The 58,509-nt window shown below is 41.3% G+C and overlaps 5 protein-coding genes across 5 annotated transcripts; 2 read left to right on the plus strand and 3 right to left on the minus strand.

The window, feature by feature from the left end:
- Window positions 1-3,225: 3,225 nt before the first annotated feature.
- On the minus strand, window positions 3,226-10,286 carry LOC146634918 (nuclear factor 7, ovary-like). The gene is made up of 2 exons (XM_085342917.1): window positions 10,251-10,286; window positions 3,226-4,386 (listed from the first exon to the last, which is right to left on the minus strand). The coding sequence occupies exons 1-2, from the start codon at window positions 10,284-10,286 to the stop codon at window positions 3,226-3,228; spliced, it is 1,197 nt and encodes a 398-aa protein (XP_085199043.1).
- Window positions 10,287-17,969: 7,683 nt separating this feature from the next.
- On the minus strand, window positions 17,970-19,148 carry LOC146634919 (zinc-binding protein A33-like). Its single transcript, XM_085342905.1, has one exon. It carries the CDS (start codon window positions 19,146-19,148, stop codon window positions 17,970-17,972), a length of 1,179 nt encoding a protein of 392 aa, XP_085199031.1.
- A 1,749-nt stretch (window positions 19,149-20,897) lies between these two features.
- On the plus strand, window positions 20,898-23,996 carry LOC146634920 (uncharacterized). Its single transcript, XM_085343763.1, has 4 exons — window positions 20,898-21,733; window positions 22,424-22,971; window positions 23,221-23,404; window positions 23,669-23,996. The coding sequence occupies exons 1-4, from the start codon at window positions 21,500-21,502 to the stop codon at window positions 23,981-23,983; spliced, it is 1,281 nt and encodes a 426-aa protein (XP_085199889.1). The 5' UTR covers window positions 20,898-21,499; the 3' UTR covers window positions 23,984-23,996.
- A 506-nt stretch (window positions 23,997-24,502) lies between these two features.
- Window positions 24,503-26,668, minus strand: LOC146634921 (uncharacterized). The gene is made up of 3 exons (XM_085343762.1): window positions 26,417-26,668; window positions 26,026-26,307; window positions 24,503-25,533 (listed from the first exon to the last, which is right to left on the minus strand). The coding sequence occupies exons 1-3, from the start codon at window positions 26,631-26,633 to the stop codon at window positions 24,503-24,505; spliced, it is 1,530 nt and encodes a 509-aa protein (XP_085199888.1). The 5' UTR covers window positions 26,634-26,668.
- Window positions 26,669-31,166: 4,498 nt separating this feature from the next.
- On the plus strand, window positions 31,167-55,818 carry LOC146634922 (uncharacterized). Its single transcript, XM_085349993.1, has 7 exons — window positions 31,167-31,361; window positions 31,514-31,597; window positions 53,441-53,553; window positions 54,293-54,368; window positions 54,468-54,623; window positions 55,070-55,159; window positions 55,603-55,818. Exons 1-7 carry the CDS (start codon window positions 31,167-31,169, stop codon window positions 55,816-55,818), a joined length of 930 nt encoding a protein of 309 aa, XP_085206119.1.
- Window positions 55,819-58,509: the final 2,691 nt, after the last annotated feature.

Here is a 58,509-nt window from a genome sequence, read left to right on the forward strand (position 1 = left end):
ACAGAAAATGATTAAAGAGAAGTGTGAGACGGTCGAGTGTTTACGTCAGTACCCTATTATATTTTAGATAGCAAGGAGCAGAAGGCAGAGTTTCACTCCACTGAGGGAGCTCATGACGTACTACCCAGCTTTCTTTAGACCGTAAAGGCCGGGTCCTCAGAAGCAGCCTCTGAATTTGGACACCCCCGCTGTTTCCGGGCCGGCCAATAATAACGGTGACATTTAACATATTTTATCCGATAAATAAACCCTGTAAGATGTATTAAACACCCCCCCCCACGGCCCTTTTGAATGTCTCCCTAGTGTGGCCACAACACCTCACTCTTGGAGCACTTTTTTGCCACATGTATCGCAAACCACGTCTCAGCTGTTTTGTGGAGGTAAAATAAGTCCGCACATGACTCCAATTACGCTCAGCCATTGTTGTGAGTGCGCACGCCAGCGGCTGCGAGACATTTATACAGCCGTATTTCGCACATGACTATGAAAGGCGGAAGAGGAAGTAGTTCCTTTGAATGTAGACAAACTGAATGTTATAGTTTCTTTCCACTGTGTTTCTTTTAATGACAAACTACAAATTTACTCTAAATTACTAAAATATCGATATTGTAATGTGAGAATTGATTCTAGAACATAAATGACTGGTATCGGAAGAATCGATATTTCAGGATCGATCCACACATCACTAGTTTTAAGGCTAAGGGCAGAGGAAAGATGAGGTCCCACTCTAACTTTCTGTACATGGTCTGAGCGAAAGTTTATAATCTAGTGGCATGTTGTAGAAGGAAGTCCGATATCCAGCAGTTTTACTATTAGTCTGTTCAGGAGTATCTTATTAGAAGTAGAGCTAAAGTCAACAAAGAGCAGCCTAGTGTAACGCCCGCCATTGTAGCAATGGCGTTTTCAGTTGATCTGTTAGCAAAATATTTTCATTGTCTTTCATTTTACATTATGTAAATACATATTTTTATTAAAAAATTATTTACAATTAAACAAAAAGAAAAACACTTTTTTAAATATACTGTAATCCTTATATGCAGTGTTGGGAAGGTTACTTTTAAAACATATTCCACTACAGATTACAGATTACATGCCCCAAAATGTATTTTGTAACATATTCTGAATACTTTGGATTACTTAGTATATTATCATGCTTTTTACAACTACATCTACGTGAATGTACTATTGCTGTGTGATTTATTACTGTTACTGAAGGTCCGCGGCTGCGAACCGTAGTAAAGGGACGTCTGGCTAATACGTAGGGTTTGTGTCGGGCTCATAGCCAAAAACTACCTTTACTTTGTTGTGTGGGTTAACTTTGCTAGTGAGAGACAGAGAGAGGCGTTGAAAGGCTGCTCCAACGGAACTTATTGTTTCGGAGGAAAACACGAACACGGTGTACAGTCGAGTCTTAATAGCTTACTTACAACTGGGCTAGCTTACTTACAGCTGGGCTCGTCAGGCACTCTTCTTGGCTGCAGTGGTTGTTATTATATTTACATGCTTCCAGCTCCCGTTTCTGCTCGATGACAGCTCGTACTTTTCGACTATCCTTTTTTTCCCTCCCTCGCTCACAGACAGATAACATGTATGGCACTCTATTCTACCTGCAGCACCGACTACACTGCCCATGAGGCTACATTCTTTAGGGCTATGCCTGTAGCATTCTGCCTATTAGCTTAGAACAACAACAACAAAAAGGCACTCTCACCCAGGAAACACACAGTCGCACAGAGAGAGAGCGGCACCCTGTAATCATGGCAACCGTAACACCACAATATGAAACAGGAAAATAATCGAGTAATCCATTTATTTCAACAAAGTAACTCTATTCTAAATACAACCTTTTTAAATGGTAACTGTAACGGAATACAGTTACTCAGATTTTGTATTTTAAATACGTAACGGCGGCACATGTTTTCCATTACTTTTTTTTTTTAAACCACAAGAGAAATAAACTAAATATTTATATTTTGATTAAAATGCCTTTTTCTTTCACATTATAAAACAATAAATATAAAGTTTAATTGAATCCTGATTGTCTACTACATATCCTTGCTATATATTTTATTAACCCTTTAAGACCTACCATAGAACCAAGTCCGCCAGAGCTTATATTATATTTTCACATGCTGTGGAGCCATTTTTTGGAGCATTTCAAGTTGCTATACATCAATACAACCATTATAGCCCAAATTTTAATAATATGTCTGCATTAAGTGCATAGTAATTACATAAATTGCAAAAAAGTGCAATAAACTACAAAAAAATTTAAAATCATTTTTGTTTTTTTAACATATATTTCTAGTTAGAGAAATTTAAGAGGCTTATCCCTCAAAACTGTAAATACAAAAAAGTTGCACAAACTAGTTTCCCACCAAAGGAAATTTATTTTGAGTGTTTTCATAGTTTTATTTTTGAGATACACCAATTTTCATATACTACAGGAAAAACGAAAAAATATATTATAGTGCAAATTTGCAAAATAACAGCATATGCATCAAAAGAAACTATTTCCAGCAGTGCAATATGAGTCCTAAGCATCCCAGAAACGACACAGAAAGTCATGAAGTTAAACATAACTTTTAAAAACGATGGTAAAAAAAAAAACCACATTTCCGTAAAATGACGTCACTTCCGGTTTCGGGCAGGTCATGCGGTCATGTGATAGTTCGCGCTGATGGACGTAGGAAGTGTTACAAACAGCTGATCGGATCGGCAAAGCGTGTTTCTGGAATATTATGTTTTTGTTGCTACAAGCACTTTTTATGCAGTTTTTGCAAAGCTATATGTGGAAGGAAACTGTGACCTAGGACAAGCTGATGGCATAAGATGTCAGTACAATTCCTCCGGTTTCATATGCAAAAAAAATTATTGCGCTAGCTCACGTGGTTGCAGTGCTACCGGGATATAAAAATAGTTACGCAAAATGGAGCGTGTCCGTTCCTACCGGTTCTAAAGGGTTAATATCATTTAATGTGGCAGGAGTTCCATTCATTAGCATGATATATTATAACCAGTTATAATTTTTTCATCTGAGGTTTGTATTCACTCTGAGTAATAACTCAAGCTGATTTTTAACCCTGTGCTGAGTTTTCACTTTTTAAATCATTCTTAAATACATTCAAATGTGAACCTTCTGTTAGACTGAGTGTATTATTACATCTGGACCCAATGTACATTTCACTGACAGGAAACGACATTAGAAATATAATCATCCCTAACTCATCTGCTCCGTGACACTGACACTTTTAACGGCAACACTTTCACTTCTTCACGAGTGCGAATATATGGAAACATTTTCTCAGTGAAAGTGTTTCTGAAGGTGTGTATGTGTGTGTTAGTATTAGGATCAGAGAACGACAGCTTTCCTCTGTTCCAGTTCAGATTCACTCTGATCCTCTGGAGCTTCTTCTCTACTGAGAGAGCAGTGAGAGCAGCTGATGGTGACCATGCTGAGTATTTACCTTCAAATAACTCTATTCTCCATAATTCAGACCATAACTCTTTCTTCCTCCCCATAGACTTTGTCAACACACCTAGGTCCCAATATGTACTGTTTCCAACTTCAACATCCCAGCTGTGAGTCCCTGAGTTAAAGCCCTCAGAGCCCAGGACAGAGTAAAACCAATGAATCCTCTCTGGATTATCAGGAAGCTGCTGCTTCTCTCCTCCTCTCACACTGGTCAGATCTTCAGATAGGATGAGGTTTGGATCAGCAGTGTTTGGGTCCAGAATGACAGGACTGTAGGAGACCATGTACTTCATGTTGTTCCAGATGTTGAAGGTCAGGTTGCCCAGGTGTTTGGCCTGGTCTATCAGAGCTCCTGAGGGCAGCTGTGGATCATCCAGCAGGGGGCAGCGCTGGACTCTTTCCACTGCAGCCTTGTAGTTGTGCAGGAATGAGACGTCTTCAGCTCTCAGCTCCTCCTCTGTGGCTCTGACTGTGTCTGAAAGAGCTGCTATCTCTCTGCTCAGAGCCTCCATCTTCTCCTTCATCATCCCACTCTTCTGCTCCTCTTCCTCCCTCAGTGCAGCCAGCCTGGCCTCCTCTTCCTCTGCTAGAAACTGGTAAAGCTTCTTAAACTGCTCCTTAATCTGCCTCTCTGTGTGTCGGGCCTGGACCTTAATGTGTTCTGCTGTTTGATCAAACTTCACTTTAGCTTCTTCACAAACATTTAACTTCTCCTTTAAGGGCTCCAGAGTTTCCTGAAGTTCCTTCTTGTGTTGTTGTGCAGCTTCATTGATGGGTGTGAATCTGTGCTTGGTGTGTTGTGCTAAAACACAGCAAACGAGACATAGAGTCTGCTGATGGTCCAGACAGAAGATTTTGAGCTCCTCAGAGTGCAGACTGCAGAGAGTCCCTGAAGTTTTCTGATCTCTCTCCTGTAAGAACATAGTAATGTACATTCTTAATTTTTGCTAATTTTTTTGTAGAATTATTTTTAATTGTTTGCTAAATTGTTTTGTTCAGACACATTGCAGGGTCTACCTTTTATTATAAGGTAGACCCTGCAATAAAACAACAGAGAAAAAAAACAACAGTCATAGACCCCTTATGAGCAAGCGCTTTGGCAAAAGTGGGAAGTTAAAAATCTATTTTAACAGGAAGAAACCTCCAGCAGAACCAGGCTCAGGGAAGGGTGTTTATATGATGTGACTGATTGGTCTGAGGGGAGGGTTAAGACAGGGTTAAAGGCATGCTGTGTAAGACACCCAGAGAATAATCACAAGTAATAATTCAATACTCAGTATTCAAGTGTATAAACACATAGTGAACGCACCCTGGGCCATTTGACTACAGTAAATCACCTAATACAAGGGGGCTAGGTTTCACAATGGGTTCACCCAAAACTTTGGCTGATTGTGACCCCACCTTTTTTCACCCTTGGCTTGTGTGATCAGGTAGAAGATCAATAGGGGGTTTGTGACCCTCTTGGGAGAACACTACGATAGGGCTAAAAATCCAGGACTCTCTACCAGTCGCTCTTAGAAGTGAAGAAGCTTATCAAATGAGAGGTGAAGCGTCAACTTTTGAGGATTTACTTACCTGGATGACTGAGCATGCATTAATACGTAAATCTAAGTGTGCAGGTGCCTTTTTGTCACTGGTGGATCTAGAGGACGGAGCATGCGGCTTGGTACATCCCCTGGAGAAGACGTATTTGACACTGCCACGGATGACCAAGTAGATTTATCCTCAGTGCACCCCAACTAGCAGACCCTTTTGTTACTTGCTTGATGATGTTGCTAGTGATGGGATTTCCGTCTCTTTTTGAGAAACGGCTCTTCAAACCCCCTCACTAAAAAGAGCCTCTTTCGGCTCCGAACCGGCTCTTCAGGTTGTTTTGTTGTTTTAATTAATTTATTATTAACAATAATACAAAATTATGCAAAAAAAAGAATTACTAATGTAAAAAAGGTGGTTTTATTTATATTTGTTTATATATAAATATATACGGTGGCCCCTAGAGACAAAACACGTACAAACTCCAAAACACATTTCTAGCGTTAACTGAAAACAGAGCTACCTAGATCACTTAAATTACACAATTGAAAGCACATGTGTATTGTTTGTGTATTAATACACAAGCACTCATATATAGTCAAATAATTTTAAAAAATGTTCATTTACCTGTTACTACCACACACCAAATCCGGTCGTTGGTACTTGCTGGCTTGTGTAGCCACTAAGTAACAAAAGCTCAACACTGCGCCCAGCATCCTGGAGCAGTTCTGTTGTCTTTTGTACGTGTTTTGAGTTTTTATGTGCTTCGGAGTTTGTACGTGTTTTTACGTGTTTTGGAGTTTGTACATGTTTTTACGTGTTTTGGAGTTTGTACGTGTTTTGGAGTTTGTACATGTTTTTACGTGTTTTGGAGTTTGTACATGCTTCAGAGTTCGTACGTGATTTGAAGTTTGTACGTGCTTTGTCTCTAGGGGCCACCGTAAATATACTTTTATTTATTCACTCCACATAAAATGTAATAAATAAATCATAAAATACAAAAACCAACTATTCACATTTCAACTTTTAACTATTTAAATTTTCAGCTGTTTCCTTTTAAACAAATTTAAAGTGAAACAACACGAAACGCTGCAAACCACAACACAATTAAATATAAATTAAAATATGAAAACAAAAAGAAGATGCATATTCTCTGTCATATGGGCCTGCATGAATAAACTTTCTGAATCCTTTATCATCTGCAACTGAAAATACACTCAACAAAAATATAAACGCAACACCTTTGTTACTGCTCCCATTCCCCATGGGATGGACGTAGAGATCTAAAATTGATTCCAGATACACAATATAACCATCCCTCCCAAACAGTGGTCATAAATCAGTCCAAATGTGTGGTAGTGGGCACATCTGCTATATTGAGATAATCCATCCCACCTCACAGGTGTGCCACATCAGGATGCTGATCTGACATCATGAGTAGTGCACAGGTGTACCTCAGACTGCCCACAACAAAAGGCCACCCTGGAATGTGCAGTTTTGTCTCACAGCAAAATGCCACAGATGCCACAAGCAATGAGGGAGCGTGCAATTGGCATGCTGACAGCAGGAATGTCAACCAGATCTGTCGCCCGTACATTGAATGTTCATTTCTCAACCATAAGCCGTCTCCACAGGCGTTTCAGAGAATATGGCAGCACATCCAACCGGCCTCACAACCGCAGACCTCGTGTAACCACACCAGCCCAGGACCTCCACATCCAGCAGGTTCACCTCCAAGATTGTCTGAGACCAGCCACCCAGACAGCTGCTGGAACAATTGGTTTGCACAACCAAACAATTTCTGCAAAAATTGTCAGAAACTGTCTCAGGGACGCTCAACTGCATGCCCATTGTCCTCATCAGGGTCTTGACCTGACTCCAGCTCGTCGCCGTAACAGACTTGTGTGGGCAAATGCTCACATTCGATGGCGTCTGGCACGTTGGAGAGGTGTGCGCTTCACGGATGAATCATGGTTCACATTGTTCAGGGCAGATGGCAGCTGAGAATGTCCCAGTTCTTGCATGGCCAGCATACTCACCGGACATGGGTATATGACAGCGTGTACCAGTTCCCACGAATATCCAACAACCTCGCACAGCCATTGAAGTGGAGTGGACCAACATTCCACAGGCCACAATTGACAATCTGATAGACTCCATGCGACGATGTGTTGCACTGCATGAGGCAAATGGTGGTCACACCAGATACTGACCGGTTCTGGGACCCCAGACCCCCAATAGCGCAAAAAACTGCACATTCCAGGGTGGCCTTTTGTTGTGGGCAGTCTGAGGTACACCTGTGCACTACTCATGATGTCAGATCATCATCCTGATGTGGCACACCTGTGAGGTGGGATGGATTATCTCAATATAGCAGATGTGCCCACTACCACACATTTGGACTGATTTGTGACCACTGTTTGGGAGGGATGGTTATATTGTGTATTTGGAATGAATTTTAGGTCTCTACGTCCATCCCATGGGGAATGGGAGCAGTAACAAAGGTGTTGCGTTTATATTTTTGTTGAGTGTAGTTGTGGATGATTACTATCCGGTTGTTCAGTCTGACGTCACTAGCCGTGTCTGGGTCTAAACTCCGCTGCAGGTCCATATATCAAACGATCACTATGGCATTACTGAGAGCTGAAAAACTGTCTAAAGACTTTCATCTTTAATAAAATGATCAGCATTCTGCTCTACCAGGTGTAACAATTGAGTTTAACATCCAGGCATCCATGAAAACGGAATTTATGACATTTAACGGAGTTAGAAGTTAGCAGGGAGTTAGCTCGCTAGCTTCTATCTAAATACAATATAGCATGTCCTGACTGCGGGGTTTTGGAAACAAATTAAAACGTACAGCTCTGCTATCACTTGCAGCATAAATGAAGACAGAAAACTAAACAGCAGTGACGTTTGTAGGGTTACTGAAGTTTGGCTAGCTGGTATATAATGATGTGCTACGTGACCGCTAGCGACACAGCTATGTTAGCATAATATAAACAAGCTAACTTTTTTTCCACTCGATAAAAGTTAACGTGAGTGTTCTCGGTGGTCAGGAACAAATGTAATCGCATGGCAGGATGCTGTAAAAGGACCAAACTTCAGCCAGGAGAACAACTGAGATAATCCATCCACAATACGAGGTTAGTCATTCATATACTGCTGCATGGGCTGGGCTGTAGTTACATCCTAAGGTTTTAAAAACTGAGCTTAAATAAATGATTATTTAATAAAAGCCGAGGGAGGTCAACAGGGATCACTGACTGTTTTAGGAGCTTTTTGAGATCAAATAGAAGAAAATACATAACATTAAACAAGTTAACAACACAAAAGCCATATTAAACGCAGACTACTTTAGACCCGGAAGTAGGATTCGTCGCGTCATCACTGAACAACCGGATACCTTTCTAATGTGATGTTGTTGTCCCTGGCTCTCTTTCTCTCTCTCTCCCTCTGGCTCTCTTCCTGTGTTACTGAGAGTGTAACTACCGCCCCTCCCCCCTCTGCCCAGCACAAAGCACAGGCTGCCAAATGTTACCATTGTATTAGTTATATAAACCTTGTTAAAACATTCCTTCCGCCTTCAATCTGGGTTACTGCTCTTAGGTTCCTTTCAAGTTTCTTGCCTCCGGGCCCCTCTGACAGTAATACTCCGTACATGATGGGAATCCCCCAGCAGCCTACACCTATTGCACCATAACTAATGGACGATTTAGGGCATTTAATCTCTCATCAAAGTTTCTTGGTGTGCAGTCCCAGATTTTAAGCCCTTTGGGATTTTCCCCAAAGGGATACTCCCACACTCCGCTACTGATTCTCTACATAATCACATGAGTCAATGTGTTAAAACAGGTGTAGGTCACAATCAGCCAAGGTTTTGGGTGAATCCATTGTGAAAGCTAGCCCCACCCTATCATGTGATACTTTAGTCAAATGGCCAAGGATGTGAATGGCATTAAGGTGTCTGGGAAGGGATCTCAAAACTGGATTATAGATGGCAGACAGCTGAATGCTGGAATCATTTTGGACAGAGAAGACAGATGGTTTAAAAGACTAGTGAAAGAAGCCTTCTATGTCCACTGTTAATGACCATGTTTGAACAGAGGCAGTGGCTTATGACACCGACTGTCTGTTGTGTAGCTGTTTTCAAATACATTGATATTTATTTATTCTTTTTCTTCAACTCTCTAGTAATTACTTCTTCCAAACCATCAATATGTATTTTAGACCCCGTTCCAACAAGACTGGTCAAAGAAGTCCCACCATTAATTAATTTCAATTTAAAATATTAAAATTTAAATAGTTTAAATATTATCAATCTATCTCTATTAATAGGTGACATGCATGGCTAACCTGCCATTTACGGGTAGTTCAAGATCATGCTAAAGAACCTCAGTAAAGGTTGCCAGCAGTAATCAGAATTCAAGGTTCCATTAATCATGACAAGTTATCCAGGTCCCGAAACACTTCTCTTCTCTTGGCTGTCACACTTTCTCCCTCTTCCTTATCGTTCCTGCTTAGCTTCTCATGTCTTGTATAGTCTTGCTTATTCTCTAACCCTTAGAGACTCTCCCAGACTTGTTCGCTAAAAGACAAAAGAAGAATTATCCCGATTGTCCTGTGGAGGCATTCCCTGCCGGATACTCTATGGTCGGTTGTGTCGTGTGTCTGGCAACACTCGATGGAGGACATTGAACGATGAGACCTGGTGACCAGTGACAGACATTAGACCTACTGTAAAATTGGATGCAGTTTGTTCGCACTAACCAAAACAACTACCATCTTCGTCTCATGCGCCCCCCCGGCACCAGCTGGATGCTCAAGGTAAAAGCTGACGGGAATGACAAAATTCTCCCCTAGATAATCAGACTATTTGTTGTGACTCTCTCTCTCCTCATTCAAGGCCACCCACATCGACCGAAGATTGTTGACTTTTGCCTAACCGGGTGAAGGGAGTCACTTACTTTATAAAATACCTTTTAAAATAGGGCCAGGCAGGTTTGAATAGCTTTTTTTTTTTAAAAAACCTTAATAAATGCATTGATTAAAAAACTGCAATGTGCATTTTCTCAAGTTAATTTTATCTAATATTAAAATATGAGTAGTTCTTTAAAGCCAGGTTTACAAGTGGCTCATTTATGTACTAACTTTTCTCTTTCCACTATCCCTTCAGACAGTCTTTATAGAAGCTGTAGCTACATAAAAGAACAATGGGAATACTGAAGATCTCCTGACTTACCTGACAGCAGAGATCCTCCTCTGATCTGGAAGCCATTGAGTCTGTGAGTGAAGCTGAAAACAGCAGACAGGAAGTACAGTCAGTCCTGGCTCCCCTCCCTCCTCTACCACCTTCACTGAAACTTCCTTTGAGTCATGTTTTTGCTCAAACTCACATTCAGTGTGTGGAGCGTCAGCAGCTTGAAGCAGCAGTGTTGGAGTTTTCCACTTTTCTCTCCTGTAGCTGGACTCACTCAGAGGAAGCTGCTAGTTTGGTCTGAGCTCAGTCTGATCGTCTGTGCGTCTCTCTTTAATGAGGACGAAAAACAGGGTAGAGACTCATTCAACTACACCCACGTGTGTGTTTCATTCCAGAGCGTAGCTGTTTGTCTTCTTAAGACAGGTCAAAACATGTAAACTTTTAAGAAGCTAAGAAGACAGAGTGCCCTTCAGTGGTGTAGTGTATATTCCACAGCAGCCACAGGCACAACTATGAGTTTGTTCTATTGGGATCTGTCACGCATTAACACACAAAGGTGGACTCTCTTTGTATCTCAAGCTGTCGTTCAGCCTTTAGGACCCTTGATGATTTTCTTTTTTGCTAATTTAATCAAAAATATTTAATCATGATGCTGTGAATCCTTTTAATAACAGAACAAAGTTTAAAACAGGCAAACCTTTTCTTTTCTCTAAGATATTTTTGTTTCCCCACCTTTTTTTGTCTCTATGCACCAGCTGATGATCACTTACCTGTTCCTTATGCTTTAATGAAGCCACTACTAACCAGAGTGGTGGATCTTCACTGGATCGTTGAACTGCTAACAGTTAGCGTAACATGGCGCTGATGCTTGTTGTCTTGTTACCGTCATGATCCGGGTGAGTTTCGGTGTTTTCCACAGAGTCAGCAGTTCCACCTCTGGGAGGGGCCATTCATTTCATCTGTTGACATATAACACCAACACTCTCCACTCCTCTTCAACAGAGTCTCAGCTAACCAAAGTTAATGTAGGCCACAATAGTATTTGTGAACCGCTTAAGTGAATTGCATTATCTTTCCTTGTGATACTCATTTATAATAACTCTCCTGATGCAAACCTTCCCCAGAAAAGCTTCATTCAGAGGCAGGACTTCTAGACAGTTTTCTCAGCCATGGCTTTGCTCGCCCTATGCACCTGCCTGCCTCCCTGCCTCAGCTTCTGGAGTTCTGGATTCCTCCCCACTCACTCGGACAATTCTCCCCTCCATGCTACTCCTCCACCTGCAGCAAGTAAGCATCAAAGGAACACTCTACACCACAGTCAGCCAGCATTTTCCTGGAACAATACCTGAACTTATGTTATTTCCATATCAGGGAATCCCCATGAACCAGCCATCCAGTATGTCTACACCCTTTTTGGCCACAAAGTCATAGAAGTGTCATTTTCACTGTCCAAGTTTCTCTGATTGCTTTCATAGCTCAGGTTGCATATGTACTTCACAGTTTTGCATTATTCATAGTTTATGTTCATTCCCACAGTTCACGGTTTACTTGTCTTGTACATTCACTTGTTTCTCTAAATAAATTTGGTTACTAAACGTTTACCAGTGCCTCCGTCTGAATCCTACATTTGAGTCCTTTTTCTCTGAGTCAGCCATAGGCCTGACAACTGCCTCTAGAAGCTGTCTCATTTTTATGTGTCTGTGTGTGTGGGTATCTGTGTGTGCGTGTCGGTGCAGGCATCTGTCTGGACTCGTTTTTGTTCTGCACTACAGTACTGATTAAGAGCAGAAGAAAGAGACGGATGGTGAGTGAAGCGGGAGGGGGGTAACTGAGTTAGTAACTAAGTTACAATATTATGAAAGTAAACATTTACTAGGGAAAGTAACAATTGCATTACTTTATAAAAAAGTTTAACCCTCTGGGGTCCAGGGTATAATTGGCCGTTTTCTGACTACATTGACCTCTACATTTCAGGTTTAAAAGCTGTTTATCTTGTCTTGTTTGGTATCATTCTTTTCAGCACAACCTCACATCTAGTTTTATAGTTATTTTTTTCATTTTAATATACTCTATTAACACAACTGATTAATCCATCTATGTTCAGACAAAATTTCACAAACATGTTTAACGAATCATTTCCAAAAGTTCAAATGCAAATATAAATTGTACATTTAAAAAAATCTACAAGTTTAAAACTTGTGGTTTACAAAACTTTTGCAAAGTTATATGCAACTATTTACCTAAAAAACTTTTTTTTTTAAGAACCATTCCAAACTATTTACAGAACGATCAGGTGTTCTTCATCAAATAAGATCCCACAAAAATTATTTGTGCCTGATACCTGCAGACCTGACATCAGGTGTATCGCTCCTCCTGTTTTCTGGCTTTGGTGGCTTCTTAGCAGCACCTGTGACATTCAACAGTTTCCTCACAGAGATTGCCATAGTATCTTGATGCTATGCCATCTTAAATCGGTCATGTGATTGGTTTACCCTAACTACTTTATTCTTCCTCAGCCAATGAGCAGCACTGCCTGCGTAGCTCCCGGTATGCTGAAGACAGGTTCAGCTGTCTATGTGTTGAAAAATAGTAACGCGTCTGCACTTGTTAGTAATGGCATGGCAACAATAGAAATAGTAATTTGTTAGATTACTAGTCACTGAAAAAAGTAATGCCGTTAGCAACACCATTATTCCCATCACTGGTGTTGGGTGTCACAAAATAACAGATTACACAAAGTACATTACTTTTTTCAGCGTTGCTTTAATGTAACATGTGATTGTACTAAATTCAGTAGTTAGTTACAATTACGTCGAAACAAAGGTACAAAGGTTCTTGTTTTTATTCGACAAAAGGACAAGAGCACAACTCTGAAGTGTAAAATGCATAGAGGACAGGTGTTCTCCAGACAGATCATATGTTAGAATTTTATTTCTATTTTAGCAGAAACCCAAGACTTTCAATGGTCAGCTGGTGTTTAGAACAGAGTTGAATAAATAACCAAAATTAACCCCCCAGAAATCTGATCATTTCTGCAGTAGTCATCAGGATGAATATGCTGGTCCAGATATGTCTGCTCCAAGTGAAAACACACTTCAGTTTAGAAAAAGTGTTACAATACGTATATTACAATTTAACATCGAGAATAATGGTGGCTGAAAGAGTCTTTCTTACTGACAGCAGTGAGACATCATAGTTAAATAAAACGGTCCAGTTATGAAGATTAACTTCAGTCTCAGCCAAAAGGATTTACTCAGGAACAAGTAAAAGACTGAATGAAAGAAAAATAAAAACAAGTTAGAAATCATCTAGGTGAATTATGTCATGTTTCACTTCCACTGAGTGGTGAAGCCCAGAGGGGGTTTCTCACCTGGTCATGTCAAGCTCAGACATGTGCAAAAATGTCAGAGCACTTTTGTAAATACTGTCAATGTCTTACATAATTGTGTTTTTATTGCAATTTAATAATTTCAATTTTAAGTGAATATTAATGTATTAATTGCTTAATAAATTATAACAAAATCATAAGAATATTATTATTATTGGTCCATGCAAAGCCTCACACTTTGAAGATCAAAGTTGATGGTGACAATAAATAAGATACTTAAGCTAGTGAACATGATGAAACACTACAGCTATGACAACTCTATAATTTTGAACATCTTTAACATTTTCTTCAAGCATGTTAACAATTTTGAAAAGTTGCTGCCATACTGCAGTTTACTGCCATCTTATGGCCACAGTACATTATTGATAGGGCTGGGTATCGTCACTGATTTCTAGAATCGATTCAATTCCAATTCACAAGGTCCCGAATCGATTCGATCCACGATTCGATTTAATTAGATTAGATTCGATTTAAATCTGGGAAATTTTGGCAGTCAGAAATATTATGATTCAGATCAGTACATTTACATATTTTTGTATCAATAAAAAGGAAACTGACACACGCAAGACTTTATCACAGGTGTGAGCGTCACAGCAGATGCCTTTGTGTCAAAGTAGCTGAAGATAAAACAGAAAAACATGAAGGTGATTTTCCTGGCCTGGGATTTTATAAAAATATTCTGCAGTACATCAAAAATGAAAGAAAACCATTAATCAACATATGAACATTACCTCTGAAGTTACAGCGGTTTTATTAGAGACACGGCTAAGCGTTTTGCATTTTGACTAATTTTAAAAAGTTTAAATTTGTTCAGTATTGAACAGCAGAAATGAGGTTTTCTTTTCGGAAGAATGTAAAAGGGAAAAAAACAGCGGCCGACAGCGCTGTAAACAACAGTAGACTTGTGCGTAACAAGCAAGCGAATAATGAAGAAAGGGAAACTGTTCTTAAAGTACACAGAGAGAGAGAGCTGTGCATCGCGGTGGAAGCAAAACAGTAAAAGTCAGAGTGAATTCATGACGATGTTTATGTGAAGCGTTTGGATCTTCTTTTGCTGCTGGTTCGGTCAATATTGTTTGGAGAGAGATCAAACTAACAGCTTTAGAATCAGCGCATAAAGGGCGTGAACACAAAGCGCGGACCCGCCGACAGATCAGAATCAGCGAGCTGTCGGCTTTCAGCCCCGACTGTGAGAAAGGCGACATCTAACTGATTCTGATCCGCGGGTCGCGCTGTGTGTTTAAGTCTTTGTGCAGAATCCGTGTACCTGCTCTCATTTACTGTTTGGTGGTTCTTGAAATTTTGTGAGATGTCACCAGAGATTCTGGCATTTCGGGCAAAATAAATTTATATTAAAAAATCGATTCAGGATTTTAATGAATCGATTTTACGTTATCCAAGCCAGAATCGATTTTAATCGATGAATCGATTATAAAAACCCACCCCTAATTATTGATGTTGCTCTGCAGAGTGTGTACCCTGGACACCCCCTGCTTTTTAAAATAAGATAGCATTAACACTTTGAGTGTAGTTACAGTTAACAGTGAATATAAATGCTAAAACTGAATATATTGCATAGTGTTACCCCCTTCCACCATTTTCTTGTTTTCAGTAGCAAGCGATGCTTATGATTGTGCCAAAGCACATTTTGAACAACACCATGGGAATTTCGGATTTCACACAGGTTGTTACACTCTGAAAATGGAATGAAGGTGAGTGTTACTAACCCTCTGTGGTCCACGGACATGCTGCACTTCAAAATCACATGCCGAATTTAAGCTGACATAGCAACAAGCTGCAGCCAGGCTGAGTATCTATTTCAGCCCGTGTTGAAAGTTCGGACTTCAAAGAATACACCGATCTTTAACTTTTAATTACAGGCCAGTAGATCCAGAGTTATGATAAAAATCTAATTATATATAAGCCATGCTTTTTTCTAAATACTGTCGTCACAGTGTTTTTGTGTGTGTTTTTTATAGCGTTTTCTAAAGACAGCGCAAAAACAGTAAAGAAAGAAAAAAAGCCACCTCTTTCCTATCGGTGGAAAAATGTACCATGTCGACCAATTTAAAAAAAAAAAAAGTCAACACGTGAGATTTGGTTGTTTTAAAAGAGCCGAAAGTTTTGGGGGTGACGGCAACGACTGCGAGATGAGAGTGAGAGAGAGAGAGTTTTTAGATGTGGGTGATTTGTGACGTTTAGCATGGAGAGTGTAGTTAGTCTGTTGTGTAGTCATTGTTTTGTGTGTCAGTGAGGGCACAAATGAATGTTGTCACCAGGTGGAAAACCAGCGGAGTGATACACCACCTGTTGTCATGCCTGCAGGTTTATCCCTGTGCTGTTCTCCTCTGTCTGACTTTTTTTTTTTTACTGGCACACATCATTTGTGGGGCGTCTTATTGTGACACCTGATTGTTCTCTCATTTTAGTTTTAGTAATATTTTAAATGGTTGTAGAAAATGAAAAAAAAAAAAAACGGCAGGTGTATTGGCTGCATTTTTAGACAAATAGTTGTATATGTTTACAACATGTACAATTTATATTTGCATTTCAAGTTATAAAAATACTTTACTCAACATGTCTGTGGGGGTTTTTTTTACAGTAAAAAAAACTACTACTACTAGGATTTTAAGTTTTATGTGTGTGTCAATGAAAAAACAACTAAATTCAGACACGTGAGGTTGAGCTGAAAAAAATGATACCAAACAAGGCAAGGGGAAAAAATAAAATGAAACAACCTGAGGATGAAATACAAACGTTAACTCAAAAGGAGTCAAAAATGACCGGTTATATTTTGGAGGGTTAATCCAACAAATCACGAAAGATTAGGTTTAAATTTGTGTTCATGTCAGTGCAGATTTCTGACATTTCGTGTGATTTAAGCATGTAACAATTTTACTGTTTTTTCTAACAAGAAACAGTGAAACTTAAGTTAGACTTGTGTTTGTAAATGAACCGCCCCATGTTGTGTACCTTTCTGGATCTTATATTTATTGGGCTACATATTTATTTATTATACAGTACATAAGATCAAAACTCACGTTTTATGTAACTAAAGTGTTTAATTATGTGGGCTACAGAAAATAATTAAGTTATAGACTATATTTATATGAAAAACATGTATACGTACTGCATTTGATTCATTTTAACCATATGTAACCACCTGCATATGTGTTTGAAAAAAAGGCTTTGATTTGCCACCCCATTTGATTTTTTTGCCACCCTCATACCACCCTAAGAAAATTTCTCTAGATCCGCCCCTGCTTGAGGGCCTCGTCAAAGGTACACCAAACACATCCCTCCAAGATGGTCTTTGTTCACCTCCTAAATGATCAGTGCATGTTGATAGATTTATACACTCTCTCTCAAATGCATGCATGTATACCATCCAACACAACATAACACAGCACAATAAACACATAAAATTAACAATTTAATTATTGTTAACAAAAAGCAGACTGTTTTGATTACAGTATTATAAAGTCGCATATGTCTATACATGTAATGTTTCATACTGATTATTTTTCCACATACAATTACAAAAAGAATCATGTTTTTCCTGTAATTCCTTTTTTTTTTTTTTTTTGTAAAGTACAAGGACAAATGAACAGTGAATAATCAAAACTGATGTATATTTATAAGGTAAGATTATGGTAAGAAGGGAAAATATCATGAAATCACTTCTTAAAATTACCTACACAACATTATGTCCCTTTTTTGGTAAAAAATACTCTAAAGTTGCTGACCACTTAAAAATACTAACTTATAATACAAATAGAGTAATTTGTTTGTTCATATCCATATAACCTCAAATTGAATATTTACATTTATAATAAAATGTCTCTTTTTTCCAAATGATAAAAAAACTAATCGGAATAATTAATTACATATACATATATACATATACAAATACAATAAATTGTTCTGATTGGTTTTCTGTTCAAGCCAAATGTGTTACAAAGGGTTCAAAATGGGTCCACCAAACACTTTTATTATGTATCAACAAATTTGAAATTGAAAATTGAAATTTAATCTTACTACCAGATATATAATGTCATAAAATTCTTGTTGTTTGTTACATATGCCTGCTATATATTTTTTTCAAATCATTTAATGTGGTAGGAGTTCCATTCGTTTACATTAACCAGTTTTAATTTGTTAGTCTGAGGTTTGTACTCACTGTCTGAGTTACAACACAAGCTGGTTTCTAACCATGTGCTGAGTTTTCACTTTCTAAATCATTCATAAATACATTCAAATCTGAACGTTCTTTTAGACTGGGTGTATTATTGCATTTTGTCAGTGAGAGTATAAGTACATGGGGAATTCACTGACAGGAAACAACGTTAGAAATACCATCATCCTCAGCTCATCTACTCTACTGACACTGACACTGTCAATGGCAACACGTTCACTTCTTCACGACTGCGAATGTATGGAAACATCTTCTCAGTAAAAGTGTTTCTGAAGGTGTGTATGTGTGTGTTAGTATCAGGATCAGAGAACGACAGCTTTCTTCTGTTCCAGTTCAGATTCACTCTGATCCTCTGGAGCTTCTTCTTTACTGAGAGAACAGTGAGAGGAGCTGATGGTGAACATGCTGAGTATTTACCTTCAAATAACTCTATTCTCCATAATCTACACCATAACTCTCCCTTCCTCTGCACAGACTCTGCCAACACACCCAGGTCCCAATATGTACTGTCTCCAACTTCAACATCCCAGCTGTGAGTCCCTGAGTTAAAGCCCTCAGAGCCCAGGACAGAGTAGAACCAATTAGTTCTCCCTGGATTATCAGGAAGCTGCTGCTTCTCTCCTCCTCTCACACTGGTCAGATCTTCAGACAGGATGAGGTTTGGATGAGCAGTGTTTGGGTCCAGAATGAGAGGAGTGTAGGAGACCACGTCCTTCATGTTGTTCCAGATGTTGAAGGTCAGGTTGCCCAGGTGTTTGGCCTGGTCTATCAGAGCTCCTGAGGGCAGCTGTGGATCATCCAGCAGGGGGCAGCGCTGGACTCTTTCCACTGCAGCCTTGTAGTTGTGCAGGAATGAGACGTCTTCAGCTCTCAGCTCCTCCTCTGTGGCTCTGACTGCGTCTGAAAGAGCTGCTATCTCTCTGCTCAGAGCCTCCATCTTCTCCTTCATCATCCCACTCTTCTGCTCCTCTTCCTCCCTCAGTGCAGCCAGCCTGGCCTCCTCTTCCTCTGCTAGAAACTGGTGAAGCTTCTTAAACTGCTCCTTAATCTGCCTCTCTGTGTGTCGGGCCTGGACCTTAATGTGTTCTGCTGTTTGATCAAACTTCACTTGAACTTCTTCACAAACCTTTAACTTCTCCTTTAAGGGCTCCAGAGTTTCCTGAAGTTCCTTCTTGTGTTGTTGTGCAGCTTCATCGATGGGTCTGAATCTGTGGTTGGTGTGTTTTTCTGAGTCTCTGCAGATGTGACACACTGGCTGCTGATGGTCCAGACAGAAGAGTTTGAGTTTCTCAGAGTGCAGACTGCAGAGAGCCTCTGAAGCTCTCTGATCTCTCTCCTGTAAGAACAAGGAACACATAGTAATATGAGTACATAATCTTTTTCCACTTTTTCTTTCTTTTTTTTGCTGAATTGCTTTATTCATATACATTGCAGGGTCTACCTTTTATTATAAGGTAGATCCTGCAATAAAACAACAGAGAAAAACTCAACAGTCATATGACCACATATGAGCAAATGCACTTTGACTCCCTTTTAACAGGAAGAAAGCTCCAGCAAAAAGAGGCTCAGGGAAGGGCGGCCGTCTGCGACGACCGGTTGGGGTGAAGGGAGGAAGACAGGATAAAAGGCATGCTGTGTTCAGGAACTCGGCAACTGGCCAGCGCCGTGTTCCTCTGCGGACAGTGTACTCCCGAACCATCTGGTCTATCACATCCACGCCACACTTTGTTTTGTTGTAAAGGGTGACAGTGTTTGGCTTCCTTTTGGTAGTGTTATCAGTCTGAACCACGCTGTGCATGCTGCTAAGAATATAGACTGTCTTCTTCCGTTTGGCCGCATACGCCGTCAGCGTGGCAGCAGAGGTTGAAAACACCTAAGAAATAAGATAAATTGTTATTTCCATAGCCCTTTTACACACAATGAAACACATAAACATAGAACCACAAAAGACCTGCAACATATCTGAGTGGTGAATTCATTGCGATCTGTCTGTCTAGTGGATTGACAAATTTTCCTGCGAATCTTGTTGACTGTGCCGAGGATGGTGGTTTTCCGTCTAAGAAGTTTTTGTGCAAGTGAAAGCGATGTGAAAAAATTATCCGTGGTAACATTTCTGCCCTTGTCTAGGAATGGTTCCATCAGCCTCATTACTACATTTTCAGAAGGTCTCTCCCCAGTGGGACGATTGGGGTCCTTGCCAAGATATGGGAAGACATTACAAATGTACTTGGATTTTAGGTCGCAAGCCACCCAAAACTTGATCCCAAACTTGTCAGGTTTACTTGCAATATTCTGCAGGAAACAGCACCGAGTCTTTGATGGGAAAAGCTGTTCATCAACGGTGATATGTAGACCAGGGTTGTAGCACGTGATGCAGTTGGTGACAAATGATCCCCACACACTGGAAATTACAGCGAACTTATCAGTCTTTGCTCGATTTGCTCCATTGTGGCATCAATCAGACCACTGGTATGATGTTGAAAATGTTGAAATGTACTGACTCACTTTTTATTATTATTTGTAAATATGTGTACAAATGGTTGGTTTTTTGTACTGTTTTTATCAATAAATCTCAGCAACAAAGGACATACACCCATGTGTGTTGATTTCTCCCTAAGATGGCAAACTGAAACACTCCAAGTTGGTGACTTTTGGAGATTTATTTCCCTGGATGATTGAGAATGCATCAAGACGAACACAAAAGGAAGTTCACAGCTTTTAGCAGCTCCCCCACCCCCTCAATCACACACCCCCACTCCCCTCCCACCAGAATAGTTGGGTTGCGGTCACGTGGTTCTGATGACGTGCGGAGGCAGCGCGATTTTTGAGTGGAGGGCGGAAGTAAACATGGAGGACACTGTGGAGAGTCAGGAGAGCAGCTATTGTGCAACTTTAGACCCCGTTTCTCGGGAGAGATATAAACAGATAGTTAAAAAATATATCGGACGTGATCCGTATTCTTTGAAAATGTCCGAATACACCACAGAAGTAAAGGATTTGCCTACTATCGAGGCTGTGGATATCACCAACTACTTGGTCCTCCAGACTTCTTACTACACTAGGCAGCAAATGAAAGCTTTCAAGAGTCTGGAGGCGTACAATTTTTTTGTCAGCGGGTGGGTCCACAACCTTGGAACAAAACGTCTCCGTGATGGATACAGTTTGGTGTTTGCAAGGGTGAGTGTTTGTTCTTATATTGCTTTATCTTAAACACGCTAACAGTTAGCGGTAGCGGCTTTAACGTCAACAAACATGCCACATCCTTAGGACTTCGTTAGAGTGACAGTTGTTTGTTTCAAGGTAAACCATTCTCAGCGGTCTAACGAGACACCTCTGAAGACTTGGGTAATTGCAAAGGAGGATGGAGAAGTGATTGCAGCTCATTGCAATTGTATGGCAGGGTTAGTAGCCTAATTAAGTAGGATGTTATTGCAATGAGAACACACACATACACACACACACACACACACACACACACACATATACGCATAGGGCACTGCTAGCATTTTGCAGGTGTACTTCAGTAGTAGTGGGGAGAGAGTGTTTTCTTTTAGCTAAGAATTCATCAGCTAAGAATTTGTGTGATTGCCTTAGATCCCTCATGACACTCAGATGCATTTTTCAGATAGAGGGTAGAACTATTCAGTCATGTCATCACCTAGATAATGATTTCTCTATAGGCTGTTGAGAAAGAGTTAATGAATAAACATGTTACTTCAAATAAAGTGCCATTGCACATTAGTATTAGTAAGCTATGCATCATCAAAAGGTACTGTAAATATTGCATTTCATGTTAAAAAGATTATGTGCTCTATTTCCAGACTATCAGAATCATGCTCGCACGTTGGAGCTGTTCTTTTTGCAGTTGAAGCTGGGGTGAAAATGAGAGCGACATGCACATCAGAGCAGTGCAAGTGGCTGATGCCATCTCATGTTAAAAAGGTAAGCCAAAAAGCAAAATGTAGGATAAAGAATGTTATATTGGGACTTCATGTGACAGTAGGATAAAATATCTTCCCCTATACTGCTACCTTGTCGTGGTGGGGAAGCTTGAGTGCCTCAATGACCCTGTAGGCTATACCGGCGGGGGCTTCAAGCTCCTGGTAGATCTAATCAAGCCGGGCAGGTTGTAGGTGAGGGGTCAGACAAAAGGCTTTAATAAATGAAGAGTTCTATTCCAAAACGCTATAACAGCATTTAAAAGCCATTTCCTTTTTCATGACTAACATAACCATGACTGCAGAACCGTATACTGTATATCACACCCTTCTCATGCATGCCTCAACACCCTAGCACTTGTTTTCTGCGCACACACACACCTGACTGCAGCACTTTATATATTCACATTTCTCATGCATTCCTCAATACTCACAACTCCTCACACCACATTTTCATCAACATGGAACTGCTTACTTTCCACTCCTTTTATACCCAGCACATGGCACCTCCATCCCCACCCAACATACACACACACACTTCACTGCCAACCAACCACTATACCCAGCCTAAAACACACATACTCACTCCACTGCCATCACTGTTCAATTTCGAATATTTTTGGAAACGAATATATAGCGTTTTGGAAAAGAGCTTTTTAAATTTTAATGATCTTCTTTGGCTTAATTTTTCCAGATTCCTGCTTGCCCAGTAACTCTGATTGACTTCTCTTCAGCAAAGTCAAAAAAACGAAAGCTTGAGTGTTCCATTGATGGCTGCACAAGTACACAAAAGGTTGGGAAATCACTTCCATGCCCAAGAGTGCAGAGAGATTCAGAGACATACTGTAGGTTTTTTGAGAGTTTAAGCAAAAACTGTCCAAGGAGTGCAGCACTGATGTCTAGGGAACCTTACCACAAAGAATTTGTCCCCCAGTCTAGCATGCTTCCTAAAACTGTGCCTGAGTACAGAACACCAGAGACACTGCAGCTCCCCCCCAAAGACCTTGAAGAGCTATGCCTGGACTTCCAGCTTGAAGAGCTCACCCTGTCCCAAGTCCAGGCTGTAGAGAGGGCGACTCGAAGTCAGAGTGCAAGCAGTATTTGGTTTAGGCAAAGAGCTGGACGCGTAACTGCCTCTAAGCTGAAACAAGTTCTTAAGACCAACCCCCAGCAACCATCAAAGAGCTTGATCAAGGCCATATGCTATCCAGAGGCATATAGGTTCACCACAGCTGCTACAAGGTATTTAGGGTTTGACGTAGGGTAAGGCAGAGTTAAGATTTGGGGTATGAAACTGTCCATAACTGTAACTAAAAAAGTGTTATGAAGATGGAGGTTAGTTATAGGCTTATACGGCTAGGGTTATACAGGGTAAGAACTAAGTATAGTTTAGGGTAATGGCATATTGTATAATACATCACTTTACTGTTTTACACATCCAATACTAAGTAATAATTTCCTTTTCATGTTTGGCATGTGTACTGTTTATAGTTATGGATGCAAACATGAAGCACAAGCCAGAGGAGCATATGAGAAGCTTATGAGCCAGGAGCATGCAGGCTTCTCATGTATGGACAGCGGTCTCTGGCTGAACCCCAAGTGGCCATACATGGGGTCCTCCCCTGATGGGATAGTCACTTGTGACTGTCATGGAACTGGCATCTGCGAGATTAAGGTATTGACTCTGTTGTAGTCAAGGCCATAGGTGTGACATCTTTCCATAAGAATCAGTGAACTGAGTAAAAATGCAGGAAATACCTTTTCTAATTTCTAATCTATTGTTCAATTAAGATAAGATGAGGCTTTATTGTCTGTGTCAAATAGACATTTGTTTTGGGCAATGAGAGATTATGATAACACAGACCACACCCATCATCTTTGCTTCTTCACTGTTTCATCAGATAAATCTTGATTGTTGTTCTCATCACTGTGATTTTAGTGCCCACACTCTCAGAAAGATGCGGTCAACCTGCGCATGCGTGCTGGGGAGAAGGGCTTCTGCCTCATCAGTGACGGGGATAATGTCACACTGGACCCAACTCATGACTACTATTACCAAATTCAGGCACAGCTTCACATTGCAAATGCAGAGTACTGTGACTTTGTTGTGTGGAACCGCAATGACATATTTGTTGAAAGGATTTTGCCTGACCTTGAGTTTTGGGATGATGCGATTCCTAAAGTTGAGTGTTTTTTTAGAAACAGTATACTCCCAGAAATACTGGGACAGCAAGTTACAAACATACATGTGTAATGTGATAAAAGGACGACAACATAATGACATTTTGAATATTGTTATGACCTGATGGTAGTCATTATGAGTTCTGGCTATTGTATTTGCTCTGACGTAGCATTAGAGCACAAATTGTCATTTAATTTTATTGTACATTTAATTGTGTCATTTAAGTGTTGTGTAACACTACACAATGATTAAATGCTATTGAGGCAGCATAATAATACATTGGTGGTTTATTTACAAGATTAGACTTTTAAACAAATAAACAAAATAGATTGCAATCCATCTCACAGTATAATACTGTACAAACTGCCAGCACAATATGACAGTTGGAGAAAAATATTTCATTTGAAAACATTTACAGACTAATCAGGAGTCAGGACTTAGGTACTACTATTACTCTACCCTGTTCTACTTATCACCAGAGCCAAGCAGCAGATACTGGACACTACTCTTCCTCTCCACCCCCTTCTGTGAGCCGTGACAGTGACAAGACATTTAATTTTTTTTTAACTGATTGATTACCACCCACCCCCCTTACTCCAGTGGGACAACAGACTCGGAGAGATTTGATAAGGCACAACAAATTACCCCAATCTTGTCGATCAATGCATGTGTCTCACCTGGCTTTGTGGACATGTTCTCTATTGGCATAGCCCTGCTCTGCAGAATTTGATATTTCCTCCTGACTAAACCTATGACTCGCTCAACATGGATACGCAAATTGGCTATTTTCCTTGTCTCTGCCACTTCATAGGCTGACAGCTGTTTTCTCCCTTTAGTGAATGCCGGTGTCTGTAGTGAAGCACAGTAAAACCCCACATTATCGCCAATATTGAACCCACGATCTGCAAGGACAATATCTCCAGGTAACAAGTTCTTTAGGAGGCCACTCTCTATTGTGATCTGCTTATCGCTAACTCTCCCTCCCCAGGCAGAAGATATGTAAGTGACGTAGCCTTGGGGGGCAACACCAATCAAAAATTTTACAGTGTGATGGTGCTTGTAGTTGGACCAAGTTTGAGCTTGTGCAAGAAGATTAGATGGTCTCTCAATAAAGACTTCAAAGCAATCAACAATCACAGCCACTTTACATCCAAATGCCTGTCTGAAACTCAGTGGCATCGTAGCTTGAAGAACATGTCGCTCTGGCCACTCAATTAGGAACTCTAACCTTTTATGAAGTATGTCAATTACTTTATGCCAAACTCTAGAAGCAGTGGACAGAGAAATATTGAACCTGAAAGCTAAATCTTTCAGGGGCAGATTTAGTCTCAGCCTCAGCAAAACTAGTATGAATTGTTCAAATTTGGACAACAAAGACATAGGTCCCGAGGTGATATAGGGCTCGCACAGTTCAAAAATCTGAATTAAAACTAAGAAGTTGGGGAGCCCTGTGTAGAACTTTGTCTTGTCTTCATTTTTTTCAAAAGCCTCCTGGCTGAACTGTGTGTCCAGAGCCTTGCTCCGAAGATCAACCAGCTCTGCTGTGTTCTGTCTCAAAACATCCTCCATCTTCTCGATGTCATCCATCGTCAGCTCTGTCTGGCATCCAGCATCCGCACAGCCTGCAATATAACAGTGGGGGAGCATAATCAGCATAATAGAGGCAACCTCAATTTTTACTCATTTTCACTGTAGGAGTTTTTTAGTGGGCTATTAGAATCTGGTGTAATGTGTTTAATTCACTATGTTAATTTAATGTAATTATTTTTTTTAATCAACAAAAAAACATGTTGCGTCTAAACAAAAAATATATTTATATGTTTCTCACCACAGAAACCTTACATTACGGATATCTTTACTTATCTGTGAAAGGAGACTGTCTGGAATCTGGCAATATAAGAACCATAGCAGTGTACAAAAACCTGTGGTGTGTGCCTGACGGTAATAAGTGCCACTTTTTCTTTTTTTCTGAATAAAATGGTATGGATTTACTCTGTGATTAAAAAATCACAAACATGTAATATGTAACTTGGACCATAATCATTACAGATAATGGCATCTTTTTCTCTTTGACATGATTCTTGTTTGTTTTACATCTCAGCACAATATCTTACCTGGATAAGTGAATGTCTCATTCACACTGAAGTCTTCTGGTTGTGGATTCTCAGCTGGAAGCTGCAGTTCGGGGTTCTCCACTGTCACTAGGCTCAAATCCGGGCTCTCAGCCGTCTGTTGCATATCCAAAATCGCCTCTGCACATCGATGCTGTTCTGCCTTAAGCTTCATTCTTTTCTCTCGTTTGAGAACTGATTCCGATCTGGGTTTTCGTTCGTAGCCGAGATTGACCGTCGGAGCCCAGTCCTCCGACTCCTCGTCATCCAAAGCACTTGGGCAGCCTATAGTCCCAATCAAGTCAATATTAGACTACTAACTTAAAAGCACTAAGTAAACGAGAATTTAACGACAACCTAATGCTAATAAGTTCGTTTGCAAACATAACATTACCTCTGACGAAGTGGTCGCTGCAGACACGGGCATTGGCAGACTCTGCTCCTCCCGACTGTAAACGTAAATTTAAAATCCATTTTTTCCTACGTTTTTCGGTTAGAATTTTCCATTTTTCTCCTCTTCGTTGGGCTATTTTTGGTACCCTAAAATACCGTTTATCAGTTTCTCTGGTCGACCTACTGGAGCATCCGTAAACACAACAGGACATAGGCATTTTGCGTACTGTCTGTCTGTGATTTTGCGCTTATCTTTTTCACTTCCGACTGCCAGTCAAATTTCGCGCTTTACGTCGACGTCACGTCTACGTCAAATGAAACCTAGCTATTCCCAGGTAACAACCTAATTTACATATGAATGACTAGCCAATTTAGCTTCCACTTGGCTGAAGCTAAAGCTTAGCTAAAAGCCTACCAGCCATTTGGCTGGAAGGCGGGTTTTAAAGGTAGAAGCCTGGGACTCCTAGTGTTAAAAGCCGAACTAAAGTCCACAAACAGAACCCTGGCATACGTTCCCGGGCGGTCAAGGTGTTGCAGGATGTAATGCAGCCCCATGTTCACTGCATCATCCACTGACCTGTTTGCCCGGTAGGCAAATTGCAGAGGGTCCAGCTGGTGGCCTGTAATGTCTTTCAGATGGGCTAACACCAGTCGTTCGAAGGATTTCATGACCACAGACGTCAAGGCGACAGGTCTGTAGTCATTCAGTCCTGTGATGGTGGGTTTCTTGGGAACAGGGATGATGGTGGAGCGTTTGAAGCAGGAGGGAACTTCACACAGCTCCAGGGATCTGTTGAAGATGTGAGTAAAGATGGGAAAGATGGGAGCCAGCTGTTCAGCACAGGTTTTGAGGGAGGAGGGTGAGACGCCGTCTGGTCCGGGGGCTTTCCTGGGCTTCTGTTTCTGGAATAGTCGGCTCACATCCTCAGTGTGTATTCTGAGTTTCAGGGAGGAGGAAAGGGGGGTGAGAGGTGTCGTAGAGGTCGTTGAGTCTGGATTGGAGAGGGTGGTGGTGGTCGTTGAGTCTGGATTGGGGAGGGTGGCGGTGGTCGTTGAGACTGGATTGGGGAGGGGGAGGGTGAAGGGGGGAGAGGTGGAAGGTGTGTTGGGGGTCAATGTCTGAAGCAATATCCCTGGGGAGGGGAGGGTGGGGCGTGGGAGTCTGTCCGTCTCAAACCTGCAGTAGAAAGTGTTTAACTCGTTGGCCAGGTCTTTGTTTGCTTCAATAGTGGGTGGGGGTACGTCTGTAGCTGGTGATTTCCTGCAGGCCCCTCCACACTGACGCTGGGTCGTTGGCTGAGAGCCGTTCTTCCAGCTTCTGGGAGTAGATCCTTTTAGCTGCTTTGATCTCCTTGGTCAGTGTGTTCCTGGCTTGCTTGTACAGGGCCCTGTCACCACTTCTGTAGGCGTCCTCCTTGGCCTTACAAAGATGTTGAAGTTTAGGAGTGAACCATGGTTTATTGTTGTTGTATGTGCAAAAGGTCTTTGTTGGCACACACACGTCTTCACAGAAACTGATGTATGATGTCACAGTGTCCGTGAGCTCATCTAGGTTCTCAGATGCAGCTTCAAAAACAGTCCAATCAGTGGAGTCAAAACAGTCCTGCAGTTCCTGCTTTGCTGCGTTAGTCCACTTCTTCACAGTTTTGACTACAGGCTTCGCACGCTTGAGTTTTTGCCTATAAACTGGAATAAGATGGACCATGCAGTGATCAGAATGTCCCAAAGCTGCCCGGGGCACAGAGCGATAGGCATCTTTTAGAGTGGTGTAGCAGTGATCCAGTATGATGTTGTCCCTGGTGGGGCAGTCTATATGCTGTGTGTATTTAGGAAGTTCGTAGTTTAGGTTTGCTCTGTTAAAATCCCCAAGAATAATTGTAAAGGAATCCGGGAATTTCCTCTCCAGGGTAGTAAGCTAGTCAGCCAGCTCGCACAGTGCGTTGTTCGCGTTGGCTTGTGGAGGGATGTAAACTCCGACCAGCATGAAGGAAGAAAACTCCCGCGGTGAATAAAAAGGTTTACAGTTGATGAGAAAACTTTCCAAGTGTGGGCTGCAGTGTTTCTGTAACACCGTGACATCAGTACACCAACCTTCATTAATGTAGAAGCAGACTCCACCACCCTTTGTTTTCCCTGAGAGCTCTGTTTCGCGGTCCGCCCGGTGAAGTTGGAAGCCCGGCAGATTTAATACAGCGTCTGGGACTCGCTCACTGAGCCAGGTTTCAGTGAAGCAGAGGGCAGCAGAGCGTGCAAAGTTCTTGTTAGTCCGGTTTAAGAGCAGTAATTCATCGACTTTGTTTGGAAGAGAGCGGAGATTCGCAAGGTGAATGGAGGGGAGTGCCGTGCGGAATCCTCGCCGACATAGTTTCACCAGCGCACCAGCGCGACTCCCCCGTCTACGTCTTCTCCAGGAGCCACAGAGAGCTGCTGCTGCGCCTCCAACTAAAATCTCCAAAAAACTTTCCGGGTTTGTGAAAAATGGTTAAGAAGTGAGATGACTGCCTGATGTTTAGCAGTTGATCTCTGGAGAAAGTGATGTGGTCTGAGTGACCAAAAGCGCAGAAAATAAACAGAGACAAGAAAAGTGCGAGAGAGCGCAGTACCGAGGCTGCCATCCGCGGCGCCATCTTGGCGCATCATTGAAGGTGTTTGAGAGGCTGCTGAAGAACATCATCTCCTCCTCCAGACACCACAGATCCGCTGCAGTTCGCCTACCGACCCAACAGATCCACAGAGGATGCCATCGCCCACGTCCTGCACATCACCCTCAGCCACGTGGACAAGAAACAGGGTAACTATGTGATAATGCTGTTTGTTGATTACAGTTCAGCGTTTAACACAATAGTGCCCTCCAGACTGTTCACAAAGCTCACGGATCTGGGACTCAACAGCCGTCTGTGTGCATGGGTGTTGGACTTCCTCACTGGCAGAACTCAGGTGGTGAGGGTGAGTAGATGCATCTCTAACAGCATCACCATCAACACGGGAGCACCTCAGGGATGTGTCCTCTCGCCACTGCTCTACTCCCTCTACACTTCAGACTGTGTGGCCACCCATGGCCCCAACACCATTGTGAAGTTTGCAGACGACACAGTGGTGTTGGGTGCCATCTCCAACAACAATGAAGCGGCCTACATGGACGAAGTGAAGAATCTGACATCATGGTGCCAGGACAACCACCTCCAGCTGAACGTCGGCAAGACCAAGGAGCTGGTGGTGGACTTCAGAAGAAGTCAGCACAGAGACTACACGCCCATTATCATCAATGGAGCTCCAGTGGAGAGTGTGCAGTCCTTCAAGTATCTTGGTGTCCACATCTCCTCAGACCTGACATGGTCTGCCCACATTCAGGTCCAGACCAATAAGGCTAGGCAGCGCCTGTATCACCTACGACAACTGAGGAAGTTCAGGGTCTCTCCAAAGATCCTCTGGATTTTCTATACAGGCGTTGTGGAGAGCATCCTCACACAGAACATGACATCATGGTTTAGGAACAGCTGTGTGAAGGGCCAAAAAGCTCTCCAGAGAGTGATCCGTACAGAAGAACGCTGCTGCAGGATTGCTCTCCCCCCGCTTCAGGACACCTACACCAGGAGATGCTGGACTAGAGCAGTGCAGATACTGACCCGTCCCATCCTGGCAACAAACTGTTCCAACTTCTGCAATCTGGTAGAAGGTTCCACATCATCTGGGCAAGGACAGAGAGACTCAAGAGGAGCTTCTATCCCCAAGCCATCCGGGCCCTAAACACACACACCCGCCCTCTCACATCATCTATAATTGACTGAGACAGGACTCTCTTCCAGACACTAAACCAAGGCACAATGTACATTTCAAATTCCTTTAATTTTAAATATGCTTATATTGTCTATTCTGTAAAATAGTCAGATTGTCTATTCTTATTCAATTCACTTAATTTACAGAATTCACCTGCTTGCTGCTACTACTGCACATTCACCTAATGTATATACTATATATAGTGTTCTTCCTCTAACCCCCCCCCCCCCCCCATTTTTTGCACATGTCGAAGAGCGTGTCAGGTTACATTTCACTGTGTGTTATACTTGTATAACTATGCATGTGACAAATAAAGAACCTTGAACCTTGAAGAGAGAAAACCCACCCACCACTTTTATTTATCATCTATGATTCAAAATGGCAATACGGACACACGCAGCAGTTGCTCCCTGTCCTGACAACCAACGTTCCTGTATTTGTTTTGCTCTTTTTCTTGTTTTTGATAACACTCATGCAGTCTCCTTCTCTAAATCAGGAGAAGCTAATCCACAAGCTTTTCAATCATGGAAGAGCTAAAAAACACACTGAGGAACTGCGGACTGCTTTGGAGGCATCTACCATCAGCTACCCCCGCTACTAAATCTCACCCACAGTGGAAACATCTCAGGTGGTGCGACAGGAGACAGAAGAGGGGTAAGTGCGGAGACATCTGGAGTAGACTAAAGGCTATTTCACACAAATCCGCTATTCCAATCATCGTATTGTCCAACATGTGCTCCCTGGAAAACAAGCTTACTTCGGTCCACTTTGAAGTCAGTGAGGGAGTGTTGTGACTCTTTGTCTTTGTGGAAACTTGGCTTAACAATAACATTCACAACAGCACCATTCAACTCGACTGGCTAACATGCTTTTGAGCAGACAGAGCTCTCGCCAAAGGGAGTAAGACTCGCGGAGGGGGACTCTGCGAGTCTTACCTTTTATCTTGCAAACACTGTTCACCAGTGCTGGAGCTTATGATTATCAAGTGGAGACCGCTCTACCTTCTGAGGGAATTTTTAGCCATACTGGTCAGCATAGCCCAACAGCGACTCTACTTCCTCTGCAAACTGAGGAGAGCAAGAGCCTCAACCCCCATTATGAACACCTTCTACAGAGACACCATTGAGAGCATCCTCACCAGCCGTGGTATGGCTCCTGCACTGGGTCCAGTGAGAAAAAAGCTACAACTGATAGTGAGAGCAGCGGAGAGGATCGTGGGTACTTCTCTTTCCACCCTCTAGGACATCTACTGCACCCGGCTCATCTGGAAAGTCCTGTGCATTACAAGTGACTCCACTCATCAGTCCAATTGCTTCTGCAGTTTGCTGCCATTGGGAAGGAGACCGAAGAGCCTCTGGGCTACAACCAGCAAACTGAGAGACAGCTTTGTTTATCAGACTGTCAGGTTGTTGAATTTACTCCCTGCTCTCACACACATGAACTCGAGACCTGCATTCACTTCTTCCCTCTGAATCCCCCACCCCCCAAATATACAAAACTCTAAACCACCACCATTGCCTTTTCACTGACTGTCCCAACCCAACTTGCAGATGGACTTGCCCACAATCACTATGATTTTGTTGGACACTGCTGTTTATAAAATGATGTAGTATTGTGTTGTACACAAGACTCCTATTTTATTTTTATCTTTTTACCTTTATAATGTTTTAGTGTACACCGAGGGCCATGGGAGCATTGCAATTTCAAATTTCTGTGTATGACTGTGCATATGGTCTTTGACAATAAAGCTGACTTTGACTAATCACACTCTAGATCTTGTGTTAATGTGATGGCTGCACTTACAAAGATAAAGATAACTGTACTGCAGACTGTCTCTCTCGCTGTCCCAGGGAGAGATCTGAAGAGGGGGAGTGTGTGATGGCTGCACTTACAGCCACACAGTGGTAATATCACCATGTTAGTGTAGAGGCTTTACAGGACAATAAATAACTGGTTTTGGTTTAGAGTTAATTCACATATCCACATAACACTGCATTCTAAAATAAGTGTACACATTTTAGTTTACACTGTTATGTATGATTCATTTTTTGTTTTCTGAGTTACCTTAGTTGCAGCTGTTCCAGTCCCTTGATTAAGGAGCCAAGAGGTGGAAAAGGGGCGGAGCGAGCTTTAAAGGAAGACTACAAATTGGTTCATGCCATAACTCAGGACCATGGGGGGGGGGGACTTTAACCTGTGCCTAAATTTCCTTCACTGCTCGGTCCATCACAAGTGGTGTCAGAAGTGGGATCAGCAGTTGAAGGCACATGATTTTTTTTCTATTTTTTTTCCCGTTTTCACTCATCAAGCCATGCACAGAATGGGAAGGAGTGGCAGAGGAGCAAAAGGAGATTGTCAAAACCAGCCAGTTGGAGTGGTAGAGCAAGTAGAAGGAGGAGAGGAAAATGGAGCCACTGGAGGGGTGGATATTACTGAGAGCCAAGGTAAGGAGCCGACAATGTCAGAACTGATTTCCATCCTTCATTCTCATATGGGTCAGCAAGAGGCCCAGGAAGCAAGAAGAAGGGAGGAGTTTACCCGCCAGGAACAGCGCTTTAGAGCACTAAGAACATCAGTTTCAGCTGTTGCAGGTAGAAGTGCAAGCTCGTACCTCCCCGGTCCCTGAGCCGCAAATGGAGGAACCTAAACAACCAGAGGTAGAGTCCTTTGAAGAGGAGGATCTTCCCTGTGCTGGCTCCAGTAATGAGCAAATACATCCTCAATCAGGTCAGTCTCGCTTTTATGAACCCAGGAAGGAAAAATTGACAGAGGAGGATGATATTGAACATTTTTTAACAACATTTGAACGCATGGCTGTAGTTTGCCGGTGGCAATAGGGGACCTGCTCTACCTCCTGAGCTACATCCACCTGGTGGTAAACATGAGTAAACCCTCACTAGGTTTTGGATAAAGTGTACACTAACAAACCTGTCAAACCTGCATTTGAAACTTTGGCTATGATAGCAGTATAGTATTGCAACATGGCATTTGGGTCTTCTAACTAAAATAGGATAGGATTTTTTTCTTTTTCAGACATTCATGGGTGGTGTGTTTCAAATTACTGGCCTGCTGCATAACCTAAGTACAATTAAACTTCAAGGCACAAACTCATGTCCAGACATTTTTGCTAGGTAAATTCATGGTTCCATTAACCATGGCATTTTATCCAGGTCCCAAAGCAGCAATGCAGCCCCAGACCATCACAATAACGTGTTTTACTGTTGGCATCATGTTCTTTTAATGAAATGCTGTGTTCGATTTATGCCAGGACTCAAACCTTACAAAAAGTAACTTCTTAAATTAGCTTTGTTGGAGCTATTTGTTCTTTATTTATTTATTTATTTATTTTTTAAATTAGTTAAAGTTTGTTGTTAGTTTACTTATATTTTGGGATTTATTTGTCGGTTAATATTTTGTTTTAAATGATTTGTTTGTTTGTTGTTATTTTGTTAAATTAGTTAGTAAGAGCTGTAGGGCCATTTTGTTTCTATAAATAAAGAGACTGGTATAGGACCAGCATGCATTGGGGTGGGCCTATGGTTTTTTACCAGAGCAGGAGAAGCAGCAGGAAGGATCTTGTTATTGCTTGCCAAGATGGATAAATAAACCAAAACCAAAACTTTCAACTAAAAGGTTTGGACAATGGACTTATTTTGCCTGCGTACGAAATATTACCTCAGTGCAGCAGTGGCTTGTGGACTTTAAGTTGTGGGACGTTTGATCTTTCAAAAGTAAAGGAATTGCCACTACAAGCTTCTCTAACTTAGATCAATGAAGCTTATCTCTAAAAGTAACATTACCCAATAAAATAAACTCTAGTTTCTAACAGTGCAGTAAATCACGCTATACACAAAAATAGATCATAGCAATCCTCCTTTAATTTACCAAAATAATTAAAAAATAATGAAATGATAAAACAGCAGATTTTGCATTTAGGCAAAACCCAAAAAATACACACAACAATTTACCAACTTACAAGGAATCCCCACATACTGTGTAAATCGCCAGTCATAGAAATAATTACTGTCCCAAAAAACCTAAACCTAAAGCCGGCGCAAATACACCCTATGTTGCAGGCCTGTATTGATGCTCTAGAATGTAGCAGTCTATTGGGATCTCCGAACCGGAAGTTCTTCACTCAAAAAGCAAAAAAATAAATGAACTCAATACCTTGTAAAATGTGCAACTCCCTTGTAAAATGTGCAACTCCTACCAGATTAGTCCAGGCAACAGGTTGTCTCCAATTCAAAGTTCGCATCAAGCCAAGAATGCGAAAAATTCCCAGATGTGTTCTCGCTTTGCCCGTTTTATCAAGCATGCATCGGTGGTGACTAGTGTGGACTTGGTACAGCTAAATATCCCAGAATTAATTTAATCCAAAACTCAAACGCGACAATCGTGAGGAGCTCAGTTAAAAACTTTTAAATATTACTCTTTCTGAGTCACAAAATAGACTTTTAAGTTATTTTCAGGCAAGAATGTAGCTACATGAACAAAAACAGCATGTGGAGATTCTGAAGGCTGCTTAAAAATGATCAGATTGCATTTCAAATATTTGTTCAGTTCTCTTCCAAACCCCAGCAGCTGTCTGTTGTAATTTTTAAGTGTCAACTAAATTAAAAATAAAAATTCTAACATCTCACCTGTTTGTTTTTATTCAGGCATACATGTACACTATTTTTATTAATAGAGAGATTTTGCTACTGAGGTTAAACATGATATACAAGTCACTTAGATAATTTCTAAATCTTAATGTTTGGTTTATTTCAGTGTTTCAATTTTTCCTGAGTAAATCTGTTTGGCTGAGATTAAATTTAGGCCTTGGCTGCATTTTTAGGTAAATAGTACCATATAACTTTGTCGTTTGCAAACTTGTGCATAATTTTTAGAAATGTATAATTTCTATTTGTATTTTAAGTTATGAAGATGATTCGTTAAACATATGTTTTTATTTGTGTTTTTTACAGTAAAAAATATAACTTTTTCTACTGAGACTTTAAATTTTTGCCTGAATTGAGATCAAATGTGATAATATAGTATGTCAAAATGAAAAAATAACTCCAATTTCAGATATTTGAGGTTGTGCTGAAAATAATGATACCAAACAAGGCAAGATAAACAGTTTTTAAAGGTGAAATATGGAGGTAAAATCAAAATTGTAAATGATTAAAAACAAAGAGAGGCTGACAGTGATCACTGACTGTTTTTAGGAGCTTGTTGAGATTAAATAGAACAAGATACAAAGCATTAAAACATGTTAAAAACACAACAGACTTATTAAACGCAGAGTAGTTTGGGCCTCGGAAGCTGGATTCCTCACGTCATCAAAGACTGAATATTTCCACCAGCGGCAGGAAACAAAATGAACAGTCCAGTAGCCTTATGCTGAAACGTAACCGTGTCTTGCCACAAGCTTACCAGCACAAACTGCGACTTATCTTTCCGAAAAGTATAGACTCACTTGCTGGAAATATATGTAAACAAGCTAACTTCTCCAACTGCTCTATGTCATCCACACACCAATGCCCTCACTCTGTGCCACCTTCACAGACCATCTCCTAGTAGGAAAGTACAGTTTCGTTTTCACTAGCAATTTAACAACAAAAGAAAGATAACTTATTTTAAAGAATATAAACATGTTTTTAATCACTTTACATGAACGTTGTTTTTAAAAATAAAATAACAAAATTCAATGAATTCATTTATCTCTTTGCTATTTTTTAAAATCCAGGTTACAAAACATATTCATTTAAAAGCGGAAGATGGCGCCGGTGAGGTCGGCTGCTGTCACAACTGCTCCGACCACTTTTTCTTTGTCCTTGTTTTTTAAGTTAGTTTTCAGCGTTTCTAAATCGGCAAAATATGTATGACAGTGACATTCTTGTTTCTATTGGTATACAATGTACTCACAATTCGAAGTTTTTAACTCCGGATCCGAGCTGGCCGAGTGAGATCTTGAGGGAGAACAAAGGGAAGCGGCGGCGGCCTAGAGGGAAGCGAGCCGGCGTCAGGAACAGGCTGAGAGCTCGTGCACACCGCACACCTCTGCCTAGCATCCTGCTCGCCAACGTCCAGTCGCTGGAGAACAAGCTTGATGACCTCAGGGCCAGGATAATAAAGAAGTCAAGGGGAGGCGGCGTGTGTTTAATGGTGAACAACAACTGGTGCAACAGTGCGAACGTTGTTCCTCTCACACGCTCCTGCACACCAAATCTGGAACTACTGTCCATCATGTGTCGTCCTTTTTATCTACCTCGGGAATTTACATCGGTCATTGTAAGTGCCGTTTATATTCCACCACAAGCGGACACGGTCACCGCCTTATGCGAGCTGCATGAGGCACTCACACAGCACCAGACACAACACCGGGACGCTGCGCTTATTGTGACGGGGGACTTTAATAGTGCCAACCCCAAACGCGCAGCGCCGAACTTTTATCAACACATCACCTGCCCCACCAGAGGTGAAAGGACACTGGACCACTGCTACACTACGGTCAAGGACGGCTACAAGGCCCAATCTCGCCCTCCGTTTGGCAAATCTGATCACACCGCCATCTTCCTCATGCCAAAATACAAACAAAGGCTGAAACAGGAAGTTCCTGTTCAGAGGAAGGTCGCGCGCTGGACGGATCAATCGGTGGCCGCGTTACAGGACGCACTCGACGACGCAGACTGGGACATGTTCAGAAACAGCTCCGATGATGACGTCAACGTGTTTACGGAAGCGGTTGTGGGATTCATCGGGAAACTAGCGGATGATACCGTGGAGACAAAGACTATCACAACGTTTCCCAACCAGAAGCCGTGGGTGGATAAAACCATCCGCGACGCTCTGAGATCCCGCACCGCTGCCTACAACACGGGACTCACGACGGGGGACATGGACCCGTACAAAGCCGCGTCATATAACGTGCGGAGGGCGGTGAAAGAGGCGAAGCAGCGCTACGGGAGGAAACTAGAGTCACAACTCCAACAGAGTGACTCTAGGAGCCTGTGGCGGGGACTAAGGACAATAACGGACTATTAAGCACCAACAACCGGTATGACGAACGCGGCTGTGACTCTGGCAGACGAGCTGAACACTTTCTATGCTCGCTTCGAGGCTGCAGCTAAGGACTCCAACAATGCTAGTGCTAGCGGCTGCAGACAGGAAGATACTGCCAGCACCGGAAACGTTCTCGTCATCTCCGAGCATGAAGTAAGGAGAGCCTTCAAGAGTGAACACCAGGAAAGCAGCAGGACCAGACGGCATCCCAGGTCGTATCCTCAGAGACTGCGCATACCAGCTAGCTCCTGTGTTCACTGAGATATTCAACATCTCTTTATCTCAGTCGGTGATCCCCACATGCTTCAAAGAGTCCATCATTGTTCCTGTCCCGAAGAAACCCCACCCTGCTTCTCTTAATGACTATCGCCCTGTAGCCCTCACCTCAGTAGTGATGAAGTGCTTTGAACGCCTGGTCAGAGACTTCATCATTTCTTCACTACCAGACACACTGGACCCACTACAGTTCGCTTACCATCCAAATCGTTCCACAGACGATGCCATCTCTCATCTCCTCCACACATCACTCACTCACTTGGACACTAGAAGGGGGAATTATGTTAAAATGCTCTTCATAGACTACAGCTCTGCATTTAACACCATAATTCCCTCCACACTCACCACCAAGCTGGAGCATCTGGGACTCAGCTCATCTATGTGTCAGTGGATCTCCAACTTCCTAACTGGCAGACCACAGGCAGTAAGGATGGGCGGACATGTCTCAGCCTCCACCACTCTCAGCACTGGAGCCCCCCAGGGGTGTGTTCTGAGCCCCCTGCTGTACTCTTTGTACACATATGACTGTGTGGCCACTACCAGCTCCACCACCATCATCAAGTTTGCTGACGACACCGTCGTGGTGGGCCTGATCTCTGATAACAACGAGACGGCCTACCTGAAGGAGATTAGGAATCTGGAGAACTGGTGCCAGAGGAACAACCTCCTTCTAAACGTCAGTAAGACAAAGGAGCTGATAGTGGACTTCAGCACTAAGCAGGAGAGGAACTACCAGACCCCCGTCATCAACGAGTGCCCAGTGGAGAGAGTGGACAGCTTCAAATACCTCGGAGTTCACATCACGCAGGACCTGTCATGGTCCTGTCACATCAACACCGTGGTGAAAAAGGCCCGTCAGCGTCTCTACCACCTCAGACGCTTGAGAGACTTCCAACTGCCCTCCAAGGTGCTCAGGAACTTTTACTCGTGCACCATAGAGAGCATCCTGACGGGAAACATCTTAACCTGGTTCGGGAACAGCACCATGCAGGACAGACGAGCTCTACAGAGGGTTGTGCGATCAGCTGAGCGCACCATCCGCTCCGAGCTCCCTGACCTGCACTCAATCTACAGCAGGCGGTGCTGGACCAAGGCCAGGAAGATCGTGAAGGACCTCAGCCATCCCAACAACAGACTGTTCTCTCTGTTGAGGTCAGGAAAGCGATTCCGCTCCCTGAAGACCAACACAGAGAGACTGAGGAGGAGCTTCTTCCTGCAGGCGATACGGTCTCTCAATCACACCACCACACAGTACTGACCCATACATACAGTTCTTACACACACACTGGACATTCTGGACATTGTTTCACTTCATTACTTAAATCACTTTAAGCATATTTGCACTGCACAAGACATAATGTGGATTGCACAACACTGGGCACTATATTCTTCATTTCCAGTTAATACTTGTACAGCTGTTGTTATTGTGTATATATTTATTTATATTTCTTCATACATTCTTATATAGTTCTATATTGTGTATTTTGTTGTACAGTTATTTTATTTTCAACTTTAATTTATATATTTTATCTTATTCATTCCCAGTTAAATTTACCCTTCATTCTAATTTGTGTTGTACAGTTATTTCATTTTTAACCTTAATTTATATTTTATTCCTTCCTAGTTAAATTTACCCTTTTTAATTTTTCATATTTATTTCCTATCTTATTCATAGCCTTTTCCTTTTTTTTTCTTCTTTAGGTCACGAGCAGTTGTCTAAGCATTTCACTGCATATCGCACTGTGTATGACTGTGTACGTGACAAATAAAAATTTGAATTTTTAAAAACTGCAATTTTCATTTTCTCAAGTTATCTTTATTTAATATTAACTTGTGAGCAGTTCTTGTAAGCCAAGTGTCTCACGTGTGTACTCATTTCTCTGACACCACCATCTCTTCAATACAGTCTTTACAGAATTTGTAGCCACATGAAAGAACAATGGAAATGTTACATCTGGCGTGGCAGACGTGTGGAGTAGGAGAATAGGATGCAACTTTTGATGCGAGTGAGCTTTATTTTGTAAGATGGGTGGAAACAAACAGAAACAGCAAGGCCAGGATAAAACTTCAACTGGAAAAAACTAACAAAACAAACCTGAAACCAAGAACAGAAATGCAGGGAGACACGGAGAGAAAACACAGAATTGACCAGCAACCATGGAACACAGAAACAGAAACCAAAAGACTAGAAAAAATAAACAATGACAAAATCAAAGTTCAATATTGATACAAAAACTCAAAACACTGGGTCACTGACCCAGGACTATGACAGTGAATACCGAAGACCTCGTGACTTACCTGACAGCAGAGATCCTCCTCTGATCTGGAAGCCATTGAGTCTGTGAGTGAAGCTGAAAACAGCAGACAGGAAGTACAGTCAGTCCTGGCTCCCCTCCCTCCTCTACCACCTTCACTGAAACTTCCTTTGAGTCGTGTTTTTGCTCAAACTCACATTCAGTGTGTGGAGCGTCAGCAGCTTGAAGCAGCAGTGTTGGAGTTTTCCACTTTTCTGTCCTGTAGCTGGACTCACTCAGAGGAAGCTGCTAGTTTGGTCGGAGCTCAGTCTGATCGTCTGTGCGTCTCTCTTTACCAAGGATGAAGAACTTCCTGTTTCCTGCTTTGGCGCAGTTGGGTGATGTAAGAGTCAGAGCTTTATTCACCTTCCTCTTGTAAATCCTATAGCTTTGCCCACAGCATAGGTCTGTTTCATTCTAAGGTTCAGACTTCTGAACTCTGCCTGCAGCTCAGAAAATATTAAGATGGAATTGAGATGGAATGTTACCTCTCTGATGTGGAAGGAGCCTGAGCTATTTCATGAGGTGTCCAATTCTAAGCATGGCTTGGGCTCTGGAACCAGTCACCTAGAGAGGAACTGGATTGTTTCAGTCTGGAGCTGCACTCAGTAAGAGGCAGTGGTCAGGCATGGGTAATCTTGTATGACCACGGCCTGCCGCCAGTTCGTTGGGGTTTTATCAGCATCGCTTTGAGATAGAATATTTCTCATCTTAGAGATTGCGTAAATGCAAGAAAAGCAGTCTTGCACATTATTGAATATGCATATTAAAGTCATATTCTGAGATCTTTTGGGTTTTTTTTTTGGTTTTTAACACTAATGTCCCTTTTTCATTGGTACTTACTTGGCTTGACTCACAGCTCGTCTCTACTTGACTGGGTTTTGGTCATTTTCCAGTACAGTCAATTACAAACCTAATGTTAGTGTGGTCATTAAAGCAACATGGCCAAAGGTCCTGTATGTGACACTGATTCTATTTATATTATACAAAACCCATTTCCAGAAAACTTGGTACTATTTCTAAAACTGCAATAAACACTAAAATCTATGATTTGGTACGGCTGTTCAAACCCCCACAAGGCTGCCCGCTGGGATTGGAACGACAGGTGCGACTTCTCAGAAAGAGCTCACTGAATGCAGCATGGTTAAGAGCTTGGAGCCGCTTACGACTGCAGTGAATGCTCAGAATAACAACTTTGAGCTTATGTATGTTGGATTACATCAGGAAAGAATAAACTCAGAACAACATCTCTGGGTGGAGCTGGATTACACCTCGGATCAGTTGGCTGCGATCGTGAGGTCTCAGAATCTGCTATGTGAGCAAAAAGAGTGACAAGACCACAGAATCGACGGCTAATAACATCACGGAGAAGCTCGCAGCTATTAACGGGAGACAAGATGGCGCCGAGTATGGCAGCCTCGTCGCGAGCTCCCCCAAGCAACGGCTTTCTTCTGTGTTTAATTTTACTTTTCCTTTATTTTTTCACGAGCAGCACTTGTCTCCTTGTGTACGACCGACAAACCTTACTGGACATAAAAGACGGTCTTTCTTATAACTTTCCGGAGTTCAAGTTTTGCAACACGGACGCTCCGTTTGCAGACCCCCCATTCATCTCACCTGAGACGCCTTTGTTCTCTGGCCCTGGAGGCCGCAAACGCCGACGCAGAGGGAGAAGATCTTGCGTTCTGGTTCGACTGAGACGGCGCACTAACAGACCACCGTTACCCAGTTTATTACTGGCTAATGTGCAGTCTCTGGAGAACAAGCTGTGCAAGCTTCGGGCACGGATCTCATTACAGCGAGAGATGCGGGACTGCTGCGTGATATGCCTCACAGAAACCTGGCTATCGGACAAAGTACCGGACTCCGCAATACAACTGCCGGGGTTCTCTGTGCACCGCGCGGACAGGTCACAGGATCTTACTGGGAAAAGCAGAGGCGGTGGTGTGTGTTTCATGATCAACAACAGCTGGTGTGATTATGCGAACGTGCACCCGGTCAAATCCTTCTGCTCACCGGACCTGGAGTACCTGATGATTAAGTGCCGGCCATTCTGGCTACCGAGGGAATTTACAGCAGTGATTATTACGGCTGTTTACATTCCCCCACAAGCCGACACTGACCGTGCACTCAGGGAACTGTACAGCGCGATCAGCAGCGAGGAAACCGCACACCCAGAGGCAGCGTTTATCACAGCCGGAGACTTTAACAAGGGAAACCTGAAGAAAGTCTCACCAAAACTCCATCAACACATCCTTTTCAACACACGTGGAAACCGGCAACTCGACCACTGTTACACCTCTTTCCGGGATGCGTATAAAGCCCTCCCCCGCGCCCCATTCGGCCAATCAGATCACTGCTCCATCCTGCTCCTGCCCGCCTACAGGCAGAAGCTGAAACAGGAAGCTCCAACCCGGAGGGCGGTGCACTGTTGGACGGACCAATCGGAGTCTGCGCTGCGGGACTGTTTTGATCACGCGGACTGGGAAATGTTTCACGTGGCCGCCAGAGACATTGATGAGTACACAGACTCAGTCTGTGGATTTATCAGGAAATGCGTGGAAGATGTCGTCCCATCCAGAACAGTTAAATCCTTCCCAAATCAAAAACCCTGGATTAACGGAGATGTTCGCGCGGCACGGAACACCGCCTTTGCCTCCGCGAACACATCGGACTACAAACACGCACATTACCAACTCCGGAAGACGATCAAAGCAGCCAAACGTGAGTACAGGGACAGGGTGGAGCAACAGTTTGACAACCCTCGGAGTATGTGGCAGGGACTAAACACGATCACAGACTTTAGAGGGAAAACCAGCACACCGCAGACCACGGCCTCTCTGTGTGAGGATCTAAACGTATTCTACGCTAGATTCGACGCAGCGAACACCATGAGACCGGACAGTGTGCGCACCGCGGATGACGTCAGTACGCACACTGTGTCTGAGGAGGATGTGCTTCAGGAAGGTGAACGCGCGCAAAGCTACTGGTCCGGACGGGATTCCCGGCCGCGTCCTCAAGTCATGCGCGGCTCAGCTGGCTGGAGTGTTCACGCACATCTTCAACCTTTCCCTCTCTCTGTCTGTAGTCCCAGCCTGCTTCAAAATGGCCACCATCGTCCCTGTACCCAAATCCTCCACCATCTCCTCATTGAACGACTGGCGACCTGTAGCCCTGAACCCCATCGTCAGCAAATGCTTCGAGAAGCTGGTCAGGGACTTCATCTACTCTGCACTACCCGACTCACTGGACCCTCTACAGTTTGCATACCGCCACAACTGATGTGTGGGAACAAGGATGCATCTAAAAGCTGCAGGACGGTAGCTCTCGAGGACCGGGATTGGGCACCCCTGCTTTATACCAAAGCTTGACATGCACACGAGTTATCTCTTAACCTGCTAATTGAGACGATTAGTAGATGCAGAAGTGGGAATAAGTACTTTTTTAATTACTTTGTTACTGTTCTTAAGTAGAATTGTCAGATATCTGTACTTTACTTGAGTATTTATATTTTTGCTCCCTAGATTTTTAAACAAATATCTATATAATCTGTACAATCTGCACTTTCAAAACAGACTCCTTACTTTAGGTTCAGTGGTATCATCTGTAGCATTTATACTTGGGGGTGTTAAAGTGGGACGGAGGGAGTGCAGGTGTCCTGTTGTGTTTGTGGTACTTCAGAAATATAAGAAAGAAAGGGCAGAAGAGGAAAAAGAGAGCTTAGATTTAAAGGGAAGGACTGCTCAGTAACACTTGATAAACTGCAAATTTAAAGCTTACACGTGACGTCATCATTTTACTCACATATTGGATTTGTATATGATGTGATTTGATAAATTATGTATTTTGATTTATACCAAATAAACTGAGTAGACTGACTTTGTGTAGTTTTGTGAAGGATAAACAGGTTAGTCTGCATTAATGTGGTGAATTCAGAGTGTCTGTGGTGCTCATGGTCAGATTAAGGTTTACATCAAGTATAACAGAGATTAATTTGCATTTAAGATAATGATGTTTGGATTAATTAACTGAATTTTTCATATATACTGGTATAAAGACAAGTATATAGTATATTGTTTCAGTGTAGGGGATAGATAGCAGCCATGATAGCTTGTGAAACTGCTGATGTCTTGTTGAATTCAGTTGTGTAATTCCACAAGGAGCAGCAGGTCAGCTGATCACAGTCTAAACAGAAAATCTACTGAAGCTCACATTATAAATTATTGTGAGCTGTGATTCATTTCCCTGTGCTGAGACTCTACACAGATCTTAGGGTTCCCCCACTTGCTGAATCTCACTTTAAACCCTGAATGTTCTCATTTTACTGTTTAGGTCAGGGCTCCGGAGCCGCATGTTGCTCTTTAGTCCTTATAGTGCGGCTCCGCGTGGTTTGGGAAAATAAATTAGAAGTATTTAGCTGAAGTGTATTTTATTTATGTTAGTTTTTTTTTAACTTGTAGTTCTAAATTGGAAGATTATTGTGATATTGAAATATAAAAATAAAATTATATTCTATTATTTTTTCATCGCTCAAAATAAGCGTCACACTCGCGGAAGCCGGTATACCCGCCAAAACGCCGTGCATTTATCGAGACTTTCAACCCCAGATAGGCCAATTATGGATCTTCGGATCCACATTATGTCAGCAGCTCCACCGTGAACTATAAACAATGAAAGATGTTGGCAGATGTGTAAAAATAACTCAGTTGTTTGGTGGTGGCTTTGGCGGAGCTGCCACAAGAGGCCAGGTGGATGAGGGAAGGGGAGGCAGGAGGAGGAGAGACCTGAGGCGGCCACCGGTCCGAGTGTCAGGTGAACTGAACTTCAGGTAAGAAGTTATGACCTGCAGTCTATCTGGGTCAGATATAAACCAAGTTTAGGTGGAGTTTATTTTCGTTATGCTGAGTTTTTACAGTCAGTTACAATAACTTGTACTTCGTGCTAGCTAGCATGACGGAGTTTCTATACAGCTGGGTGGGTGCTATAATGTTACTGATGTTAAACTTTATTTAATTCATAAGGTTAGTTAGTAGAGTTGTCAACCATCCCGTAAAAAACGCAATCGTCCCGCATTCAGAGAAAATATTACACGTTTGGTGCTGAAAAGGAACTGAACGGAAAAGGAACGCAGTTTGTCCCGGACTTCAGCTAGGATGAAAAAAGACACAAAGCTGGAGTTATTCTGTGTCTTTACCCTGTCAGCTGCCTCTTCTTCTTTCATTCAATCATGAAACTGATCAATGATCAGCTGATCGGTATTTCTGGCGCAAGCCCCGTCTCTTGTTTGTTTATCGCCCACTTTGCACCAGAAAGAGGAAACCAGCGGATGTCGCACTAAACAACAGCAGCACGTTTAAGCTTGATCAGCTGTTGTTAGAATTTATTTAATATTAATTTCTAGTATCAGCTGATGTTTGCTGGAGCCACAGCTGTAAAGCTGCTGGTCATGATATCGGTTTGGTTATCTGGTGAGAGGGAAACATGAGGATGAAACCAGGAGATGTCCTTACTGAATCATCAGAGCTGAACAGGTGATGGAGAAACAGGTTTACCTTTCAGGTGACATGAATGAGTTGAAGTGAAGTTATGAACAGTTTCTGAGAGACAAATAACACCAGCATCCTTTTCTAAGCAGCTGACAGCTGGTAACTGTTCAGGTGCGGGTCTAGCAAAGTTTTGCCAGGGGGGCCAGGTAGGGCATTAACAGGGAGAGGGGGGCACAAAGAAATACTTTCTTATTCTCATTTATAATGTCTAGCTTTTAACAAATACTCTCCAAACCTTACAACCAAAGTTTTTATCTGACGTAAAATGTATAGAAATCATACATATACCAACAAGACTGTACATCACTGTCACAACAGCGTTTCTTTTCATTCAAAGGCTTTATGGATTTTCCTGTAATACCTGGTGGGCCGGTCTCTAGTCAAAATGCCCGGACCGATTTTTTTTCCCAGTTCAGCCCTGGGCACGACACGGAGAGAATTAATCTGAGAGGGTGCATTAAAAAATAAATGGCCAGAGGTACACATCGCAAATTAGCTCACATAGACTCATTAGTTGTGCCTCTTCTTAATGACGGTATCTCAGCTAACAACCCCAACTACCAGATTCAACTTGTAATTGGCTAAAAATCACTTAGCCTACTGGTGAGAGGGACGTTGCTAGCTGTCAGTTTTTTCAAGCAATGTTGAAATTTCCACGTTCTGACACTTCAAATGCTTCAGTAATATAGAGCGTTATTAAATTTATTGCTAATGCAATTATATGGCACAATGACTTCTGAGGAAATTTTAGATGGCACTCGTCATCAAAAAGGTTGCCTACACCCGATAGGCAACAGGAAATAGTACTTTAACTGCAGATTCATACATAACAGATTCAAAGTAAGACATTGGAATTAGAATTTAAAGTTAAGGATTTTGTTATTATCATGTACTAATATTACATTATTTTTATCATTATTATCCTGTTAATATAGCACAAGGTTCTGTTTCCTTGTTAGTAGAATTATTCTTCAAAGAGCTACTTTTTCACTTTTTCACTTTGAGTATCAGAGCAGGTACCTTTTTAATTTTACTTGAGTAAAAAAGTTGCTTCAGTACTTTCACTGGAGTATTTTTAAACAAAGTTATCTGTACTTCTACTTAAGTAAAGAAAATCAGCACTTTTACTACCTCTGGTTATTTGTTGCTACATTTACAGGCTTATCTGCCTCTGTCTCATTTTTTATTTTTAGAGTGTGTTGCTGTCGTCAATGTTTAAATGTATTTATGTTTAGGAAATGAAATTAAGTTTGTTGGAGAAAATATTCTAACCTCTTCATTGTTCTTTTGCTTTAGTGTCAGCGTCTTTCTGTTACGGCGGGGTGCGCCGATGTGAATGGAAACAGGACCCAAAAGCAGATGCTGAAAGGCGGAGTTGCTGGCTGAACAGAAGACGATCCTTTATTTGGATGTTGGCACACGAAAAAGCATGAAGCTATGAAAACTAAGAAAACTGTGAACACTCAGAAAACTAAAGGACTAAGAAACTCAGTGAAAATGCGATGACAAACTATGAACACTGAGTAAACTATGACGAAACACTATGGGGATGCAAACAGACGACCTGACAATGACATGCAAAAAACAGAAGGCTTAAATACACACATGAGGTGATCAGGGGAAGTGGAGACACACATGGGAACACAGCTGACACACATGAACTTAACGACAGGACAGAAGGAGTGAAACTGAATACACTGACCGTGAATACAGACTTTCAAAGTAAAACAGGAAACATGGAGATTAAACAAGACACATGAACCGGGGAGACGTAGTACAGGGGAGATGACATAACTGACAGCATGGACTTGACAATATAAGACACGCAGACATAAACACACGAAGGGCAAGGGAGACTTAATACACGGGTAATATGTACAAATGGCTGGACTGCCTTAGTGACCCTAAACAAAGAATAAACATCAAAATAGGCTAAAACACAAAACACTGGGTCGCACAACCCAGGACCATGACACTTTCCCTGCTTGTTATTGCGTCATCCCTCATTCTTCACTGTGTGTTCTGTTCGCCAACTTGCCTGCCTGTTAGTTTTGCTTTCCCAGTTTTCTGTTCTGTCTGCAATCCCACAATAAAGCCGTATGTTTTGAGTTCACTTTGCCTCTGTGCTTCCAGCTCTTGGGTCCACCATTCCTGCCTACCTTCACACAGCCATGACATGAGGTTTGCACATGCTTCCCTTTGGGAGTATCAGTAGAAGGCACAGCATATATTTTCAATGCTGTACAGATAATACCCAACGTTATCTATCCATGGTCTGTGATCCTGAACTGCTGGAATATCTTAAACATATAAAGACCCGGATTACCTTCCTGATTCAAAATCCTGATTAAAACATAGGTCATTGTACCCAGATCTTAAAATGTGCTCTAAAAAATTATTTTGTTAGTGTACTACTTGCTCCTGTATTTTAAATTGCTATTAGTAGAATGTTGGTAATTAATAAAATGAACTAGATGTGTCTGTTTTTAATAAATGTATAAATATTTCACATTTATAATAATGGCTTACACAGCAATTGGGAATACATTTCATTATAGTAGATGTATTTCTGAAAGTTAATAATTTTACCAAAACTGTGACTTTAGCCGTGAGAATAGAGGTAAAAGTTAATGAGCAAAAGTATGGCTCCATGTCAACAAAGAGTACAACAGATGTGTAATTGTACTGGGTCTTGGACCCAGGACCCCTGTAATACAGTTTTGTAGTTTCTGAGTTCCCTGAATTCAATTAGTCCACGATGGGGTTTTTTTCCAGCTTTCCCCTGTGTTCTCCTGTGTCAAGTTTCTCTGTTCATTACTTCCTCTTTTAATTGATTAGTTTTTGTCTCTTTAGTTTAGTTCCTGTCTGTGATTGTATTCATTCATTTCACCGGTCTTGTTTCCTAGCTGTGTCTCATTCCCCTGATTAGCCCTCAGCGTCTGGGCAAGTATTTAAAGCGCATATGTTCTCTGTGCGAGCGTCGCAGACGAGGAGAGGAGTAATGGATGAAAAAGCCCAAAGAGATGGAAGTACTGAAGAGAAGAGGAATTAGAATCAGTAGAAGCAAGAACAATTACATATATTTGAATGAGAGGGAGATAGAAGGTGGATCAGCTTAAAAACCTGGGGTTGTGATGATTTAGATATTGTTAGTTTACAGCAACTTTGCCTCAAGACGCTTTATATTTGCTACTTTTAAAAATTTTTTTATATAAGTTTAAGTAATTGTAAGTGTAACTACTCTCAGGCATGTTCTGAGAGTAGTCTTTGGTTATAGTTCAATAGTTTTAGTGCCAGTGGTGGGACAAAACTTTGTTTATTCAACACAAATGAACCCTGTTGTATACCTTAGAACTGGCTCAGTTTTTTGCATTCTCAAGCAAGCGGTCTCAGAACACAAGTGTATGCACAGCACTGTGGGCCTGAAGCTGACAACGGCCGAGCTATTAACAAGCTGGCATGAATTCAGAAGGTATAGTATGTGAAAGTTGTCCAAGGACTGCATCACGGATCTCCGGACACATAAGATCTGTTTATCATTAACATTTACAGCTTTTGGCAGTTCGTCGTCTGAACTTTGGAATAAAACATATCCTGAGTAAAAGGAAAAAACACCATTTACCAGACTGACTGACAGCAAGGGAAGCAGAAAATCTGTCTTTTTGTCAAGAAGCTGTTTAGGTCCATTCACACCTGCCACTGAATTAGGACTAATGTTGCAAGTGCGCGGTTTGACAATTTAAACAGAATGAGAGTAACAGGAAGTTAATGGCTCCAAAGTCATGATAACAGCAAATACCTAGATTACCTGTGCTGTTGCCCTTTACCCATCTGTAATGTGTTTTATTGGTGGATATACACTGATGCTTGGTGAATGTTGAGTGGTATAAAAGAAGAAAAAAAGTGGAACAAGATTTGGTACTTTTTCTACAGTTAATAATAATAATAATAATAATAATAATAATAATTTCTAAAAGTTGATTCTGTTCATCTGGACGTTTTCAGTGGGAGAAACGTTTCGTCACTCATCCAGGTGACTACTTCAGCCTCAGCTGACTGCAGGTTTCCCCAGTCTTATAAACAGTATATTTGCACTAAAACTAGCAGCACTGAATGAACAATGGGCTGGGAGGTCAGCTCCTTCATCATAATTAAAGGTTCAAGGTTCAAGGTTCATAGTTATACAAGTATAACACACAGTGAAATGTAGCCTGACACACTCCTCGACATGTGCAAAAATTGGGGGGGTGTAGAGGAAGAACATTATATATATATATATATATATATATATATATATATATATATATATATATATATATATATATATATTAGGGGTGCAACGATATTCGTATCGATATTGAACCGTTCGATACAGTGCTTTCGGTTCGGTACGCATATGTATCGAACAATACAACATTTGTAATTTATTGTATCAACTTTCCTTCTGACGATGCTGTCTGTGTTGAGCGCTCAGTGAATCTGCGTTTGACTACTCCGCCTAGGCTGCACTGTCGAGCGCAGATCCACTGAGCGCTCAACACAGACAGCATAGTCAGAAGGAAGAGCGCAGGGCAAGCTAGCAAGACAGAAGTTAAGCTCTCCTTGCAAGATGGACCTCCCCCACCCTCATTCAGATCTGGCGTTTGGAATTATTTTGGTTTTCATGTGACGTATGACCCTGAAGGTAAGCGAGTCATGGACTAAAGTAAAACAGTATGTTGGATGTGCCACGCAATGCTTAATTACATGGGTGGGAACTAGTGTGTTAGCGCAGTTAGCTCGTTAACGTGTTGGCCGTCTAGCCCCATGCGCGGGGCGATCGGCGGTAGCTTGTTAACGGAGATTTGCCGTGTTGTGGCGTTAAGGTCATTTCAACGAGATTAACCTGAAAGCACTAGTGGGAACACAACGAATATGACTGCACATTTACGCCGACATCATCCTAGTGCAAAGACAAAAACAACAAGCATGCTACTAACTTTAGCCGAGTCATTTAGACAGCTGCTAGCACATGATTCTCCTTATGCTGCTGAGAATATAGCCCAGAAGAAGCGGATAGTATAGCTTTTATTTTGGAAAGAGACATTTCTCTGTAATAAACTCTCTTTTCCAAAGATGAGTGATTCCTCAATCAGATACAGGGCTCGCAAAATCGCTAGCCCGACGTCCTGGGGCTAGCGATTTTTTTCAGACGGGCTACCCTGCCCGTCGGGCTATTGTAGGAAGGAAAAATATATGTCAATGCTTTTGCATTCTTTCAGAAATGTAGCTGGGTAATTATGTCATTGGCATCGGTGAGCCACTGTCAATATGTGACATATTGAAGTCGCGTTTGAATTTGCGCTTGTTTTTTTGCTTTCACTTTGCAATCGTGCGAACGGTGTATAGAGAGCGAAAGCACTGATCTGTGAGTGATGATAATTTGTGCACCAATTCCTCTGACATCGTCTTATTAATCGTTAGCTTACTATGCAAACATGACAAGTGAAATCTTCCGCAGCTTAAACATGTGAGAGGTTGATCGCGCAGAGCATCGCTGAGCATTGTGTGAGTCCGTGTGTAAAAGCAGCAGTATATATATTTTAGTTCTGCTGAGCCAAATAAGACAGGTCGGGGTGAAGAAGTGACAGCCAAAGAAAAGCTTACCGCAAAACGGAGAAGTTATAACAAATCAGACTATAAGGCAAAAAGAAAGTGCAGCTTTATGGTTTCATGGACAAAAGAATTTCTGTGGCTGCAATATGACGAGCTAAATAACCAGGGCTGCACATAAGTGGTCCGCAGGTGCGCATTCGCTGTCAAAATAAAAAACGCGCACAAGGGTTAGGGTTAAATTTAAAAACTGTACTTTTGAGTTAAAATATATATTTATAATTTTAATAAATGACAAATTAAAAAGGCATGAACATTTTTTTGTATCGAAAAAATATCGAACCGTGACACCAAAGTATCGAACCGAACCGTGAATTTTGTGTATCGTTGCACCCCTAATATATATATGCAACGATACACAAAATTCACGGTTCGGTTCGATACTTTGGTGTCACGGTTCGATATTTTTTCGATACAAAAAAATGTTCATGCCTTTTTAATTTGTCATTTATTAAAATTATAAATATATATTTTAACTCAAAAGTACAGTTTTTAAATTTAACCCTCTCCGTTTTGTGGTAAGCTTTTCTTTGGCTGTCACTTCTTCACCCTGACCTGTCTTATTTGGCTCAGCAGAACTGAAATGCTTTTACACACGGACTCACATAAGCTCAGCGATTCTCTGCGCGATCAACCTCTCACATGTTTAAGCTTGCTGCGGGAGATTTCACTTGTCATGTTTGCATAGTAAGCTAACGATTAATAAGACGATGTCAGAGGAATTGGTGCACAAATTATCATCACTCACAGATCAGTGCTGTCGCTCTCTATACACAGTTCGCACGATTGCAAAGTGAAAGCAAAAAAACAAGCGCAAATTCAAACGCGACTTCAATATGTCACATATTGACAGTGGCTCACCGATGCCAATGACATAATTACCCAGCTACATTTCCGAAAGAATGCAAAAGCATTGACATATATTTTTCCTACAATAGCCCGACGGGCAGGGAAGAGATAGATTTTGGTAGCCCGACTGAAAAAATCGCTAGCTCCGGGACGTCGGGCTAGCGATATTGCGAGCCCTGTATCTGATTGAGGAATCACTCATCTTTGGAAAAGAGAGTTTATTACAGAGAAATGGCTCTTTCCAAAATAAAAGCTATACTATCCGCTTCTTCTGGGCTATATTCTCAGCAGCATAAGGAGAATCATGTGCTAACAGCTGTCTAAATGACTCGGCTAAAGTTAGTAGCATGCTTGCTTGTTTTTGTCTGCTTCCACTTGTCTTTGCACTAGGATGATGTCGGCGTAAATGTGCAGTCATATTCGTTGTGTTCCCACTAGTGCTTTCAGGTTAATCTCGTTGAAATGACCTTAACGCCACAACACGGCAAATCTCCGTTAACGAGCTACCGCCGATCGCTCCGTGCATGGGGCTAGATGGCCAACACGTTAACGAGCTAACTGCGCTAACACACTAGTTCACACCAATGTAATTGAGCATTGCATGGCACATCCAACATACTGTTTTACTTTAGTCCATGACTCGCTTACCTTCAGGGTCATACGTCACATTAAAACCAAAATAATTCCAAACGCCAGATCTGAATGAGGTTCAATTTGCCTGTTGCAAGGAGAGCTTAACTTCTGTCTCGCTAGCTTGCCCTGCGCTCTTCCTTCTGACTATGCTGTCTGTGTTGAGCGCTCAGTGGATCTGCGCTCGACAGTGCAGCCTAGGCGGAGTAGTCGAACACAGATTCACTGAGCGCTCAACACAGACAGCATCGTCAGAAGGAAAATTGATAAAATAAATTACAAATGTTGTATTGTTCGATACATATGCGTACCGAACCGAAAGCACTGTATCGAACGGTTCAATATCGATACGAATATCGTTGCACCCCTAATATATATATATATATATATATATATATATATATATATATATATATATATATATATATACATATATAGTATATACACTGGGTGAATGTGCAGTAGTAGCAGCAAGCAGGTGAATTCTGTACATTAATATGAATAGACATCTGACTATTTTACAGGATAGACAATATAAACATATTTAAAATTAAAGGAGTTTGAAATGTACATTGTGCCTTGGTTTAGTGTCTGGAAGAGTCCTGACTCAGTCAATTATAGATGATGTAAGAGGGCGGGTGTGTGTGTTTAGGGCACGGATGGCTTGGGGATAGAAGCCACACTCTAAAAAATGATTCATGGGGTTAGTAAGTAAAGCTTAAAATTAATAGCTTTTTCTGCATAAAAAATTAAGTTTGTTGCATGTACACATTGTAATCAGTTGATAACTTAATTTAATGAGTTGGTCGAAATGAAAATAAAGAAAACAGTCTTAGCTCAGTAATATATCGATTTTGAACAGACATTTCTGTGTTAACTTAACATGAAAGTGTATTCAGTTAATACAACTTAAAAATCTCGTAAGCGTCCTTTAAAAGCTGAGTACAAGGCTGACTTGCCCGGACATGTTGTGCTCTCAGACCACTGATCGAAAGAAACGGAGGCAAAGAGAGAAAGCAGAGAAGTGGCATTTTGTACGGAACATTATCAAACGTTAAAGCTTTGTGGTGAGTACAATTTTTTGCCTTGTTTTATTCACAGCAGCTAATAACTCTAACTTTAACTCTATCAACACGCACTGCAAGAAATCCTTTTTACACAACACTAAACTCTTCCTCGGCGAGTGGTGGTGATAAGCTAGTAACGTTACACTTCTGGCTAACTTGTGAAGTAATTCGACCGTAACATTAGTCTTTGTTAAGTTTTGTTTTACGGTGGCAGCCAAATGGTGTTAATTGACACTGAGCTTCTGTAGCAGTAGTTTTAACTCTGCAAAGACAGGGTAATACACGTTTTTCTTCTTTCTACTTTGAAATCGTTGCAGCGTTGATGAAGGTTTGACCAGCAAAAGGCTGGGCCATTTTACATTCATGACTAAACAAATGTAGGTTACTGAGTATACATTCGGTTTAACATCGATGCATTTTGATGTTTAAGTCCTAGAGTTATTTTTATGTGAGATTGAAGTTTGTTAATTGAGCCCTAGCTGAAGAACAGCCTGTGTCAAAGTTCAGTCAAAAAACGCGGGCGAGGAAGCGAACGCCATGTTGTAGAAACGCCACAGGAAAGATCTTAAGTAACATTCATAAACTAGTTGTTTTAATGACATTACATTGAGTGTGCATTAGCACATAAAATATAATTTTGCTCTTTTGGGTGTTAACTGCAGATACATAAGCGCAGTTGTATCACTTAAGAAAAAATATCTTTGATTTGGAAACATAACATAACATTCTCCATTCGCAGGCAGGAAGTTGTCAATCAAGCACCAAAAATCAATGACCTGAAAGAAAGATGGCCTGCTCTTTTTGATGCAGTTCAGGTAAATATTTTTCCATAAGATAATTTGCAGTATGTATTCTTTTAAAGTAAATTGTATACATTAACATGTTGTGCCTATTTGTGCCTTTTTTTTATACAGATAAACCAAGAATTCAGAAGGATCACCACTGTTAACCTGGAGACAACATTCATGGCAAAGCTGGACCAGTACTCTCAGAAAATAATGTCCTTGCTGTCCTCAAGAGGAGGGGCTGCAAAAATGCGCATTCGGCGCATCCAGAACATGCTGCTAGAGGTATGAATGAATGAAATGTAGTTTATTTCAAATAGGATAATCCACTTTTTTTTCCAATAGGTGATATTGAGTCTTAAAAGGTAGCTGTTTACAACTCAACTATGTCAAATTATTGTTTAGAGCTTGAGGCACAAATATCAATTAAAACTATAAATACTTAATAATAAAACAAATTATAGGTGATGTGGATCATGATTGGCAGAGTAATTTGCAAGATTTTGCAGTTTTTCTATTTGTTACCTGGATTTTTCAAGTTCATGAATTGATCATTTCAGAGAAATGGCTCTTTGAAATGATCAATTCATTATTTTGATTATCACTGGAAATCTATAATTGGTACAGTTCAGGCCATATAAAGTCAATCCTTTTTTTTTTTTTTTTGGATGTAATTATCAAAAACCCATCCTCCTCGAAGAGCAGTTCGACATTCTTTTTCTTATTCACAGGACGATTCTGTGGAGAGAAGGCGAGAGGTCGCTATCCGTGGCTTAGTGGTGTATCTCAGGGAAAAGGAGGAGGATCTCTTCAAAGAGCAGGTAAATCAGACATGACTATACTTTGTATTAGAGGTACGATCTAATCTATTATTAATTGATTTCTAAATTAATCGGCAACTATTTTGATAATTGATTGATCGGTTTAAGTAATTATTTTAGAAAAAGAAGTCCAAATTCTCTGGTTTCAGCTTCATAAATGTGAATCGTTTCTGGTTTCTTTACTCCTCTATGACAGCAAACTGAATATGTTTGACATTTGAGGTCATCATATTGGGCTCTGAGAAACATTGACATTTTTCACCATTTTCTGACATTTTCTGGACCAAACAACTAATCAGATAATCGTCAAAGGAGCTTGCAAAGAGAACCTTCACAGACATAATCAGATAATCGAGAAAATTGTTAGTTGCAGCCCTATTTTGTGTTACTCTCATGTATAAGTATGATTACTTAAAACATTTATATTGATTCTGATCTACCAGGATGGTGGCGGGGATATTACCAATGAAGTGATGAAGATTGTAACCAGAGGTGCCACAACGTCTGATCCAGCCAGCGCAAGGATCATACTTGAAGGAACAGAAGTCCTAGCAGACCTGGATGTACCCAGAGCCTGTGCCTTGCTAATGGGGCTGATATATGCACTCAACCTCAGCTACCCAAAAGAACTGAAAAACACTTTTGAAAAACACTTTTGAAGTGTTTCAAAAGATATTCCTCGAGCTGGATGATCTGAAAGCCAGTCCTAAGGTAATGTCACTAAAAAGTAAACTGTTGTACTAAAAAATGTGAAGAGTGAGGCTATCCTCAAATTAAACGGGAAATGTTCCACTGTTGTTTGCAATGTGTTGTGTTACATACTTTACAGTAGGCAGTAGGTGTAAAGTTGAGCGTTGAGCATTAAGTACACCTAGTTAAAAATAATGCACTTTAAAAGGATAGCTCGGGTCTTTTGAAGTGAGGCTGTATATGAGGTACATATGTATTGTGAGTGTATTACACACAGTAGATGGCAGTCAGTAAGCTCCACCTACGGAGAAGCAGACGGGGCCACCGGCACGCAAGATGAGCCTCCATCCTAATAAAACTGATGTCAGTTTAAATGTACATTATATCAAGAATATGTTTACTGCTTTATTTTGCTATCAGACAGCCTTTTCTGTGAGGAAAGAGAAGTTCTACTGCTTGTTGTTTCAATCGCTCTGGCCCACCAGCGTCCATGGACAAAAACAGCAATTTTACCTGACAGCACACAGGAGTTGCTGGTCTCCTGCTGCCTTGATCAGTAAGTGTAATTGTGTTATTTGGTGACTTTGGTGTTAGTTCGGGTTAGTTCAGATTTACCAAAGTCACACAAACAAACTGAGCCTATCGTGCGTGTCGGTGGCAGGAATGTGCTGACTGCTGTCTACTGTGTGTAATACACTCACAATGTACTTCATACTTAAAAAAACCTAAACTATCACTTTAACACAAACAAACTTGAATCAGAGCATGACTGTCAAAATGTTCAGTCTTTTTGAGACAGATTTACAGGGGTGTTTTATGTCATTTATTTTATGGAGGCAACAATTTTGTCTGCTATTGAAATGTCAATGAGTCTGGAATGGTGGACTGGTGTTCTAATAAACAGTTTGATCATAAAACTGGAATTTCAATGTGTAATTTATTGTATAATTGTAAGTTATAAGTTATTGTAAGTTACTAGTACTCAAAAAAATTAAGGTAACAATTTGCATGGATATTTCTGAGTAGAATAAAAGTAAAAAAATAAGTTTTAATAACTAAATGGAGTAATTTTTTAAACAATTAAAATTAAGTTGGTTCAACTTAATTAAGCTTGTAGAGGACAAAGCAAATCATGTTGTTTGTACGTAAGGAATAGAGTTTGCCTAACTAGAGAACTCTTGTGGCATTTACGCTATAGTGGCTAAGCTGAAGTAACTTAAAAAGATCCATGCAAATTGTTACCTTAATTTTTTTACGTTAAGCCAGCAGATCTTTTTTTAGAGTGCAGGAGGATTGCCAGGTGAGCTGTGACGTCCAGAAGAACAGAATCAACTTTTGGAGATTTACTTACCTGGATGATTGAGCAAACATCAAGACAAAATAATAATAATGTAATGCTTTTATCATTTTCTGCTATTAGCTACACAAAATATTACAATTTTATTTTATTTTTTGCCTGTCCCATTTGGTTCTTTAGCCATCAGAATTGTTGTCTGAAGACCAACAAGGATACCCAATGGATTTACTTTGCCAAATGGATCATCGTGGCATTGCCGTATTGGTCCATTTGATCGACCTTTGTTTTTATTATTTATTATATTTTATTTTCAGATGTTACAGATGGGACAGACATAAGTGAGGGAAAGGAAAGGGAGAGAGAAAGAGGAAGGAAAAGAAAAACAGAAGGGGAGAGGGACAGTGAGAAAGGGGGGGAGAAAAAAAATAAAAATCTCCTGGATCACCTGTTGAGAGAAGAATAGAAAACAAAAAATATTACAATATTAAGAGCAACCTGTTGAAGAGTAATACCAGATAAATAATAAAGTCAAATTCAACTTCATAGTGTTTTTCTTTTCTTTCTTTCTTTTTTCGCTCCTTCTAATTAAAACCTTTAAATAGAATTTCTTTGTTGAACATTTAAGAATACATAATAGATATTTATACAGTAATACATTGTACGTATATTTATATTTCCCGAATCACAAAGAGATAGTTGAAATCGAATAAAGGCTTTTGATTGGTCATTATGTAAAATAAATAAATAAATAAAATATGTAACTTAAATACATAAAATCATTGTAGGATTAGGGCCACCGGGAGAAAAAAAGTGGGCACATCTTTTTCTCTTCTTTTACAGAATTCAGAGATATAAGTAAGAATTCTTAGATTAAGGTCACAATTTTCTTTCGTTTTTCTCAGAATTCTGACTTTAATCTAAGAATTCTGAAAACGCCGCACACGCTTCCTCGCTACGATCCGCTCTCCTCTGGGAGTTCAGAAAGCAGGGATGGATCTCTGTTAAAGGTGCGGCTGGCACATCTCCATTTGAAGGCTGAAGAGAAGGCCCAGAACAGGCGGCTGAGCTAGAGCTCGAAACCAGAAGGCTGGAGATAGAGGCAGACAAAGCTGTAAGGCTGTGAAAGCTTGAGCTGGAGTCTCAGCCACAAGCCTCATCTGCCTCTGCTGAAAATCTCAGTTCCACCTCATCGTCTGCTTCTGCTTTCGATAACAATAATTGCATTTCTTTAGTGCCTGCTTTTAGTGAAGCTGAAGCTGAAACATACTTTGCAGCATGTGAACGTATTGCTGGAAAAAGGGGACCCTCTTTGATAAGTGGTGCATTGCCTTAAAAGCAAGGACTATGATGCCCTGCGTGAGTC

The sequence above is a fragment of the Diplotaxodon limnothrissa genome, linkage group LG3 (assembly GCF_057381915.1).
Source record: "Diplotaxodon limnothrissa isolate DT_005_m linkage group LG3, D_limnothrissa_male_GT1.1, whole genome shotgun sequence".
Taxonomy (NCBI): Eukaryota; Metazoa; Chordata; class Actinopteri; order Cichliformes; family Cichlidae; genus Diplotaxodon; species Diplotaxodon limnothrissa.

Excerpts from the sequence above, each read along its gene's own strand:
- LOC146634918 (XM_085342917.1), bottom strand. The coding sequence starts at position 10,286 with ATGGCTTCCAGATCAGAGGAGGATCTCTGCTGTCAG. Across the intron at positions 4,387-10,250 it reads AGGAGGATCTCTGCTGTCAG|GAGAGAGATCAGAAAACTTC; the intron begins GTAAGTCAGGAG and ends ATGTTCTTACAG.
- LOC146634919 (XM_085342905.1), bottom strand. The coding sequence starts at position 19,148 with ATGTGTTCCTTGTTCTTACAGGAGAGAGATCAGAGAGCTTCAGAGGCT.
- LOC146634920 (XM_085343763.1), top strand. The coding sequence starts at position 21,500 with ATGTTACTTCAAATAAAGTGCCATTGCACATTAGTATTAGTAAGCTAT. Across the intron at positions 22,972-23,220 it reads TTCACCACAGCTGCTACAAG|TTATGGATGCAAACATGAAG; the intron begins GTATTTAGGGTT and ends TACTGTTTATAG. Across the intron at positions 23,405-23,668 it reads CTGGCATCTGCGAGATTAAG|TGCCCACACTCTCAGAAAGA; the intron begins GTATTGACTCTG and ends CTGTGATTTTAG.
- LOC146634921 (XM_085343762.1), bottom strand. The coding sequence starts at position 26,633 with ATGCCTATGTCCTGTTGTGTTTACGGATGCTCCAGTAGGTCGACCAGA. Across the intron at positions 26,308-26,416 it reads CAGCGACCACTTCGTCAGAG|GCTGCCCAAGTGCTTTGGAT; the intron begins GTAATGTTATGT and ends TTGGGACTATAG. Across the intron at positions 25,534-26,025 it reads TGAGACATTCACTTATCCAG|GCTGTGCGGATGCTGGATGC; the intron begins GTAAGATATTGT and ends GTTATATTGCAG.
- LOC146634922 (XM_085349993.1), top strand. The coding sequence starts at position 31,167 with ATGATTATCAAGTGGAGACCGCTCTACCTTCTGAGGGAATTTTTAGCC. Across the intron at positions 31,362-31,513 it reads TGGCTCCTGCACTGGGTCCA|TTTGCTGCCATTGGGAAGGA; the intron begins GTGAGAAAAAAG and ends TTGCTTCTGCAG. Across the intron at positions 54,369-54,467 it reads CTCTTTTTGATGCAGTTCAG|ATAAACCAAGAATTCAGAAG; the intron begins GTAAATATTTTT and ends TTTTTTATACAG.